Genomic DNA, 72,089 nt, shown 5'->3' on the forward strand with positions numbered 1-72,089 from the left:
GACTTATTCCATACCACACATGAATGAAAACACAATGGACAAAACAATTTCACTACAAATCACTGTAAGACCCAAGGGATTCAGGTTACACTTTATGAAATGACTTTATACAGATTACGCCACTTTCAGAATTCACAGTAAGGTCTTGACATTAAAATGCTTCTTTGCAGGGAAGTGACAATGAGAAAGCTGCTAAGAAAGGCGGATTTAAGATTTAACAAAAGCTACAAATCCTCCAGCACCTTCAAAGTATTCACGAAGTCTTGCATTAAATGATATAAAGATGTTGCAACGACCTTTTAAGAACAATAGATCGTGATTTTGACAGTGAAACAAGAATTTTAAGAACAAAGCCCACAAGTTTGCATATAGCATTACTCAGTTGAGGAGTTATGTTGCCTGTCACAACAAAGAGAAATATTCATAACAGTATGCATTATGCAACATAAAAAATTCATATGTACATCCCTTTAAACAATGTACACATAGGATGGGAAATTAAGAGGAATAAAACAAATTCTAGGAAAGGGGTTTCCATTCCACGAAGATGATTAGAAAATTAGTTTCAGGAGAGATAATATCCCAACCTGAAAAACTTGCAAGAGTTCTTTCAAACATCCCAAGCATAATAGAAAATGTGAGTAAAAGAAAGAAAGGGTTGCTAATAACTTGTTGTGCTTCATCGTATTGTTAAAAGAAACTTGTAAGACTTTATCTGGTGAAAACCAACCATGCATAGCCTGGCCAATTTTAACATTTTAAGTGAGGAACTAGATTTCCATAATAGAGCTCTAAGTATTATGTTCCATGTAGAGCTTCTCAAACTCCCAGAAATTGGACTTAAGGAGATTTTAGTACATGCATACAGTGATATTTGGTGCTATATGTTCACAATTTAGATATAAACTTGGCAGTCTTCTATGAAGACCTATTTTCTATGCTGGTTCAACATATTTTTTTTACCTGTTCAACATAATTTTCTAGTCTTGTCCTTATGGGTTTCATGCTAATAAACTTGTGTACTCCATTTATTAGTAAATGTCACTTAAGGACTTGTGGGCTTAAAGCCTAAAATGCTTTGTCAACACTTACAACCAACCACAATATTCCTGCCATGATGTGCCATCGTTCCCAATACATTAGGTTAGGCACCACCCCAATTATGTTGATCACTAATACTATGTTAACATCTCTATCTTTTCAGACTATATGAAGGAGAATGCACTTAAGGAGAAATCAGGAAGTAAGAGCATATAATGTAGCACAGGGAATGAAAAGAAAATGCACCTGCATAAACTCAACGTTCGGCTGGTTCTTGCATCCATTGACTTCCTTGTCCCAGGAAATTTAAAATATTCCCTATCAACATTTATATTGTGCGGGTATGTGCTAGCAAAATGTCTTAAGGAGCTCCTAAGTTTCAAACTTTGATTATTTTTTTTTAGTGTCAGACAGGAAGCCATTGTTTTTGGATTTCCAGGTCCTGATTCCTTGCTTTTGGCACTGTTTCTCATAAAAGCAGCCGGAGAAGCAGAACCTTTAGATATTCGTGTTCCATTTTGCTCCCCAAGAAAAGGGTAGCTTAAGTAACTGGCATAAAAAAACAAGTATTCAGCATCCCATACAAGAAAACATGCTACTAACTTAACTGAGCCATTATCATGTATTATTACCTGGAATGGACTGAAGCACAAATATAAGATGCCATAGCTCAACTACTTTTCACCCAATTCTATAAGCATCCACTTAAGCAGCTCTTGCAGAGAGCAGACTCCTGACGTTTAAGAAGAGACTATCATCCCACTATTCTATTTCAATAGATAACTTGTCATACATTCAATTCATCCAATTTCATTTTCCTGACATTTTTCCTTTTGAGAGGCTTTTGCTGCCATATTCAAAAATCGAGTACTTAAACACTCTTCGCAGCAATTCAATAACGATAAACAAGTAAATCAGAAGTTAAATTCACTCTAAGTCCGTTACTTAAAGATGAATCTAGCAACAATTCCCGCTAGTTATACAAGATTACAGGAGCTGTCTAACAACACAGAATCACACTGCGTCAAAAACGGAGCTCATCCCATTTTCACTCCTCTGAATGAAGAGAAACATCAATAAACCACAAAATTGAACACAAATACCTAGCATTGATTAAAAAATCGTGAATATCGAATAGTTATCAAAGAAAAAACAGAGGAAGAACATACCCGAAGCAACAAGAAAAATAATGTTGTCTCGGTTTCTCTCTCGTCTTCATGTAACTGCAAATAATTGATTAAGCCAGATCAAGCACCCCACGAAATGACATAATTGCCCCTGTGTACCAAAAACTTCGCACAAATTCCACTCCCCCCTTCGACACACCTCTCTGCCTCACCATTTTCGTCTTCAATAAAAGCTCTCTAACAGGAAGCGTTACAAGCGAACAATGAGCTGAAAACCGGCCATGACACCTCTACTCGTTGCAGGCAGCATTTACTCCCCGATTTCCGCCAAACCTTGCACAGTTTACAAATTGAGATGAATCGGCAATCACTGGGATAAACACGGTGTGATAAGCAAGGCAGAATCTATGGCGGCAGAGGTGATGGTGAATTTTTTTTTGAATTTAAGAAAAAGTTCCTTTCCTCTATTATTCAGTGAGCATTTGGAGGGGTAAAATGGGAAAAGTGAAAAGTAGATGATTTGGTAAGAGCAATTTGATGGGAAAACGGAGAGAGAATGGGCCGAAGAGCGGCTCCGTCTATTTTGTTTTTGCTTTATTTTATTAAGGAAGGATAAGGTGCAAAACATTGTATGGTTTGAGACATAACTTGCTAATTACAATATGTAGACTATAGTTGAAGTTAGTAGATAAGGTTATTTGTGGATACAATTTTCATGTGCAAATTTCATGTTCTTTTCTCACAATATATACATACTTCATACGTGTATTTAAAATATAGATCAAAATATTAAATTTAAATCATAAATATACATGTAAAAATAGATAAATCTATTTAATTTTACATAAAATAAAATTATTAGTTTCTATCAAATATATAAAGCCAATGTATATTTAATTATTAATTAAAATAATCCTAACGCTAAAAATAAATAAGCATAGTACTCCCTCCGTCCCGCACTACTCGCACTTATTTTCTTTTTGGGCGTCCCAAGTTACTTGCACTCTTTCCATTTTTAATAAAAAATTTCACCTACAACCGTCATTTTTGACTTTCCTATACACTCATTCCTTAATCTCCGTGCCGAAAAGGAAAAGGGCGAGTAGCCCGGGACGGAGGGAGTATTTGCTTACTCAAATTCCGTAACAATACATACTCTTAGAGATCGTTAGTTTAAAAAGGGAAGACTTGAAGCAAGTTGAAAATTTGTATCGCTATCTTTGTACTTGAAGCTATCAATGGAAATAGATTCTTGATTCAAAACAAAAAGGTGGGGGAATACTAAAATACTATTGATGTATCAGACTTATCGTACTGAAAAAATATCAAATTTTCTTTTTCAGCATGTTACAATACTTTACCAAAAGATTTTAAGTATCGTAACGATATGAATTTACATTTATAATGGACGGCATACCAAAGTTATTGGTATATACTTGTAGTTATAATTTAAGTATACCATGTATATATTGACATCAATATATAATGTAAAAACAATACATAGTGTGAATAATGAATATTTTATACTTTCTCCATCTCATTCAAGATGTCCACTTTCTATATTTGGAATTAAATCACTCTCTCCTCTCTCGTTAAAATATTCAATCACTTTTTTTACCCTAATATATCACAAACAACTATTCCACCTAAAACTCTGTGTCATTCAAGAATGTGACCATCTTGAGTGGGACGAAGGGAGTATATATTAAATAAATTATAATTATCACTATACAACTGGGTATTGCGTTATATCATATCGAAATTCGGTAAGCGATAAATATTTCGATACACTGAATTTTAGTATTACATGCCCAAAAAAAGTAGTACGTTATCGGTATTGAGTGTGACCATATTGAAAATTCGGTATACCAAAAATTTTAGTAAAGTAAATATATGATTTTACTCATACCAAATTTTTGATATGGTATACGGTATACCATATTAACCCAGTTGTAAGTAACCCTATGCAAGAGAGGACTGGAAAACGGATCTGGCCATTTTAGGTAGTAAATTTGGCATGTGTTATTCACTTCTTTGCTAATCACTTTGTAGGTAAATTATGGTGCAAACTAGTATAAGCCAACAATTTTCTAGGAATGATTCAATCTTCATAAGCTCGTAGTTTTATACTTCATTCGTTCCATAGTAGTGGATGCATTTCTTTTCGGTTGGAAGATTAAAAAAAAGTGTGTAATGTATTAAATAAAAAGATAATAAGTAGAAGAGAGGAAAAAGTATGGAGAATAAAGAAAGAGAGAGGGAAAAGCAAGTGAGAAGATGTTGACTTTTACTAAAAAAGGAAATGACTCCACCACTATGGAACGTATCAAAATGATAAAATGACTATACTACTATGGAACGGAGGGAGTAGAATTTATTGGTTGTTTGATGTACATATGGTTGGATTAGACTTTAGAGCATCTGCAATAAGGATAGGCTAGCAATAACATAACCAAAAACTCATCCTACCAAATCATCATGCTCTTCTCATAGCCTGACCACTACCCTATCCAAGCAACAGCCTAGCAATAGGCTAGCAATAAACTAACCAATGCCCTAGCCCTCCTGAGAAAAAAAACACCAAAAACAACAACGAAATGAATAGAAAAAAAAAACATAGAAAAAAAATGAAATGAGAACAGGATATTTTAGAAAAAATTTTAAAAATCTACTAACCGATCGCTCGTTCATACAATAGTGGACTAGCAATCGGCTAACTGTGCTAGCCCGCGCCCTAGCTCTAGGGCGTTGGTTTTTCGTCCACTCGGCTGGCCTACCTCAATAGCAGACTAGCCGAGCGCCCTAGCTGCACGCCGATGGTTAGGGCGTCAGCTAGTCCGCTATTGTGGATGCTCTTATATAACCTAAATAATGAGATTCCAAGTTCTCAACCAATTATGCAATTCATGAATTTGACGAGTTTATAGAGAATGTGTGAGATAGTAGGTGCCAACGGGCAAACAGGACAAAAGAATGGACATCGGGTTAGATCAAGAGAATCTCACTCGGTCAAGTGGTATTTGGCTTCTAAACCCACTCGGCCCTATTCTAGCCGAAGTTCACCAATTCAGAAGATCTCACTCAGCCAAGTTTGTGTATCCAAGCTCCACTTGGCCCGATCAAGCCGAGTCCTAATGATACAAAGAACCTCACTTCGGCGGTCGAGTGAGTTTTGACACAAATTCCACTCGGCACGAGTGATGACGGTAGTTCGAAGAAACTTTTCATTTTGAGCTCGAGTATAAATGAGAGTTAGGTGACTCGATGCGATTTGGCAGTCCAAGGCAATTAGATTGCTCTAAGTTTGCAGTGTCGTTGCGACTGCCCGATCAGGCAACTTTTGGTCAAAAACATTTATCCCACTCGCACAATTACTAAGTGTATAGTGCATGGTAACATAGATCTCGGGTTGGTGATGTCGCCACGCATTAAAAGGAGTTTGTGTTACTGATGCCCGTGAGCTGGGCAAGTGGTTGTAGTATCCTAACTGAGACAGAATAAATAAAGTGCGGTCACTCTTGGTTGAGCAGTAGAAGACATTAATGTGAGGGCATGCCTATATTTCATAACTTGCAACTTCTCAACACTTGCATCTTCTCTCACATGATGCGACAATTCTGTTGAGACTCGAACATCTCTGGAGACCTGCAACACCAAAACACAATAACTCAATCACATAAGTAAAATCAAGAAACATTTTCCAAGTGAAGGAAAAGAATTTTACAACAGTCAAAAACTAGATACGAGCCGATATTTAAAATTTTCAGGAATTACGAAATAGGTTCATCAGATGTATGGACCAACAAGCCCGTGCATTCGCAACTCTATACTGTTATCCACCAGCACAAGGAATTGAACACCTAATTTTCCCTTTTATCTGTTTAAGAATTAATTGCAACAACTGCACAGATTATGTGCAGTTGAATTTGCTCGAACATGTCGTCTCAAATCTCTTCTCTCCAGCACTATGATATGCTTTTTGGTACATACCAAATATCTGTGCCATCGCTTCAACATTTTTTTCACAAAATTAAAGCTAGAATCCTAACTCAATCTACAACGTTATAGGTATGGAAATGCCATTTTTGTAACTCGAAGTCAAATGATTAACATAGCTGGCCCGAGGAAATATTATGTTCTTGATGTGCTACACTAAACTAATGAATTCCTCCTAAATTATTTAGAATAGAAACAGGAAATTAATATATACTTACAATTGTCCGAGATTCGATAGATCAAAGTCTGGGGCAAGCTCTTGCATTTTCTGCATAAGCTCAACAATCTTGTTGAAGTTTTCAGGCTCGGCTTCATACACTTGATTCAGATCTTTAATAAACTTGTATTGATTCGAATATCGGGTGTACTCTTCATGTGTCAGTTCAGATATATTCTTTTCCAACCATGTTGGGTAGCGTTCACCTATTTCTTTCATAGGTTCGTAAAGGATTTCCTTGGATAGGAGCTGTTGCATCATGGTTTCTACAATTGACTCCATATCCTGCAAATAAGAGGCCAAAGTACACGTGTATCACTCTTAGATGAACTAAAACATAAATGAGAAGGAAATTTTAAAAAGATCAAGTAGACAAGTATTTATACTAGTGGCCATCTTGAGTGGGATGGAGGGAGTACTTATCTTAATAAACTAATAGACTTCTTGACAAAATAAAAAACTAACAATTAATAATTAATAAAATCCTAACAAACTACTGAACTAGTGCAACTTATGCAGGAAACGATCATATCAGTACAAGACGCCCGATTCATATCATATGACCCACACCCGTGGTGGCCGCCACAAAAAAGTGCCATAAACGGGCGTGGCGATGGCGGTTTCATTTCAAATCGCCACGACATAGCGCCATGGCCAACATTTGACATGTGTGGTGCTTCTGTCAGTCTACTACTCTAGGCATACACAGTATTATATTTATACTACAACTCTGAAAGGCCCAAAATTAATGTGTTAGTGCTTAGGCTTATTGTGTTTGTGTTTAGGCTGTTATAATATATTGCCATGTACTTGAGTTTACTTTAATTATTTAATAGATAAACTATTGTACTGCTGACGAGAACACTATCTTTATTGTGTTTGTGTAGTTATCATATCAACACAAAACACAACAGGATTACAATTAGCCAGCCCTGCAAAACTCTCAAGTTGGGTGGGGGGGGGGGGGGGGTTTCCCATGATGTTTATGTAAGTCAACAATAAAATTCTTTAATTGATGGGAAAAGGAACATCAAAAGATCCTCCTTACATAGTCTACCCCAACATACCAAAGAATACCAAGTGTACATGATTAGATTTACCCAATTAATTGGCATCATGGGAATGATTATGCATACTAGATGTAAGAATTACACAACCAAACATATTTCCCAAGCCCATCCATTGACCTTAGGAACAACAGTTCCAATCACAAGGTCATAGTGACTCACAAACATTCATGTTTTGCACAGTCGATATCCATGTCAAACAGGGAGATATAAACCATAAAAGCTTGAATTCATCAAATATGGTCACACCATCAGTCCTAGTAGAAGTTATTAAGTTAACAGCATGCTTCTGCCAAATTATTGACATTATTACAAGTAAAAGCCTGGCAAGGTGTGAACCATAAATGTGCCAACTTACAGCATTTTCCAATTATCGTGAAGGAGATACCAAATGTTACTAAAAAGGTTGGGAGCTTTGATGGCAGGAAATATGAAATGTTTGAAATTATGTAAGAACTAATACCTACGCATATCCTGATTTTAACAATAAAAATGTTCTTAGTTTCAATGCAACTCCAGTGAAGGACTAAGTTCTTTCTATCACCATAAACCATTAGCAGGATGCAGCCAAATTCAACTCGAGAATTGTCACTAAACAGAACCAAAATATAAAAAAAAACTCCACTATGAAACGGCAGAGTGCATCAACTAAAAACCATAAACTAGAAAGCCACACTAACCTGTGTGCCTGCAAGCTCCTCAAACTGCTTGACCCAATCCTCCATCATTGGGTCTGCACCGAAGCCATCTCCAGCCACCGGGGGTCGAGGCCCAGACACCGATTCCAAGCCTTTCACCGCCTCCCTAGTTTGCTCCCTCAACTGATCAAGTGCATCCGTGATGTGTGATTCTTGCTTCGTCGGCGGTGGTGGTACCTTTTGTTTACCCTTTTTCTTGGTCTTCAAATCAGGTAACCCCATTCCTAACCCTTGAACATTCCCACTAGTCAATGTACAACCCTCTACCTTGTTCCCTCCATTATTACCATTATCATCTACACATCTATAATCCCACAAAACAAATATCAATATACCTGTCTCCATGAAAGAATTCCAGAAGTAAACTAGATAAATAATATAGTCCTATAATCCTTAATCAATAAAAAACTTAAAGCTCAATCCAATTGTTTCTCTACAATCCAATCACATAAGAAAGAACATAAAATAGATAAAGTTTGTACCTTTGAGCAGAAGATGCGAGATTAAGGCTCTGAAAATCATCCAAAGCGGCTGAAAATTGTTTGAAAAAGTAATACAAAATCAACTGGCTGGTGTTTAAAAAAAAGGGGGGGGGGGGGTATTCCTCTTACTGTCAAGAAGTAGGTCTAAATCGTCGGAGTGGTGAGCCATTTCTTGTTTTCTCCAACTTTAATATCGCCCACAACGGAAAATATCTACTCCTGTACCATTGAGTTGGGGATTAAGTAATGAGTTTATAGGAAAAGAATGAGAAAGTGAATTAAAGGGTTTAGTGCAAAATTAAGAAATGTGTAAACTGATATTAGACGGATTAACTGACCAAGGAATAAACGGCGGTGATTAAGTGGCCGTCGCCTATTTTTAGCTTATGTTTAACCCGGTTTGTCAATTTTTGTCTGAGCTGATACTATTACTCCTCTAGATAAGAAGAAGAAGTTGTTTTGTTGGGCCTTCACATATAAGTCTTTTGTTGGGCCTCAAATAATTAAATTGATTGGGCTTTAATTTGTATTCTTAATTCCTTCTCTTCATAAAATACAATATCCTTAATTTGAAATTACATTTTTAATTAAATACCAACTTTATACAAATCAGAAGAGACAAGAACACGAACATAGTCCCTTCAAATTTGAAGTTGAAAAATGGATTGATTTGTGATTCTAGATATTATGTTGCTTGCAATTACCATCATTCCACCAAGGCACCAATACAAATCTTGTAGTTTATTAATTATGTGACTCATATATTGGATGGATAATACATTGATACTCGAGAGGAGGAACGAACAAAATAACAAAACAATAAAATAAAAGACAAAAAAAACTAGCTTAATATATTTGGGGGGAATTAAATTTATAGGTCATCTAAAGAGGATTCGAACCGACACCTTTGATATTAAACATTAACCTCTTTATTGTTTGATCAACTCACCTACATGATTTTTAGCCTCCCCTTATTCACGGGGTTTGTGGGCTAATAATAATATAGGAACTACTTGGAGTATTAGGATAGTCCCTTATTCTATTAAATTAAACACGGCTTAGTTCAATTCAAATTCACTAAATTAAGTAGTATTATATTCTATTTATCCTATTAAAAATTAAATATTTTCTTTTTAAAAATGTTCCATTAAAAATAAAATGTTTCATAAAATAAAAATAACATCATTTCTATTTTTTATCTTTCTTACTTTTTCTTTTTCATCAACTCAGGAAACAACGCTATATAAAATTTTGTGCTGAAATACAATTTATTTCTAAAATGACGAACGGAGTACCATCTACATAAGTGAGATTCCACTTGTTTATTAAATAGGAGGTGAAACAGTACATTTCTTAACAACTGATTAAATGCATTCATTTGTTTAAGCAGGAAAAGAACAAATTAAGAAAGTGAAGTAATTATGACCTATAAGATTAAATTTGCATCTATTTTGATAGCAAAGTGTTTTTATTTTATTTAAATATTTGTTTTCATTTTTTTAGAATGAGTTGTTGTAAAAGCTAAGTTGTAACTAAACAAGGTTAATTATTTAAACTGGGAGCCCACCGGCTAGCCAATCCCTGGCGCTCGCCGGTCGGCTCGCCGAACCAATGCAGCCGGCGAGCGCCAAATCGGCGAGAAAAACGGTGAGCGCACGCCGATTCCCGAGCGCTGGCCGATGCGTTCGCCTATCGGCTGGCCGCCATTGCAGGCTCCCGATCGGCGAGCGATCAGTCAGCGGATTTTTTTATTTATTTAATTTTCGAAACACTATATATACGCGATTTGCACGTCATTTTCATTTGCACCACTTGTTTTAACGAGTATTCTCTCTATCTTAATTTCTGTACAAGAGCAAATCGGCGAAATGGAACACAACAACGAGCCTACTCCAAGGACGAGCGGGTCTCAAACTCCCACGGTACCCGTGGGAGGTGGATGAGGTCCGATGGGCGGGTACTACAACATGTACCCTTGGCAGCAAATGATGCCCCGGATGGCATCCGGGGGTGGTATGCCGGGATGGCATCCGGGGATTTCGGGGGGCGGCGATGCAGGGCAGGCCGGCGATGCCGGGTGGGCAGGGGGTACCGGGGATGCAACCCGGGATGCAGATGATGCCGGGGTACCTGGGGATGAAGGGGACGCCGGGGGGGACAACGTCTATCGCCCCAGTTTTGATTTTGTTACTGCTTCTTCGCACACATCGACCCCAGCGGAGACGCAGTTCACTGGGATTGAGACTTTCTCCCTAGAGGAGTTGGGGATAGATCTCGGGGATGCGGACACTCCCGTTCAAACGGGGGAGTAGGGCAGGGTCGGGGCGCGCCAAAGAAGAAGAAGGGAAGAGGGTGGTCGGCGAGTCGTCGCAGCCGGCTGGTAACGATAGCCCGGCACGGAAGAAGTGGACGGACGCGGAGAACGTCGCGCTGTCCAAGGCATGGGTGAGTGTTTGCGATGATCCTCTCGCCTCGAACAATCAGAGGATCGTCAACTTGTGGGCTAAAATAGCAACAGTCTACAAGGCATTTTGCCCGGAGGGGCGGCCACGCAACGGGGAGGAGTGCCGGAAGGGGTGGGACCGAATCAGGGCTGGGGTCTCCCGATTTTTGGGCTTGTACACCAACGCCCTCCGCATGCAGTCCAGTGGCCAAACTGACGAGGACTGCAGGAGGATGGCGAAGAAAGCCTTCCCCGTGCCCGGGCTTTACAAGGAGTTTACCTACTGGAACTACTATGAGGTGCTGATGGACTCCAAGAAGTTTCGGGCAGGTGTCGACGCTGGCTGGCTGAAGAAGCAGCGCCTGAACTATACCGGTGATTACAGCGGCGGATGCAGCGGCGGTTCCCACGACCTCCCCGAGGATGCACAGGAGTTCCCGTCCCCTCCCGCGTTTGCTCGCCGCACTCACCTGGTTGGTCAAAGGCGGGCGCAACGGGCTCGCCATACCTCCCAGGAGGCCCAGTCGGCATCCCCCTGTTGGCGGGTCGACAACTGAGCTCGCCTTCTTCGCGCGTCAACAAACGCGAGCTCAGATGTACAAGATCTTAGCTGAATGGAGGGCGGTAACTGACCCCGAGGATAAGAGTTTTCTCCACGCAATGCTCGTGAGTATGCGGGCCGATTTAACCACCGCCGCGGCATAGGTGGGGGGCTCAGATGCCGCAGATTTGGGGGTCCCGGATAGCGGCGACGAAGGCGAGGAGTGAGGCGGGGGAGCTCGAGTGTGGAGGAGTTTTTTTTAGATTTATGTAAAAAAAATTTAACTAATGTACTTTTTTAAATTTTAATATTATTATTGAGTTTTCCCGTATCTGTGTCGTACATTTAATTCCGTATTTTGTGTGATTGTAAATTACTCCCTCCGTCCCTGAAAATTTGTCACCTATTTCCTTTTTCGTCCGTCCCTAAAAATTTGTCACCTTTCACTTTTACCATTTTTGGTAGTGGACCCTACATTCCACTAACTCATTCACACTCACATTTTATTATAAAACTAATATATAAAAGTAGGACCCACATGCCACCAACTTTTTCAACCCACTTTCTATTACATTTATTAAAACCCGTGCCGGGTCAAATGGTGACGAATTTTGGGGGACGGAGGGAGTATTTGTTTTTATAATTTTGTTTATTGTGGCTAGGCTATGGCTGGGCTATTGCTTGTCCAGTTGCTTGTCCTGATGATGTGGCAGGAAAAGTTTTTAGTGCTGCTGATGTGGCAAGATGAGTTTGTGACTAAGCTATGACTGAACTATTTCTATGGTGGATGCTCTAACTGAGAGAAATACAGTGAGAGAGATTCCAGCTGCAGCTTTTCATGCATTCACGTGCGACAAAGTAATCTCTATTTTCCCATAGCATGAAAATGAAGTAAATTAAAAAGGTTGATTAATTATTGTATAAAATCTTGTATTGGATGCCGCATTAATTATCACATAATTATAGTACGAGTATATAATTGTCAAACAACATTAAGTATATAATTATAGTATGAGCCGCGCACCGTGACCCGTGTCCCGTGACCCGTGTCCTGTGACCCGTGCCCGTGCCCGTGCACCGGGTGCCTGGTGCCTTTGACCTTGGTTCTTGGTTCTTGACAATTGGTCTTTGGGTGGTCTTTGGGCTGGTCTTTGGAGCTAGTCGTTGAGCTTGGTTCGTGCCCCGCTTGTTCTTTTTACACCAACCCAAACTCCACGTTATCCCCGACGGGTCCTAGTCCACGTCATAGTCCCGCTGGACCCGACGCACAAAGGGAGACAAAAGGTTCCCACTGGACCCCGACGCACAACGGGAGACAAAAGGTCCCCACTGGACCCCGACTCACAACGGGAGTCAAAAGGTTCCCGCTGGACCCCGACGAATAACGGGAGACAAAAGGTCCCCGATGGACCCCGTCGGTCCATGGTGTATCCCGTCGTGTAGCATGTTCAAGTGCATCGTGTCTCTTCAGCTCCCACTGGCTAGTGCACCAGTCAATAACCCCCGACGGTTACAGTCAAGCCATCATGGCACACATAATGGCTGTTGACTCCATCAATGCCCTGCAGGTGGACTTGGCCTATAAATAGGCATGCATCTATTGCATTCTAGACACAACATACTCAAGCATTTTGCATACACGCTCTCTCCCTCTCTGCATAAACTTCCCTTCGAAGCTCTGCCCCCGCCTCACTCCCGTTCGCCGGAGCTCTGCTGCTAGCAGTGCTGCTACTTCAGAGACGAAGCCGTTTTATCTTTGGGGACGACACGCCAAACCGTGAGCACTACCGGGTTGTATCTCGTCTTGCGGAAAGAGGACTCCTCGACTCGGCTTACCGCTTTCCACAATCCTTTACGTGTAATTTGTTCAGTTATTTCCGTGTAATTTTCCTTGTTTTATTTTCAATTGTAATTTCACCCGGCAAGACTTGTATCTCAATTCCACAACAATCACAAGACGAGATATTCGTGCCACTAAAGGAGTTTACACACCAACTGAACTTAAACCAACACCTTTGCTTGGAGATGTCGACTAACCCGTCTACCGTCGCTGCCACCATTCCATCCACGGTGTCCCCGTTGTACCCGTCAACACGTCGTCGGACATAACGATGATTCCGACTCCTGGCTTCACAAACAACCCCTTGGGTGTTTGACAACACCTTTGGGACGATTTCCGGATTCACCTCGAGTGGGTCGGTCGGTTCCACTTTCAGTGGTTCCATTGGATCCTTCAGTGGGTTGAGTGTCGGGGCCTTCGGGCACGGCACGGGTGTTGGATCCTTCGGGGTCAACACGGGAGCTAGCTCCTTCGGGGGCAGCACGGGTGCTGGCTCCTTCGGGGTCGGCACGGGTGTCGGATCCTTAGGGGTCGGCACGGGTGCTGGATTCTTCGGGGTCGGCACGGGTGCTGGATCCATCGGGGTCGGCACGGGTGCTGGATGTAAAATCATGGATTAAATATGCCCGGTCAATGAATTTTGACCAAACAATAAATGTGACGAGACATTTAATTTTGTGAAATTAAATGATATAGCATCGATCTACATTTTACGTAGATAAATGTAGTATATTCACTTTCTCTAATCCGATTTTCGGTGAGTGAGAAATAGTGGATTAAAGTTGGGCATAATTAGCTTTTAATTAAAGCTTGAAGTTTGAGCTTAGGGAATAATTAACTAGTGTTAATTATCCCAAATTGGAGAAGTAACACATCTTTTAATGTGTTTAAATTAAGTGACTTTATGTTACTTAATAATTATAGTGGATCAAGATGGGTGAAAGAGCCCACACGCGCGCACACGCGCGCCGCCGCCCGCCCGCCCGAGCCCGTGCTCTTGCTCATGGGCCGCGGGCCCGATCCTGATTCCGATCCCGATCTTGATCTTGATCTTGATCTTGGACTTGGATCTTGGTAATTGGTCTTTGGGCTTGATGCTTGGGCTTGTCCCTGGCCCAAACTTAATCTTTTTAGACCACCGCTGAGTCAGCAATCCTATTGGCTTGACACATCGTCAAGCGTGGCACAGTCAAAGCTGCCACGTGAGAAATCCACACGAAAGGCACACTCCTGCCACAAGCTTGTAACCGACGACGGTTACGAATGAGCCATGATGAGCCTTAATGGCTTGGTTGACCCTGCATGGTGGCTTGGCCTATAAATAGGCTAGTCATTCCAATGCATTACACACACAGTAACATCACAAGCATACTTCCTCTCTGCATAGGTCTTTTCGAAGCTCTGCCCTCTTCCTCTTTCAGTTCGTCGAAGCTCGTTCCAACTGCGGTGTTGCAACGAACGAGACGTAGCCGTTTTATCTTTGGGGACGACATGCCAAAATCGAGAACACTACCGGGGCGTATCTCGTCTTGCGGAAAGAGGCCTTCCTCGACTCGGCTAAGTTCATCTTTACAGTTTCGAATTTCCACTGTAATTTTCGTTTCTGTTTTATTTCTCTTCTCACTGGTTATATTACGCCCGGTTAGTATTTTTTATAGCTATATCTCCAACAATCGCAAGACGAGATATACACTACAAAAGACCTTAGACTTTCAGAAAATGAATTAAAAAACTTTCGAAACATAAACCTTTGCTGGAAATGTCGACCAACGTCAACACCACCTCTGCCACCACTCCGGCCACTGCCGCATCCATTGTTCCGGCCACCAACGCCGCCGTCACTCTTCCCACTCCATCCACTGGTGCATCTGCCAATACATCCACCATCTCGATGATGCCGACCCCTGGCTTCCCAGCCGCGTCATCAACTGTCCCATGGGTTTGGGACAACCCTTTTGGGGCGTCCACTGGTTCCACCTTTGGTGGTTCGGTTGGTTCCACTTTTAGTGGTTCCTTCGGATCCTTTAATGGATCGAGTGTTGGTGCCTTCGGGCACAATACTAGTGTTGGATCTTTCGGGATCAACACAAATGTGGGGGCACTATGCCCAACACGAACATGGGGGGTTCTATGCCCAACCCAACTGTTGGCTCCTACGTGGGCAACGGGATAGGCCCCTTCCATGGGGTCAATCCGGCACCAATGGCACCAAGAATGATGCCACTCACCGAGAAGCCGCCAAAGTTTGGAGGTTCGGACTTCAAGTGGTGGCACCAAAAGATGTTGTTCTACTTGACAACATTGGGCGTCGTGAACTTTCTCACAGAAGACGAGCCGCCCGCTCCAAGTGACCAAGAGACGAACATCGAGGTCATGGCCCACTATGATGCATGACACAGAGGAGGTTACATTTGTAAAAACTATATTCTAAATGCTTTAGATGATAGTTTATACAATGTATACTCAGTTGTAAACACCTCTAGGAAAGTGTGGGAAAACCTAGAGAGAAAGTACCGTAGTGATAATGCGGGAAACAAAAAGTTTGTAATAGCTAAGTCCCTTGACTACAAAATGGTCGATACAAGACCAGTCATGGAACAAGTTCAGGAGTTCCAAATGATCATCCATGAACTTGCTGCCGAAGGAATGGCGTTGCCCGACAACTTTACAATGGGCACGACCATTGAGAAGCTTCCACCTAGCTGGAGGGACTTTAAAAGCTACCTCAAGCACAAGCGAAAGGAGATGACTTTTGAAGACTTTATCGTAAAGCTGCGCATTGAGACAGACGTGCGAAAAAACGATCAAAAGGCTAAGGGTACTCTGGATGCAAAAGTCAACTTGTTGGAGTCCCTCCAACAAACGCCCTCGCCCAAATCGTCCAAGTGACAAAGGGAAGGGAAAGCAGCCTACAAAGAAGTTTGAAGGCGACTACTACAAATGTGGCAAAGCGGGCCACCTTGCAAAGGACTGCCGCAGCAAGAAGAAAAAGCCGGCTGCCCACGTCATTGAGAAGGAGTTCAAGGACTGGGATGAAAGCGACCTCATCGTCGTGGTCACCGAAGAAGTCAACCTTGTTAACAACAAGGGTGGCTGGTATATTGATACCGGCGCTACTGCACATGTTTGTGCAGATAGGAGTATGTTCTCCACCTACAACAACGTTGAAGGGAGAAAAATTAACATGGGGAATCAAGCTTCGTCTGAAGTCCTCGGAGTTGGTGATGTAGTCCTCAAGATGACGTCTGGCGTCTCAATCACCTTGAAGGATGCGCTGCACGTTCCGAACATTCGGAAGAACCTAGTTTTAGGATCAATACTAGTGAATAAGGGTTTTAAACTTGTATTTGAATCCAATAGGTTTGCATTGTATAAGTTTGGGAAGTCCCTCGGAAAAGGTTATGTAACCGACGGACTTTTCAAGCTTAGTGTAGAAACACTTCGTGTTCCAAAGCCATTGGCTAATAAGAATGAAGCATCTACTTCTTCCTACTTGACTGAGTGTTCAAATTTGTGGCACTGCAGATTGGGACATGTAAGTTCAAATGCCATTAAAAGGCTAGTAAATCTAGAGTCAATAAAGGCAAATGAAGTTTACACTAAAGATAAATGTGAAATTTGTCTTGAAGCCAAAATGGCCAAGTTACCGTTTCATTCAGTAGAAAGAAACACGAAACCCCTTGAACTAATCCACACGGATGTGTGTGATTTAAAGATGGTGCAAACTAGAGGTAGTAAAAAATACTTTATCACTTTCATAGATGATTGCACAAGGTATTGCTACATTTATCTTTTAAGAAGTAAAGATGAAGCAATAGAAGTGTTCAAAAATTATAAGAACGAAGTTGAGAATCGACTTGGTTGTAAAATCAAAACGATTCGAAGCGATAGAGGAGGCGGATATGTAGCCTCGTTTGAGGAGTTATGCAACGCAAGTGGTATAATTCATCAAAAAACTACTGCATATTCACCTCAATCTAATGGTGTTGCAGAACGCAAAAATCGAACTCTAAAAGAGATGTTGAATGCACTGCTACACAGTTCAGGATTACCACATAACATGTGGGGGGAAGCTGTTTTGACAGCTAACTATATCTTGAATAAAATTCCACTAAAAGGTAAGGATGTCACTCCCTAGGAGTTGTGGAAAGGAAGGAAGCCATCCTACAAATACCTCAAAGTGTGGGGGTGTTTGGCACAGGTAATGGTTCCTCCGCCCAAAGAAGTTACAATCGGACCTAAAACGGTTGATTTCATCTTCATTGGATATGCACTTAACAGTAGTGCATATAGATTTGTTGTTCATAAGTCTGAAATATCGACTGTGACTGTTGGAACAACAATTGAATCAAGAAATGCTGTATTTCTTGAAAATACATTTCCTTGTAAAAATCAAGAGAATGTAGAATCTAATTCTAAAGCAATAATTGAGGATGAAATAACAAGCTCTAAGTCATTAGATAAAGAGCCCGAATCTCGCAAGCGTGCTAGGCCTGATCCAAATGAGGTAGTAACGAGACGAGGCAATAGGGTTAGAACACCAAAATCTTTTGGCCCCGACTACATTGTCTTCATGTTGGATGAAGAACCAACGTCTTTGAAAGTAGCCTATGCAGGCCCAGACGGGCTGCATTGGAGAGAAGCTGTTCAAAGCGAAATTGACTCAATTTTGCTAAACCACACTTGGGTGTTGGTTGATCTTCCCGAAGGTGCTAAACCTCTAGGATGTAAATGGGTCCTTAAAAGGAAATTTAAGGCCGATGGAACAGTTGATAAATATAAAGCCCGACTAGTAGTCAAGGGTTTTAAACAAAAGGAAGGACATGACTTCTTTGATACGTACTCACCTGTAACGAGAATCACTTCTATAAGAGTGCTTCTCGCGATTGCTGCACTGCACAATCTTGAGATTCACCAAATGGACGTAAAAACTGCGTTTCTAAATGGTGAACTCGAGGATGAGATCTATATGGAACAACCTGAAGGTTTTGTAGTACCTGGACAAGAAAATAAGGTCTGCAAACTGGTTAAGTCCTTATATGGATTAAAACAAGACGCCGCTCCAATGGCACTTAAAATTTGATAATGTAATGTTATCAAATGGATTTAAAATCAACGAGTGTGACAAGTGTGTCTATATTAAGAATACTAATAACGGATATGTTATAGTATGTTTCTGCGTTGATGACATGTTAATCATGGGCAGTAGTACCCGAATGATTAACGAAACTAAAGCCTTGTTGAAAAGAAATTTTGACATGAAGGACATGGGTCTAGCCGATGTAACTCTTGGAATGAAGATTCTAAGAACATCTGAGGGAATCACCTTAACACAATCTCACTATGTGGAGAAAGTGCTAAAAAGATTCAATGCTTATGACAGCACGCCGGCTAAGACGCCTATAGAGCTAAATGTTCACCTTAGCAAGAACAAAGGCGAACCTGTCGCACAAGAAGATTATGCGAAGGTTATCGGGTGCATTATGTACTTGACTAATTGTACGAGACCCTATATTGCTTGCGTCGTGAATAAGCTAGCACGCTACACGAGTAATCCAAGCAAAGAGCATTGGAAAGCTCTTGTAAGGGTTTTGATATACTTAAAACATACTCAAAATGATGGGCTGCATTTTGCAAGATACCCCCGGTACTTGAAGGGTATTGTGATGCAAACTGGATATCCGATAATAAAGACTCACTTTCCACTAGTGGATATGTCTTTACCATTGGGGGTATTGCTGTCTCGTGGAAATCCACGAATCAGACTTGTATAGCCCGATCACTCATGGAATCCGAATTCATAGCTTTAGACAAAGCTGGTGAGGAAGCCGAGTGGCTTAAGAATTTCCTCGAGGACATTCCATGTTGGTCTAAACCTGTACCCCCGGTGATGATTCACTGCGATAGCCAAACCGCTATTGGAAGGGCGAATAATGGCTTGTACAACGGGAAGTCTCGACACATTCGTTGACGACATAACACCTTGAGACTTTTGATCACAACTGGCGTGATTACAATTGACTATGTGAAGACAATAGATAATCTAGTGGATCCGCTAACCAAAGGGTTAAACCGTGATCAAATGAATAAGTTGCTAGAGGGAATGGGTTTGAAATCCACAAACTAACGAATTGTCATAGTGGTAACCTAACCATGATGACTGGAGATCCCAAGAACTTGGTTCAAAGGGACAACTAAGCTATGAGAGTTCATGAGAAACACTCAACTATATCTATTCCCTAGAGAGCAATAGAGTGTTGGAGAACTTGCCTAGTGGTAAAGGCTAAGTCTACGACTTTTAATGGTTCTTAAGGATCTCAAAGAGATGGGGTTCTCAAAGATACCAAGTATGACAAGGTACTTGACTAAGAATCACCTATGTAAGTGCGAAGTGTGGTCGCTTCATAAAACGCACTTATGAATCCAAAGTGGTGTCCAAGACCGCAATGGACACAAAACGTAAGAACGGATGAGTTTGAGGTGTTTAAACGTTAACATCATTGTCTCGGTGCACGCCGTGGGGGATTAGTTAAAAGCATCGCGCTACTAAGCCGCATGTGTATTCGATGGTGTCGACCGTGGAGGGTTCAAAGCCAACAACTACCTATCCTTATGCTTATATACCTCTCGAGGGTTGAGCTTGTGTCTGCATGCATATGCATTTGGCTATTTCCACTCATGTGGGGGATTGCAAAATCATGGATTAAATATGCCCGGTCAATGGATTTTGACCAAATAATAAATGTGACGAGACATTTAATTTTGTGAAATTAAATGATATAGCGTCGATCTACATTTTATATAGATAAATGTAGTATATTCACTTTCTCTAAGCCGATTTCCGGTGAGTGAGAAATAGGGGATTAAAGTTGAGCATAATTAGCATTTAATTAAAGCTTGAAGTTTGAGCTTAGGGAATAATTAACTAGTGTTAATTATCCCACATTGGAGAAGTAACACATCTTTTAATGTGTTTAAATTAAGTGACTTTATGTTACTTTATAATTATAGTGGATCAAGATGGGTGAAAGAGCCCACAGGTGCGCACACGCGCGCCGCCGCCGCCCGCCCGCCCGCCCGAGCCCGACCCTGTGCTCATGCTCGTGGGCCGCGGGCACGATCCCGATCCCGATCTTGATCTTGATCTTAGACTTGGACTTGGCAATTGGTCTTTGGGTGGTCTTTGGGCTTGGTGCTTGGGCTTGTCTCTGGCCTAAACTTAATCTTTTTAGACCACTGCTGAGTCAGCAATCCAATTGGTTTGATACATCGTCAAGCGTGGCACAGTCAAAGCTGCCACGTGAGAAATCCACACGAAAGGCACACTCCTGCCACAAGCTTGTAACTGACGACGGTTACGAATGAGCCATGATGAGCCTTAATAGCTTGGTTGACCCTGACACTCCAGTTCGCCGGAGCTCGTTCCCACTGTGGTGTTTCAACGAACGAGACGTAGCCGTTTTATCTTTGGGAACGACACGCCAAAACCGAGAACACTACCGGGGCGTATCTCATCTTGCGGAAAGAGGCCTTCCTCGACTCGGCTAAGTTCATCTTTACAGTTTCAAATTTCCACTGTAATTTTCGTTTCTGTTTTATTTCTCTTCTCACGGGTTGTATTACGCCCGGTTAGTGTTTTTTATAGCTATATCTCCAACACTGGATCCATCGGGGTCGGCACGGGTGCTGGATCCATCGGGGTCGGCACGGGTGCTGGATCCTTCGCGGTCGGCACAAATGCGGGGGCCTCCATGCTCTACGCAACTGTGGGGGGCAATGTGTCCCTCCCAATTGTTAGCTCCTACGAGGGCAACGGACTTGGTCCCTTTCATGGGACAATCTCGGCACCAATGGCACCAAGGATGATGCCACCCACCGAAAAGCCATCGATGTTCACAGGAACGGATTTCAAGAGATGACAACAGAAAATGTTGTTCTACCTAACAACGTTGGGCATCGTGAACTTCCTCAAGGAGAACGAGCCAACCCCGCCAAGCGAGGACGAGGCACGTGTCGAGATGTACGTCGAGTATGAGGCTTGGCGCAAAGGAGACTATCTTTGTAAAAACTTTATTTTAAGTGCTTTAGATGATAGTCTCTATAACGTGTATTGTACTATTCCCACATCAAAACAAGTGTGGGAAATGCTAGATAAGAAGTACCGTAGTGATGATGCGGGTACTAAGAAATTTGTAATAGCCAAGTACTTGGACTACAAAATGGTCGACTCCCAACCGATCATGGACCAAGTGCAAGAGTTCCAGCTGATCATCCACGACCTCGCCGCCGAGGGAATGGCCCTGCCTGAAGACTTCACGGCGGGCCCGGTCATTGAAAAACTTACACCCGGCTGGAAGGACTTCAAGAGCTACCTTAAGCACAAGGGAAAGGAGATGAATCTTGAAGACTTGATCGTGAAGCTGCGCATCGAGTCAGATGTGCGCAAACGCGATGGTTTGGCTAAGGGCCATGGCCCACCTGTTGCTAAGGCCAATCTGTTGGAGTGGGGCGGTCCCTCTAACAAACGCTCCCGTCCAATTGCAAAGGATAAGGGCAAGAAGAAGCAGCTTGCGAGGAAGGTTGAGGGCAACTGCTACAACTGTGGCAAACCTGACCATTTTTCCAAGGACTGCCGCAAGCCGAAGAAGAAACCGGCTGCCCACGTTGTTGAAAAAGAGTTCAAGGACTGGGATGAAAGTGACCTTGTTGCTGTGATCACGGAAGAAGTCAACCTTGTTGATAACAAAGGTGGCTGGTATATCGACACTGGAGCTACTGCCCACGTCTGTGCCGATAAAAGCAAGTTCGCCTCCTACATCGCTGTTGAAGGGAGGAAAATCAACATGGGGAATCAAGCCTCGTCTTATGTCCTCGGCATTGGAGATGTGATTCTCATGATGACGTCCGGCATCACCATCACCTTGAAGGATGTGCTGCACGTCCCGGACATCCACAAAAACCTAGTGTCAGGATCAATACTAGTGAATAAGGGATTTAAACTTGTATTTGAATCTGATAGGTTTTCTTTGTACAAGTTTGGAAAGTCACTCGGAAAAGGCTTTGTAACCGACGGACTTTTCAAGCTTAGTGTAGATGTACGCCATGTCCCTAAGCCGTTGGCTAATAATAAGAATGTATCTACTTCTTCTTATTTGACTGAGTGTTCTAACTTGTGGCACAATAGATTGAGACATGTAAATCAAAATGCCATTAAAAGATTAGTAAGTTTAGATTTAGTAAAGGCAAATGAAGTAGAAACTCAAAACAAATGTGAAACTTGTCTTGAGGCGAAAATGACTAAGTTACCGTTTCATTCGGTTGAACGGAACACGAAACCCCTTGAATTAATTCACACGGACGTATGTGACTTAAAATTGATGCAAACGAGAGGTGGTAAAAAATACTTTATCACACTCATAGATGATTGCACACGATATTGTTATGTCTATCTTTTAAGAAGTAAAGACGAAGCAATAGAAACGTTCAAAAATTATAAGAACGAAGTCGAGAATCAACTTGGATGTAAAATCAAAATGATTTGAAGTGATAGAGGGGGTGAATACGTAGCCCCGTTTGAGGAATTATGCAACGCAAGTGGTATAATTCACCAAACGACTGCACCATATTCACCACAATCTAATGGTGTTGCAGAACGCAAGAATCGAACTCTCAAAGAGATGATGAATGCGTTATTAATCAGTTCGGGGATGCCCCAGAACATGTGGGGGAAGCTGTTTTGACAGCCAACTACATCCTAAACAAAATACCACGCAAAGGTAAGGACGTTACTCCTTATGAGCTGTGGAAGGGAAGGAAGCCATCTTACAAATACCTCAAAGTGTGGGGGTGTTTGGCTAAGGTAATGGTTCCTCCGCCCAAAGAAGTTACAATCGGTCCTAAAACGGTTGATTGTGTCTTTATTGGGTATGCACTTAATAGCAGTGCATATCGATTCGTTGTCCACAAGTCTGAAATACCGACTGTGACCGTGGGAACAACAATCGAGTCAAGAAATGTTGTATTTCTTGAAAATATATTTCCTCGCAAAGAAAAGGAAAATATTGCATCCAATTCTGAGACGGGAATTGAGGATGAAACCACTAGTTCTAAATCAGTGGATGAAGAGCCAGAATCGCGCAAGTGAACCAGGCCTGATCCAAACGATGCGGTACCAAGACGTGGTAACAGGGTCAGAACACCAAAGACATTTGGTTCTGACTATATTGCATTTATGTTGGATGAAGAGCCAACATCAATAAAAGTAGCCTTTGCTGGCCCAGACGGGTTACATTGGAAAGAAGTTGTTCAAAGCGAAATTGATTCAATTTTGCTAAACCACACTTGGGTGTTGGTTGATCTACCTGAATGTGCTAAACCTTTAGGATGCAAATGGGTCCTTAAAAGAAAGTTTAAGGCCGATGAAACAGTGGACAAGTATAAAGCTAGACTGGTAGTAAAAGGCTTTAAGCAAAAGGAAGGGTACGATTTCTTCGATACCTACTCACCTGTAATGAGGATTACATCAATTCGAGTGCTTCTCGCGATTGCTGATGTACACAATCTTGAGATTCATCAAATGGATGTTAAGACTGCGTTTCTAAATGGTGACCTTGAAGATGAAATCTATATGGAACAACCTGAAGGTTTTGTAGTACCTGGACAAGAGAAAAAGGTATGCAAGCTGGTTAAATCCCTCTATGGATTGAAACAAGCGCCGTTGCAGTGACACTTGAAATTTGATAACGTGATGTTATCAAATGGATTTAAAATCAACGAATGTGACAAATGTGTCTACATTAAGAACACTGATAATTGATACGTTATAGTGTGTCTCTACGTTGATGATATGTTAATCATGGGTAGTAACACCCAAGTGATTAACGACACGAAAGCCATGTTGAAGAGAAACTTCGACATGAAGGATATGGATCTAGCCGATGTAATTCTTGGAATGAAAATTCTAAGAACATCCGAAGGAATCACATTAACACAGTCTCATTATGTTGAGAAAGTATTAAAGAGGTTCAATGCCTATGATGGCATCCCGGCTAAGACGCCTATAGAGCTCAATGTTCACTTGAGCAAGAACCGGGGTGAGCCCGTTGCACAAGAAGATTATGCACGGGTCATTGGATCCATTATGTATCTTACTAATTGCACTCAACCTGATATTGCTTGCGTCGTGAGCAAGTTGAGTCGTTATACGAGCAATCCAAGCAAAGAGCATTGGAAAGCTCTTGTAAGAGTTTTGAGATATCTCAAGTATACTCAAAATCATGGGCTACACTTTTCGAGATACCCCTGGTACTTGAAGGGTACTGCGATGCAAATTGGATATCTGATAACAAAGACTCACTTTCAACAAGTGGATATATCTTTACTATTGGGGGTGGTGCTGTCTCGTGGAAATCCACGAAACAGACATGTATAGCCCGATCCACTATGGAATCTGAATTCATAGCTTTAGATAAAGCTGCGGAAGAAGCCGGATGGCTTAAAAACTTCCTTGAAGATATTCCATATTGGTCAAAGCCCGTGCCTCCAATGTTAATTCACTGCGATAGTCAAGCCGCTATTGGGAGGGCAAACAGTGGCTTGTACAATGGTAAGTCTCGACACATTCGTCGACGACATAATACCGTGAGACATTTGATCACAACAGGGGTGATTACAATTGACTACGTAGCGGATCCGCTAACCAAATGGTTAAATCATGATCAAATGAATAAATTGCTAGAGGGAATGAGTTTGAAATCCACAAACTAAAGAATTGTCATAGTGGTAACCCAACCATGATGACTGGAGATCCCAAGAACTTGGTTCAATGGGAAAACTAAGCTATGAGAGTTCGTGTGAAACACTCATCTATATCTATTCCCTAGAGAGCAATAGAGTGTTGGAAAACTTGCCTAGTGGTGAGGTTAAGTCTATGACTTTTAATGACCCCTAAAGGATCTCGTTGAGAAGAAGTTCTCAAGGAGACTAAGTATGGTAAGTTACTTAACGAGGAATCACCTATGTAAGTGTGAAGTGGGGCCGCTTCAAACAATACACTTATGAATCCAAAGTGGTGTTCAAGGCCTGAAATGGAGACAAAATGTGAGAACGGATGAGGTTGAGGTGTTTAAGTGTTAACATCATTGACTCGGTGCACGCCGTGGAGGAATAGTTCAAAGCATCGCGCTACTAGTCCGCCTGTGTATCCGATGGTGTTGACTATGGATGGTTCAAAGCTAAAAACTACCTATCCTTATGCTTACATACCTCTTGAGGGTTGAGCTTGTGTCTGCATACATATGCATTTGGCAATTTCCACTCATGTGGGGGATTGTTGGAATCGTGCTTGGTCAAATGATTTTTGACTAATAATAAATGTTACAAGACATTTAATTTTGTGAAATTAAATGCAATAACCTCGATCTACGTTCCGAGTAGATGACCGTAGTATATTCATTTTCTCAAATTCGATTCCCGGTGAGTGAGAAATAATATATTAAAGTTGGTCACAATAAAGCTAGAAATGAGCTATGTGAAAAGACTAAGGGATTAATTAACTAAGTGTTAATTATCCCACATCGGGGATGATAAACTTCTTTGATGAAGTATTTAATTAGATGAATTATTATGTGTAATAATTATCGTGGAATAAGACGGGTGACAGAGCCCACACGCGCGCGCAGGCGCGCGCCGCTGCCCGCCCGCGACCGCGCACCGCGCACCGTGACCCATGTCCCGTGACCCGTGCCCCGTGCACCGGGTACCTGGTGCCTTGGACCTTGGTTCTTGGTTCTTGACAATTGGTCTTTAGGTGGTCTTTGGGTTGTTCTTTGGAGCTAGTCGTTGAGCGTGGTTCGTGCTCCGCTCGTTCTTTTTATACCAACCCAAACTCCACGCTATCCCCAACGGGTCCTAGTCCACGTCATGGTCCCGCTGGACCCGATGCACAACGGGAGACAAAAGGTTCCCGCTGGACCCCGACGCACAACGGGAGACAAAAGGTCCCCGCTGGACCCCGACTCACAACGGGAGTCAAAAGGTTCCCGCTGGACCCCGATGAATAACGGGAGACAGAAGATCCCGGATGGACCCCGTCGGTCCATGGTGTATCCCTTCGTGTAGCATGTCCAAGTGCGTCGTGTCTATTCAGCTCCCACTGGCTAGTGCACCAGTCAATAACCCCCGACGGTTACAGTCAAGCCATCATGACACACATAATGGCTGTTGACTCCATCAATGCCCTGCAGGTGGACTTGGTCTATAAATAGGCATGCATCCATTGCTTTCTAGACACAACATACTCAAGCATTTTGCATACACGCTATCTCCCTCTCTACATAAACTTCCCGTCGAAGCTCTGCCCCCGCCTCACTCCCGTTCGCCGGAGCTCTGCTGCTAGCGGTGCTGCTACTTCAGAGATGAAGCCGTTTTATCTTTGGGGACGACATGCCAAACCGTGAGCACTATCGGGGCGTATCTCGTCTTGCGGAAAGAGGACTCCTCGACTCGGCTTACCGCTTTCCACAATCCTTTACGTGTAATTTGTTCAGTTATTTCCGTGTAATTTTCCTTGTTTTATTTTCAATTGTAATTTCGCCCCGCAAGACTTGTATCTCAATTCCACCACAATCGCAAGACAAGACGAGATATGCATGGATACTCAATACGCATGTACCCAATTTGACAGATCTTAGTCAGTTGAATGGAAGCATTAAACTTAAGTACTACTATCAACTAAAATAAAACCATGCTGGAACATATAAAATAATGAGACGAAAATAACATCATTGCAACAAGCCGTTGTGCATATGGCCGAATTATGTCACCCCACTAGGAAACTCATTTTTACCGTTTAACTATAAATTTTTTAGTCTGTTCATAGACACTTTACTTTGAAGGTAAGCATATCATCCTTCTCTATTTTAAATTGCAATAAAAAAATGTTATTTTCCCTAAAATAAACAATGGATATCTTATTGGCTTTGGGTATATTCTTAGGGAATCACCAATCATGTGTATCCTTAGCAGTGGTGCGGATGTCCAGGCGGACATCCCAAAAACACCTCCTGCCACGTCATATGGACATCCCACTGCGGATACCACGTCATACGGATATTCCACTGCACGGTGGCGGACATCCCCAAGGACATCCCGACGGACTTCCCACAATAAAAAAAATTAATGCAATAATCGGGACGTCCGCGCGGTCGTCCGTGGGAGTCAACGCAATGACGGACGTCCGCACGGACGTCGCGACGGATATCCAAGGAACTCCGGTGTCCGCAGCGGATGTTCGTATCCGTGCCTCCCTTGCACAATGGTGGACGTCCCGCACTGACTTCTAGCACGTCGGTCGGAATTCCGTCGGGACGGGCGCCATTGCTGATGCTCTTATGCTACATAAAACTGACAAGTATACAAATTAAGCACACTATACACACATATACACATAGGGCTGGCAATTTTTGACACGACACGATAACACGACACAAATCGGCACGAAAATAATGGGTTTGGGTCAGAGCTTATTGGGTTCGTGTCCTTATCGGGTCGACCCGTTAAGGACACGAAAATTTCGTGTCGTGTTCGTGTCGGGTTCGTGTTATCCGTTAACAATACGTGTCCGTGTCGTTTTCGTGTCGTGTTCGTGTTATCCGTTAACAAATAATATTTTAATATTATTAATTCTTATTATTTTTATTTTTAATAGGTTTAACCGTTATCAGGTTGTGTTGTTATCGAGTCGTTATCGTGTCATCTCGTGTACGTGTTGTTATCGTGTCGTGTTGACCCGAATTGGTTCGTGTCGTTAATGGGTTCGTGTCGTGTTCGTGTCGTGTTCGTGTCTGAGGGTTTCGTGTCGTGTTCGTGTTCGTGTTTGAGGTTTTCTTAACGGGTCGTGTTCGTGTTTGTTGTTATCGTGTTCGTGTCGTTATCGTGTCGACACGATAACGACACGACACGCACGATTTGCCACCCCTATATACACATCATTGTACTATATATGCACCATATATAATTTACCTGAACAAATAAGGCTTGAATGGAGAAAGATTCTCCAAGAAATAGATAAATCTATCCTCCTACATTAGTCATTATACATCTATATCTTTATTTTTCTTTTTCTTTGCAATATTGCAAAGTGGGGTGTGATGAAGAATGAACACACTGATCAAAGGGTAATATATCTCATTATTTAGCTAATTTCTTCTAATATTTTTATGTGTATCAATTGCAGTTGGTAAGTTGTCATTTTACTTAGTCATCTTTTAATTTGTGTGTTTTCAAAACTACCAATGTACTAATCTTGCCGACAAGAATTTCTGTCTTTCCACTAAAACAGCAATTAGTAGATGGGAAAAGACAAATGAAGCATATTATTCTACTCCATTTTCGAATACTTTGTTTCTGCTCACCATAAAGTACTAGTAATTACTAATTAATTTCTTTTAATATTCAAAATTTCCCCTTTTCGTGACAGGGAGAGAGTGGATGAAAATGTTATGACAACCCATCATTGAAAGGGGAATGTAGGTTGGGGTGTTAGGGGGAATTTTTAAAAAATATGGAAAAAAGATTTGCCCTTCCATTATTGGAAAGCTAAAGTAGCATCATCATAAATCATCAAACACCTATACTCTGATAATTTTACCTATGTGCATGGGCTTATGATGTACTAGTACATGATTTCTTTTTCCTTGTTTTCCAAATTGTATATTATTCTTGTATTTTTAATGTAAGATTATGATGTGGTATAATATAATTATAACATTATTAAATGCACCGTTTTTATAACTCAAGTTCAAAATTGTTAGAATGTAATATTGCATCCTACTATCAAATACTAATGATTTACATTTCATAACTATTTTAATATACTATCATAGTAGCAAATATGATCGATCTACTACTATTAGTAGACATTAAGCCTGCATTGGTGATATGAAAGGCGAATAACATTGATTAAATATTTCCATAACATAAAATCCATATATGCTAGACAAATTAAACTAGAGACTGGTAACACATGAAGCAAAAAAAGCTAAGGTAAAAACTCTACAACAGTAATAATTGTTTTGTTCTGTTCTGTTTTGAGATTAAACTAAAACAGTTACCACAAAATAAAAAGATGTACTACTGTAATTTCCATCTCTGAAACCCCCAAATCATGGTTTGGCTTTGTCAACAAACTTGACGCGATTAGAGTTAAGTTGTTCGATCGGGTAGGGCTCTAGCTCTACGGGAATTTGGAGACGATAGTAATTGGATCCGGCTCTCGGCTAATAGAGAATGAACGACGAAGTAGAGCTGGTGATTAGTCTGTCATGGAGGCCTCACCATGTAAGGATCAAATGCTCCTGTTACCACAAAAATCCAACTTCAATCATAATTCAGTTGATAACAATCGATCCCAAGAGTTTTTTTCATGTAAGAAACTAGAACATCCAATCCAATGGTAGAGAAAAGACTCTGAATTAGAAGCTAAACATTTCAAAGAGTACTCATTTGAATAAAGCAAGATTTTATAGCAGAGAAAGCCCATCTCATCAGAAGCTAGTATTATTATGTAAATGGTTAATAAATCAAACTAGTAATATTCATAAGCAAAAGGAGGGAATCTTACACAGAGGAAGTATCAACAAAAACCTCATTGAGCACATCATCCTCACCATTTTCCAAGGCGAAGAGCTCTGCATCCTTGTCATCATCATTGGGAATTCTCTCCATTTTGGAATGAGCAGCAATGAATATCATCTTCTGCAGCCTATCATCCCTCGACCGCCCGCCGCCTGCCCATCTCACGAGGGGCCGTTTGAGCTTCAAGGCACACGAGGTGGCGTGCAGGAAGATGAGCCTGACCGCGACCTTCCCCAGAGACTTGAACTCGCTGAGGTACGTCTCCCACACGAGCCTGCTGCTCTGCGGGTTGGCGATCCTCATCTTCCCTGAACTCGGATCCCTCTGCTTCAGCTGCACCGCCTGGGCGTACACAGGGTCCAGGCCTTGACTCCTCCACTTCATGAGCTCCATCAGAGCAACGTGGGCCTCCTCCCTCGACACCATCCGCGTGATCAGCCTGTCCACGTCCTTCTCCTGCTCGCTCGTCAAGCATTTGAACGGCGGCAAGTATTTTCCGGTGGCGTCTCTGATCAGGTAGAGGGGATCAAGGACGAATGCTGCAGCCCAGGATGGGTGGTAGTTTTTCTTGAATCTTTTTTCTACGATCCTCTCCAGGGGCGGCTGAGCAATGTGGAATTTGGAGCACCACTCCTTCACCTTCACCCGGAGCTCCTCCCAGAGAGGGAGGCATTGCCCCATTCTCGGCTTCTCTGCTTCGATCTCTTGCGCCATTGATTTGATCAGCTTCACTAGAGAATGGACTGCCTCTACTTCATTCCAAAAGTGTGGATTCCTTCTCATTTCTTCTATTTCTCTCCTTGCCGGCTCCTCCTTGTACGATTCGTCCGAGAAGAGGAGCTGGAGAGCGCCCGCGGAGGCGATTATGTCTTCTATCAAATCCGAGGCCTCATGGCCTCGGAGGGGCACTGTGAAGAGAGCGGCGTGCCCGTATTCCTGGAGCTGGTATTTGTGGAAGGCGTGGCGGATTCGGGAGTTGCTGTTGATGAAGGAGGCGAGTTTGAGGCAATTACCGGCGGCATTCTTGAACAGGGGAAGCTCGTTGCCGAAATCCTTGATCAAGGCGTTGAAGGCGCGATGCTGGCAGGTGATGTTAACCATCCAACGGTGGCGATCTTCCAGATTCTTGAGAGCCTTGGTCTTGAACCTGTCGGAGACTATCCCCACGCACTGCTGCACGGCGCTGCCGCAAATCTCGACGATGGTGTCCCACAGAATCTCCTCGGCGTGGTCGGAGACGGAGGCGGTGAAGACGGCCTTGCGGAAGACGTTGGTGCCGTTGGGGAGATTGACGGCCAAATGGACGGGATTGTAGTCGGATTTCCAGCCGTCGGCGGCAATCTGGAAGAACATGGCGTCGCGGATTTTGGCCTCGGAGTGGGCCTTGGCCTGGGCGTACTTGGCGTCCAATCTGGCCCCGATCAAGTCCCTCCTAGAGACGGCGGGAAGGCCCACATGGTTGAGGAAGGCCTTGAATTTGGGGTGATCGATGCTGGAGAGGGCGACGGAGCCGCAGTTGTCGTACACCCAGTCGGCGAGGAGATCCAAGGCGGAGTCGGCTTGGGCTTTACTGAGGCTCGGGCCGGGCCGTGGCTTCGGGCTCTTGAGGCGCTTCACGCTGTCTTCCAGCATTGCCAGAGCCCCCAAATCCTCCCGCCCGCCTGACAGCACCAGCTGCTGCTGCTGCCCTGCGGTCGGATAGGATAAGTCTACCGTGAATTTTGACGGGTCAACGATGGTCAACGGAGGGACGTGGTCAATGGAGGTTTGCTTGGAGGAGAAATTGAGGCAGGTGCCGCGCTTGAGGTGCTCGGAGGCGGTGCGGGAGGGGTTGGAGGCGGAGAAGACGGAGTCGCAGAGGGAGCAGCGGAGCTTGACGGACTTGGGGACGCCGGTGTCGGAGTTGTGGACGAGGATCGGCTCGAGGTGGGCCCAGTACCAGGCGCCTTTCCCCTTAATCGCCTTCCTCCGTACCGTCACCAGCCCTTCAAACCTCTTGTGGGCGAGCTTCGCCGCCAGCTCGTCCGAGGATGCGGATTCTACCGCCGTCGTCACGGCGGCGGCGGAGTTGTTGTTGTTGCTCGCCGCCATTGCTGGTGTGGGATTAATTGTCAATGCAGCTGCTCCAGACTTGTGCTTTCATTTGCATTTTCTAATTTTGAGTGAGGTCTATGGCGGACGGCGGCGGCGGGGAAGGTGGCGCCGCCGCGTTTGAGGAATGATTGTGAGGAAATTCAGCGGTAAGTTTTGGAGGTTTCGAATATATAGGTAGCCGCAGGGAGAGAGATCAATGCAGTAAGTGTAGAGAGAGAAAGGAATATGGCTTGTGTAATGTGGTTGAATAAGCAGAGTAACATATTACTACTATTCATGGACGATTTTGGTTATTAATTCATTTAATTTTTACAACCCAAAACACTGATTTAATGTTCCTATCATATTTTTCTTATGACTCTTGAATTAGAATCAGACATTGTGGAAAATATGAAATACTAGTACTCCAAATGTCAGACTTTCTCTATCTATCTTTTGTCTTTTTAAGTCAGGCCAAGTTTCCAAAATCATTAAATTTCAAGAATTCCATAATTTTATGAGTTACTCAGCTGATCGCGGGACATTTTAATGAAATTAAGTGGAGTTTGCTACTCTTCAGTCCATGAATAAAAGTCATGTTTTATCATTTGTGTACGTTCCGTTCCTGAATAAGTGTCTTATTCCACTTTTATCATAAATGGTAAATAAGTCTCATATTCCACTAACTTATTTCATTCACATTTTATTATAAAACAAATATGTATAAGTGTGACTCATATTCCACTAACTTATTCAATCCACTTTTCTTTACATTTGTTAAACTCGTGACATAATCAAATAATATGACTTTTATTCGGAGACGAAGGAAGTATAAAATTTTATTTCATATACTTAATATACATATTTAGGCCTTATACTATTTGCGATGTACATTTTATGGGTGTTATACTTTAAAATGCACTTTTACGGTTGCTATACTATCCATTTGCTCGTGACAAATGTTTTTCCACTTTTTTGAAAAAAAATACCTCCAAATTATTTAGGGACAATTTTGTACATTTACTATCCAAAGACCTAATTTTTCTTACCACACTTACTTTTAGGGCATCCACAATAAGGCGGACACTTCCAATAGCTCCGCCCCCTTTTTTGTTCACAGCCTCAGTTTATTTGTCCGCGCCCACAAAAAAAAGTGTCCGCAGCGATAAGGTTGACACTTCCAATAGCCCCAAAATTTTTAGCCACTTTCATTTTATTTTTTTTCATTTATTTTAAATCAATTATAATTAAAATTATCTGAATGTAAATAATTAGAAAATGAGATAATTGAGACCGAATATTCGTTGTATTGGAAAAGGTAAAATTATACAACGAACATTTTAAAATAATACAAATAAAAACGCCCGGACTGAGCAGACCCATCATCGTCTCCAGTGCGTCTCGATCTGCATCGGTGAAAGGAGATTGGCTGGAATGGAAAGGGGTCTCCGGCCGCGGATGGTTAAGCGCGTCCAGGTTGGGTCTGTAATCTCCAAACACCGAGCGGCTCAAATTCCTCTGAAAAGGTTGGGGCGTGGGACTCGACCTCTACGGCTGAGATGGAGGAGGAGTTGGACTCGATCCTCACGGAGGGGGAGTTTGACTTCAACCCCACGGCTAGGAAGGATAGCCGCCATATCCCGATTCGTCAGTGCCTGGTGATTCGTCATCTCCACCGTGCATTTTTTTAGAGTGAAAGTGTAGAGAGTTTTTTTTAATATTATCTCCTATAGGGAGGAAATTACAAATAAACTCCTATAGAAAGGAGGAAATTACAACTGATGTCAAGAGCGCTTGAACTCGGCACCTCATACAATAATGTCTAAACTCCTTGCCACTAGGGCAAAGGCTCTGGACGAGTGAAAGTGTAGAGAATGAATTAATGGAGAGTGTTTGAAAAAGGTGTAAAATGGGTGGTGGAGGAGTGGTATTTATAATACAATTTTCGAAAATAATTAAAAAATTAAAATAAAATTTCCGGGGACGGCCGGCTTGCCGATGACCGACGCGTCCTCGCACCCTTATCGCCGGAGGTCCTTCTCCCCCCCCCCCCCCCAAATGGCGTCCGCCTCGGGGCGGACGCTCCATGCACTATAGATCGGCAGATTGGGGGCGGCCGCCGGCCGTATAGTCGATGCCCTTAGAAAAAGAATATAAATCAAAATCTAAACCTCAAAGCTACTTTCCAAACTCATTATCTAAGTCGCTAAATCCAAAGGATTTCTTCTCAACCTCAAATGTCGAAGACCTCAAAATTCCACCAGACAAAGAAAGCTTTAATATTTCAATATATATCGGTGAATACTTCAGTAAAACCAATACAATTTCGTGTAGTTCTCCTCTTTTGTTAGGGTTTTAATGGTTGAATTGTAGAATTGTACGTATATATTTTAGGGTTATGAGTTTGCCTGTAGTTTAGGGTTCTTTTATTGAGAGGAATATGTTGATTGCATTATTGATATTATTTCGTTTGTTTTATACTCTATCAGTCCCCAACAAATAGACTACTTTTATCATTTTGAGTCTTCCCCAAAATTAGATAAAGTCTAAATATGGAAAGTGTTTCAACAAATTAATAATAATCCTACACATCATTTATAACGTGGACTCCATAATCCACTAACACTCGTACCACTAGTTTTTTCCTCTCTATCTCTACTTTTTTCTCATCTTTCTCTTACTTTATCAATTGCATGTTAAAATCCGTTTCATTTACAAGTTTGTCAATTTTTTTGAGACAGGTGGAGTATGAATGAAGTGACAATATGCCAACTTCTCTCCCTACCTAAGTTATTGTGGTGAACTTATTACTCTTTCTGTCATTTACGATTTCAAGGTATTCGTGATTTAAAGCCTCATTTAATTTTTCATTTTAGTAAGTGGATCTAACCATTCAACTGAATCATCATTACATTCAGTTTTATTATAAAACAATACTACCTCCATCCTTGAAAAATAGAAACTTTTGAAAAGACATAGGTTTTAATGTACAATTGGTAAATTAAGAGAGAATCATTGGTAAAATAAGAGTAATTAAGAGAAAAATGAGTAAAATTAAAATGAGAGAGATTAGAAAAAAAAAGTTATACTATTATCATTTTTTTCTCTTTTTTGTGTTTTTTCATTTTTTCAATTTTTCTATCCTCCAAGCCAAGAGTCCTCCACACTTCCGCGTCAATATGAATTTTAATATGGCTTCACTGAGTGCGATAGAGGCAAACACTACATACTGGAACAATTGGAGTCACAGACTCACAATGTCTCCTTATTCGGTCTCACGAGCATGAATGAGCGTTCAGAGGATGCTAACGCCCTAAATTTTACTTGTAGTACTCCTAACTTTTAGGATTTTTTTATGTAAATTTAATTACATATTTTTTTAAATTTTAAAATTTTTTAAAATGATTTTTTTATTAAATACTCACTCCATCCTCGAATAGAAATAACTCATATTTCTTTCAGGCACAAGTTTTAAGAAATGTAAAGAAGAGTGAGTGAAATAAAGTTAGTGGAATATGAGTCACACTTCTATATACTCCCTCCGTCCCAAAAAAATATGTGCATTATTAAATTGATATAACTTTTCAAAAATGGGATGCACATATTTTTATGGGACGGATGGAGTATTAATTTTAAATGATATGTGAAATGAGTCTTTTTACCATTTATAGTAATTATAAACCGGGACTCATATTCGCGGACGAATAAAAATTAAAAAATGGGACTCCTATTCGCTAACGGAGGAAGTATATTTTAAATTAGTGAAATAAAATAGTGGGACCATGAGGGATGGGATGGTAGATTGCAGGTGTTAGTATTTGTTAAGTAAGAGCATCCACAGTAGGACGGACATCCCAATAACCTAGCACTAGGACATCCCCAAAACACCTCATGTCATGTCACTAGGACATCCCACTGCACAATAATAGTCTAGTACTATGACATCCCACTGCACAATAATAGCATAGTACTAAGATATCCCAATAGCCTAACAAAATAATAACCAATAAAACAAACTCACAAATACGGAACTAAAAAATTCAACACGAATATGGACGGAGAAAGTGCAATAATAATTTCATTAAATAAAAATAATTAACATAGTACAATTAAAAAAAACGATTCAAAAAAAGTACATGTTAGTATTCCTTGAATCTGTATAATTTGCTGCTAGCCGAACGGGGACGCTATGATATGTTTTTGTTTTAGGCCTTCATTTTCGACGATCATGTTGTGCATGATAATACATGCGTTAGCCGGTCGCTCGTCCGTGGAGCAAATGAAGTGAAGTGCAATGAGCCGTAATATAGAGTTTTGAAAAAAAATAAAAAAAAATGCTCTCGCTCGTTTGCTCGTCCGTCGCCTGACTACAATAGCGGACGACCGGACGGACGACGTCTCCCCACCATGGACGACCTCTCGTCCGTCGCGCTCATTTGTCACCTGCTCGCCGGGTCCAATAGTGGACGTCCGCGATGGATGAGCCACTAGCCGGTCGCTCGTCCGCTATTGTGGATGCTCGAAGAGATGAAGTAAAAAGTGATGAAGATCCCAAAAATAATTAAGGGAATGGATAATTTAAGGAATGACCGAAAATCCCTAAAAGTCATGACATGTAGATATGATTGTAAATAGATAATGACAAAGAAACAATAGAGATATTGTGTCACGACCGCACTTGTTAAGGATAGCATAGTCGGAGAACCGTGACTAGGGGTGGGGTTATAAGAAGCGGGAAAAGAATTTAGGAAAAATAAAATCAAACATTGGTTGCGAGACATGACTAATCAAGTGCTGATACATAGAAGAAAAGATACTCGATCATGAAAACTCGAGTAATTGTTTGTAAAAATTTCAAAATATCAGAGTTTTGAACAAAATAGACTTGAGTCTTTTAAGATGCACAACGGAAGCAAATGAACGCGGTTCCATGTATGAAGACATGAACCTCCGAGAGTCAAAATCTGACTGAATTAAATGTCTTGTCTCAATAGCACTTCCTCCACCACTTCGCTGCTCAACCTGCACATTTAGAAATATAGGTAATCAAGCTAATAATATAGTTTCTAATAATATCGGCTTAGCGGGTCGTTACATGTTGAATATTTATGATAGCAGATTAATTTTTTTAAGTGCGAAAATTAGTGAATTTTGATTGAATATCACTTAGATTTAATGTTTCATTTTTTGTTGGCATTTCTAAATTAGTGAGAAAAAGTGAATAAACATTTTTTTTGGAAAAATATTTGGAAATTGTAATATGGAAAATATATTGGGTGGTGTTTTTTATGCATTTGTGAATGGCAGATTATTTTGCTTAATGATTTTAAAGAATATATTAGGCTAGAGAAAAATATTTTTACACTATATTTTGTAAAAACAAACACAGTACCATGTATTTTCTTTTATCAAAATTCCTCACAATTTCACTAAAAATGTCATGTCATCGCCGGAATAAGCTACTTCATTTCTGAAATTTAATCGATTGCAAAATGTGAATAAATTAATATATTAGTTTTGTAATTTACATGGAAATAGAAAGTATTAATAAGTATAATACATCCGTCCACAAAAAACATTTATATTTTTTCATTCTCCGTCCACCAAAATTAGTACTTCCTCAGTCTACTTTTTGGATTCTCATTTGAGTTCAACATGTGTTTTAAGAATTGTAAAGGAAGGTGGATGAGAAAAGATAGTGAAATAGAGAGACCTATTTTTATATAAAGTGAACTACCTCAAAAGTCCCTAACGTTTCCATTTGTCTCACTGCAGGCCCCTAACAAAAAAAAAATATCGTCAGACAACTCTAACCTTAAACATAATCACATATCGTGTTTTTTTCTGACTATATTTCCCTTAAGCCCTAAAAGGGCATTCCGGTCATTTCAGTGATGGTTGGCGATTGGACATATTGTGCAGCATTTATTGTATTTAAGAATAAAGTTGGATCCACGATTGCAAAATTGTGTAGCATTTATTGTATTTAAGAATAATTGATAGTATATCTGTATATGACATTGCAAAATTCACAAAATATCAGAGTTTGCAATTGGGGAAAGTAATTAATACTATATCTTATTTTATGAACAATTGAAGCATGAGTGTAAATTCATAAAATAATGGTGAGAATTTGTATTTATACAAAATAATAAAATACCCCATAAAACACTTTTTGAGCAAAGTTTTGACCAAATTTATTGACTTAAAATTGGATCGAATCTATCTTGTTTTAAGTTGTTTCATCAGATTTATCTCAACGTTTAAAATTATCAAATTTATCTCTAATTTTCAATAATTTTGTTCTAACCTTTTTAAGCTTACTGATTTTATTTCACTTTTTAATATACACAAATTTTTAATTTTAGAAGTAAATATATGAAAAATAATTGAGTAGATTTGATAGATTAGTAGGTCGAAAATTTTGAGAATGTTGGGGATAAATTAATAAATTTAAAATTTTGGGATGGAATTGTTATGAAATGATTTTAATTATGCCGATTTAGGACTAAATGATCTAGTGTAAATTGGTTTTAAAATTAATAAAATAGACAAACTATACATACATAGGTTGTACATGTACATGCACATGCATGTAAATTAATTCGAAGTATTATATGTTGTAGTAGTACTACAATTTATAGGCATGACTTGATACAAGTATTACTTTAGTTAATTCAGAGGGTTTGTTTAGAATAAAATAAATTTAATCATCAAGGTCTCAAATATGACATGACATTACAAAGGGTAGGTCTGCAAGGCAGTGGAGGTCTGCAGTGTAGGTGTACAGGTTTTTGGTAAGTTGACTAAAATGCCCCTGAAGGTATTTGGGCATTTTGGTCCGAAAAATGGCTACAAATATATGATATGTGATTATGTTTAAGGTTAGGGTTGTCTGACGATATTTTTTTGTTAGGGGCCTGCAGTGACACAAATGGAAACGTTAGAGACTTTTGATGTAGTTCACTCTTTATATAAAAGTGAACCAAAACTCCTAATGCTGAACGAACAAAAATTGTAAACCGAGACTTCTAATGATAGACGAAGGGAGTATCTATTTATTTATAATAGTACAGTGATTTGTTTCTATTCAACAAGGTGGGTCTCATTTTTCCCACTAACAACATTTCAACTTTTTCTTTCTTATGTTATTAATTTTGTATTAAAACTTATAGTCCCTGACTAAGACAATTTTTCGTGAATGTAGGTTATATTACTATTTGTTTCTAGTAATAATAGCCTAATACATTAAATACAAATTTGATATAGTAACTTGAACTGCATTTTTCTTATAAACTCAAAACTATGATCTGAATCGTTAGATTTCAAGATTTGATATCAATAGAAGACAAATAACGTCAATAGGAAATGTCAACACAATATCAATATTAAATGTTAGTAAAATCTAACTGTCAAAATCATAGATTTGAGTTTGTACAATATATAGAATTTTCATTTAATTACATCCCTATGGCTAGGGGTGCGTTATATTGTTAACTTTTTAAGTTGCTAATTCTGCTAACTCATCGACGCAGTGTATTAAAAATGTCAATAGAATTACATTAAAATATCAACACATAATGTCAACACAGTATATTGAAAAGTAAACAAATTTTTGTGTTGACATTTTTAAGACACTACGTTAATGAGTTAGCAGAGTTAGCAACTAAAGAAAGTTATCAATTGATCACACCCCATATAACTATAGATGATAATAATAATAATAATAATAATAATAATAATAATAATAATAATAATAATAATAATAATAATAATAATAATAATAATAATAATGCAAGCAATTTATCTAAGTACTATAAACTTATCTTAAATAATTTTTGTTGCAAAATCAAAATGAATCACTGGCTTGATAATTTATAGACAGATTGTAAAGGCAAAATCAATAATTTGATAAAAATTAAAAAATTGAATTACCCTCGTATGATGACATCTTCGGAAGGAGTACACAAAAATTATGTGTTTGTGTATTTGTCCGTTTAAAGTCATACACAAATATGGCATATGATAAATCTGATTTGGGAAAAAGGGCATCCTACGAATTTAATGAATTGCATCTGTATTGCTATGCACAGCAGTGTTGACCGAACTATAAAACATAAATCTGCATAAATATAACCAAATCTTTTTTCAGTCACATATTTTATGCAGCTTGAAATAGTTGGAGAGGAGTATATATTTATTGTAATAGAGTTACTTGGAGAGCTATTTTGTGCCCTACATGCATTTTCAAAATAGTTTCGCACTTAAAAATAGTCAAATATTTCTAACACTCTCTATAAAAAGCACTTCCAAATTTATATTTTCTCAGTCATATTTCAATTACTATTTAGTTTGCCATAATCATTTTTGCGGCCTATTTTTCTCTAAAAATATTACTACTAGTATATACTTATATCTTTGAATCTTGATAAATATCACTGAAATCATTTTTATATTATCCAAAATATCCTTTGGCGAATATTTTAATCCATTTCTTTTACATTTCATACTTTCTACTCTCTAATTTTTTCTTCTCTTTCTCTCCCCTTTTCAATTTTCTGTCGATTGGTCTTCTTTCTCTCTCATACCTTCTCCCTCCCTAACTCAATTACGCTGCAATTGTTCTTACAGGAGAAATTACATCAAATGGAGTAATAGATAAAGCTTTTCCATCAAAATATAATCTTTTATTCAGGAAAAATTATTTATAATCCGGCTGACAAAAAATATTATATGGACAATACGTTCAGCTGCTTAAATGTGTCATTTAATACATCTAGTTTACCATGTGTCTAATTTTACACGTATACGGCACGTCAATAAATTCAAAGGCATAGAACATCAGAATTTTTCTTCATGAGAAAATTGAGAAAAACGTTAAAGTTACGTTATAATTCTTCGTTTTTTAAATAGCTGGATTGGCTAGAAATTAACTAAACATAGTGTGTTTTTTCGACAATTTGACATAAGAAAAATGATAAGCATAGTAAGACATTAGTGAAATTATAGTATTGTACTTAAACCGGAATATCTATATGCATATAAAATAGGAGTTTTTAAAGAAAAAACATGAATACCATTAGAACTATTATAAAAATCATGTCATAACTTTTGTTTTATTTTTTAATGTACAAAGTTAAAAGTTTTTTATTTCTTTTTTTTTAATCTTTTCCTATCTCAATTAAGATTAAATGCACGTATGAACAAGGGCGGACACAAAAATGTTTATCAATAGGGGCTTTACTATATGTACTCTCATTATCTACGAAAAATAGTATAGTGGATGAAACAAGTTTTAGTGCTTGTTGGTACTCTAAAAAGATAGAGAGAAACAATGGTAGGGAGAAAATTTGGTGAAAATCTTTTTATAAATAAAATCGATATTAATTTTGGTGAACATACTACAAAAAAAATTAGATTATTTTTTTTAAACATTTTTTTATAATACAAAATGGTATATAATAAAAATACAATAAGTTTTTGCATAAATAAGTTGAAAAGGAAAAAAATCTGAAAATTTAACTTATGGATTTGAGTTACTAAGAAAATAAAATTTGAGTTTGCATCGATTATATGAAAAGAAAAATAAAATAATACTTTGTAAATTATGATTATGGAAAAAGTTATAGAGGAGACAGAAATTTAAAATTCATTAATTGGAAACTAAGTTATCAAATTGAAATTTAGTTTACAGAGTCCAAAAAAATTTAACAAAACACATTTTTAAAGAAACTCATATATCTATCATAATGAATAGGCTTTTAAGAGTAGTGGGGTGCGTTATATTGCTAACTTTTTAAGTTGTTAACTCATCAACACAGTGTATTAAAAATGTCAACATGGTGACATTAAAATGTCAACACAATACATTGAAATGTCAACAAAATTATGTGTTGACATATTAATGTCATCGTGTTGACATTTTTAATACACTGCGTCGTTGAGTTAACAACTTAAGAAAGTTAACAATTGATCACACTCCTGAGAGCAGTTGTGCTTTTAATTTAATTTAGTGGCCAGTAAATGAACCAACATTTTTTAAACATCTTGACACATTTTACTGGAAACTTTCTAATTACTCATCTCGTTAGCTATTATTCATTTTATCCTCTTTAATTTTTTGAGTTCTTATTCGTTTCAGCCCCTCTTGCTACTCAACTTTTGATGATTTAGTAATTCAGTGAGGGCTGGAGATAAATTTCAAAAATTTTAATCATTTTTGAAATAGAAAAAATTCAAAAAAAATGTTTTGACTAGGGGCTTAAGCCCTCCCCCCATCCGAACGTGTGTCCACCAATGCATATGAAATATATATATGGAGTATGATCAATTTGCTAACTCACCCTTTAATTGCTAACTCACCCCCTAGTTGCTAACTACAACTAATCTACTGGTATATAATTTGTCATGTGTAATTTCGTTTTTCATATTTTAATATTAAAAAGATAAGATTAACTACCACATTTAGGGTTTTGAATTGCAATGTCAATATAATGTACTAAAATATCAACACAATGCATTGAATATGTCAACACAAGTTAATATTGACATTGTACATATATTATGTTGATATATTATGCGATCTATATTGATATTAAGTTGTTTGTCAAAAAATATGAAAATTACGATTTTTTTTAAATTTTGATATCGGAACATAAGCACGTAAAATCTCGTTGGAATCCTTATAAAATTATCTTTAATTTGATATATGTTGTGTGAAAAAATAATTTAAATTGAGATAGTTATAATCATTTAAAATTCAGAGATATTTTATAAAAGTTAGTTATAACTAACTTTTTTGTTAATTGACATTTTGTATTGATACTCGTGATTGTATGATCTTGTGTCTTGATTTAATGATCAAAAGCCTATCATTTAATTGTAGTTGGCAATTTAAGAGTGAATTAGCAATATAACACACCTCATATATATATATATATATATATATATATATATAGAGGTAGGGTCTTAATCTATCAAAAGAAGCCCTTAAGTATAGAAATACAGACCAATTATGGACCGTAAGATATGGAAATGAATGGCCACGATGTGGATTTGTCAACAATTTCTGTGGGTCATAATAGGATTGATCTATGTCATGAAAGGGCAATTTAGGTATAGAAAATATAAACAACCGCCCTTCCGTTAATTAAGACCAGATTAATTGGGATCATTACTCCACACGTTTTCTAAGTTGATTCTTCGGTTCCCTCGCCATTCAATGCATCTCTCTCACCAAAATCTCAACCCCATCCCAACAAACCCTAGAATCTACACGACAAAACACCCAAATCTCAACCCCATCACCAAAATCTCTACCCAATCGCCCAAACCATACAAATCTGTAAACATTAGTCGTCTCCTCCACTATCTCAACCTCGTCTGCACCAAAAATCGAGTTTTCCATAAAAACTGATTCATCTACCACAAAACCTTGGTAGAATTCAAAACTTGACGAAGAAGGATAACAAAAAAGCTACTACAACCATGGTCAACACTAGAGCCTCTGGATCCGCACCTCGTGACGGAAAAGGTTAGTACGATGTTGTAACCCATGACTTAAAGTTGACAAAATCAGGCCGATTTGTAATTTAAATCTGTTGTTCACGTAGTGTATGAGAGAACATCCGCGAAGACAAAGCTACAAAAGATCCCAAAGGCTCCGAGAGGTAATACAATTGAATCATGCAAAAACAATTATTAAAAAAATAGATATGCTTTTGGGTCATACTAAACAATTATATATGTCATATCAGAATATGAGTGTATTAGGTCATATATGTAACAGTTTTGTGTCATGTTTACAAACTGTTATTGTTTCTATAGGTTGCATTCAATTTGGAATCACCTAAAATAAATGTATGGTCATTGATTAGCATTGGAATAGTTTTATGGGTTATGTAGTAGCAATATATGAATTAGGCCATGTTTGTATCACTTCTATGTCATAAGTGAAATATATGAATTAGGTCATGTTTGTATCACTTTTATGTCATAAGTGACTGCAATGTTTATTTTCTCAGATGGAAGTCAACATGGGTGAGAGAAGGCCATTGGAATTGTGGACTATCGACTAGATATAAGGGTGCGCTTAAGTATTTAAGAGCTAAAAAGTATTGTGTTGAAGTTGGCCGAAAATAATCACAACTCCCTTTCCAATAAAACATCGACATCCAAACATTATGCAACGGACAACAAGAAAATGATGATCGACGTTGAAAAGATGATAGCAAGCTACAGAGCTTCTGTAGTGGCCATGTCATAAATTTTGGATTTAAAGTATGTTTTATTGATAGAATTATGTGTGTATTTAACATATGGGTTTTCAAATATTTTATTTCATCAATGGGTGATAATTTAAAATGGCTTTGGATTTTATTGTTTCTGCAAATTAGACTTTAATATGAATTATTTTTCTGACTCTATGACCAAGGTAAAAATATAATGGTTGTTTGATCTCTTCTGAAAAGTAAAAACAAAGTATAAGATGACTCTATGTCATACTTCGTACATGTTAGAGTCATTTTGAGCAAAAAAGATAAAAATAAATCATTAATTTGTTGTGGGAATTTTGTACAATAACCAAGCTAACTTGTGAGAAAAAATTGATTATGTAAATTAGCAGTTCATGTCATAATATATGCATGTACGAGTCATAATAAGCATAATTAGGCAAAAAAACTAATAGTATATGAGAATTCATACATTGGGTCATAATAAATGAATATTTGGGTCATAGCATCATATGCTTAATTTGTGTCATAATAAATGAATATTAGGGTCATAGCATCGTATACTACACCACAATAACTACATCGACAGAAAATTTTTGCATATCTTCAAATGATAAGACTTAGCAGAACTACAATAAATGGAATAGGGTATGAAAATTCGACGAAAGATTAAAGGAGAAGAAATTATGGGCTGATAACCTACGCTAAAGAGCAGTTAGTGGAGAGAAGTTAGTGGAGAGATGAAGGAGCACAATCATAGGAAATACTATAACTAACGACAATATGCAATTTACTTAATTAACCTTTTTAGATTATAAGTAATTAAAATAATAATATCTTCCTAATAAATCTAGCCGTTAATTAATGTAATCTAAAGATTAGATTGTCTAATCCAATGGACAAAAACCCGTTTGCAATTCTTGGTTTAAGACCATTTTTGTTTTGATCAAATACCTATAGAGGTAATATATATATATATATATATATATATATATATATATATATATATATATATATATATATATATATATATAATGGGTATTTAACTACCTTTGTAATCATGAAAAACGTCAAATAAAATATTTAATCGCGTCTTAACCCATTCATCATAATTCGAATGATATATATTTCTAAAATATTAGTATTTCTGGTTTGCTAATTTAGTCCGTCTATAATTAGGAGTTTCAATTTACTTTTACTATAAATGGTTAGTAGATTCCACGTTCTACTAACTCATTTCAGTTACGTTTTATTATAAAAATAATGGGAAATATAATAATGGGTTTTACATTTCACTATTATTTTTCCATCTACCTCCACTGTAATGAAGTCCTGATTGAGTGGCAGGAGTATTTCTTAAAACTTCTTTCAAACTCAATCTGGACTTCTAATGTCGGACGAAGGGACTAGTATATACTCCATCTGTCTCATAGTAGATGTCACACTTGGGGATTGACACGAGATTTTAGGAGGTGTTGTTTTGTGTGTTAAGTGGAAAAAAAATAATATATTTATATTAATGTGAGAGAGAACTTTTTTCAAAAAAAGGAATGTGACATCTTTTGTGGGATCCCTCCGTCCCATAATAGATGTCACACTTTCCTTTTTAGTTTGTCCCACAAAAGATGTTACATTTCCATTATTAAAAAAAGTTTTCTCTCCCATAAATATAAAAATTATATTTCCTCTCTCCATTTAATACACAAAACAAAACCTTCTAAAATACCGTGTCGTCCCACAAATGTGACATCTTTTATGGGGGACGGAAGGAGTATTATCTTTATTTTTTGTAAATTGAATCACTTCTTTTTTTGGACTCCTTAGGCTTTGGAACTTGACTGATACTTTTTAACTCAAACTAAACTTCTTTTTTGGACTCCTTAGGCTTTGGAACTTGACTAATGCTTTTTAACTCTGACTAAGCTTTAATAAAAGGATATTATGCTCAGTTTGATTTGTTATACTTGCTAGAATCTATATAGAATACAATTAATCTATATTGAATACAATTAAGAACTTCTCTATTGATCACAAAAATAATTGAAGGCTGGAGTTTTAAATTTAACATAATATCCCTATTAAAATGTGAATCTTGTGGAATACGGTTGCAGTTAAGACCGAAAGCTTTCCAGCGGATAGTGGAGTTGGAACTCATTCCACTTAATCATGGCTCGACCGGATTTGCGGATTAAGACAGAAAATCTCCCGGTGGGTGGTTGAGTTTGAACCCATACCGTGACCTCATTGGTTAAGAGTACGGTTGTATATAATTCGTACCTCTAGTATTTGGATAGTATCCATTGAAGGACGGATGCAAGAATCTAGGTTAAGGGTATGGTATGATTTAGATGTCAATAATTTTCCACAAGATGCTCTGGAAAAGGGAAACCTATAAAGTGTATATGAAATTATTAGAAAGTCATTTAAATAATTCATTCACTTTTCTTAAAGTAAATAGGCTAGTGAGTATGCTATAATACATATAGCTGTCCAAATCTACTAGTCTCTTTCACATTTTTCATGATTTTCAATTTCAGTATGTTTTCATAAAAATAGTACTACTCTCTTGCGTATATGACATCATACTATATACTTGTCTCATATAAAAGTGATACAGTATACATACTAGAGTATCACATGGTATATCATTGTTTCTGTTACCTTGTTTATTGTGACATTTGATTTAATTAAATCTTCTAAACTAGAGATAACACGTTAAATATGCCGTCTTTTTCCTCTTTCTAACATTCCAACCTGGAAATCACTTTCCATTCATGTTGAACACTAAATAGTGGATTAGTAGATATTTAATTGTATTTGTAATACTAATACTAATACTAATAATAATAATAATAACAATAATGATAATAATAATAATAATAATAATAATAATAATAATAATAATAATAATAATAATAATAATAATAATAATAATAATAATAATAATAATAATAATAATAATATAGGCTATTTCTTTTTGAAATGGTAAATTAGGATCTAAGTTCTTTATATACGGTTGTATTATAGACAAATTGTTCCTACAGTGTATAATTAACGATCAAATTTAATTAATTGGATCATCAATTAAGTAATTTTACTTTATATTTGAATTATTAAGAAACAGATTCAATGCTGAAAAATAGAAATTTGATTTAGTTTTTCAAACACATAAATATGTGAACGAGCTTTGAGTAGACATTTACATTTGGATCATTAAAATGACTCGTTTACTTCATCAAAATGACGCATTTAGTTTATTTTGTGTTATGTTATTAAGGTATTACACATAGTTCAGTTTGTTTTCTTAACTATGCTAAATTTCACTAAAAATAAAATGACTCAATTATAATATAATAGTCTAAAAAATAATACCATGGCTCAATACTAATTGGACGACGGAAGTTTATTGATGTAATAATATTTTATTTGATCCCAAATTTAAATACCATGACTCGTGTTTAGATACTCCACTAATTGGACGAAGGAAGAACATTGAGTACTTAAATAATATGACTCGTATTTAAAACATGTCGAATATAATAGTAGTCATCTCGAGAATCCCAAATTTGATACGACTACTTAATTTCTACTCAATACGTGTAATATTATATGGCCCTTATCCGGAGAAGCCCAGCTGCCAATTTATTTGTAACCGGGCCCAATATCCATTTGCCCAGTTCTTTGAGTGTTTGTCCCGGGTGTTTGGTTTTGGGTGAGTCTTTTATTAGACTCTAACCTTCTCTTTCTCACTAAGTTCTTTACTCCCTTTCTCTATGCAATGCTAGGGTTTGTTCCCTTGAGTGTTTCTCTGTTTTCCGGCTTGAGATCTTCCACTACAAAAAAAACACAGTTTTACCGACAGAAAATTCCGTCGGTAATTGCTAAATTTCTGTCAGTAATCTGCTTACCGACGGAATTACCTACGAAATTATTCTCTTGGTAAAAAGCTTTTCGGTAATATTACCGACAACTTGTATTCCGTCGGTAATATTTTCCAACGGAATCGACGACAGAAAGAGTTAGTCGGTAAATTTGATCTAGTATCCGTCGGTAATCACCGACAACATTTAATCGTAGTTTATATAAATTCCATCGGTAATTCTGTCGGTAATGTTGTAGAATTTTTCATATATTAATTTAATTAGTTTTACAGCCTGAATAGTTGCATCAATATCCTATTTTTCGTTATATCACAAAATCAATAACAGTGGCCAGAGAAAATAGAAAATAGAAAATAGAAAGTAGAAAATTATAATAGATAAACCAGAAGGTAATTTAGTTCAACAACCAAACTATGGAGCAAAAAAGTTTTTAATAAGTTACAAATCTCTAGTTTAATTCCTCCCTTAATTCCTTATTTCCTCTCGCAATTCATCTCACACCGAAGGATCCAAGTCGGAGGTAGTTGCTCTTGCAGACAGAGTCTAGGTGTTGACGACGAGGCAAGAAGCTAAGTTTCCTGTCCTGAAAAGTGACAAATCAAAATGCAGCAACGATGCCCAAAAGCTTGCGATAGTGATGGGATAATTTTGATGGATATAAAAAATAAAGACAAAGAAAGGGAAAAATTAACACAATTCATTAGCATGATAACCAAAAGACCTATTAGTATAACAAAGATTAATACATTTGTATGAGTTGCTAACTCGAACCTTGGATAGCTGGATTTATATGGAAACCCTTCGAGATGATTACGATGGAGAATATCTAAAATCTGTTGCTTTACTCTTAATAGTTTATTCACATATAACACCACTCCACCTACAAAAATGAAAAGTGACATAAACAAAAGAATTAAATAAAGGGTGGATGGATGCTGAATTTGAAATGGTAGTATGATATCATAATTTCCCAATGAATCAAACTAAATGAGGTACAAAAATTAGATTAGTTTTGAAGAAACAATTCGGGGATAAAAAAAGTGTATATTTTCTTGAATGAGTATCATACAATGGTTCATACATTTATAGGTCTAGAATTATTCTCATATGAAAAACTAATTTCTGCCTAATATACAGGGATTACATTCTATCTAAGGAAGGAGATCAATTAGGAATCAATCCCAATATTCTCGTGATATCTTCCAACACTCCCCCTCAAGTTAAGTAACGGGGTTGACAATACTTAACTTGCCCAATACCTCTCTAAACGACTTCGAGTTAACAGCCTTAGTCAATATATCTGCCAATTGATCTTCTGACTTGACATAAGGAAACTCGACAATCTTAGCTTCAAGATTTTCCTTTATGAAGTGTCGATCCACCTCCATATGCTTGGTTCTGTCATGTTGCACTGGGTTTTCTGAAATACTAATTGCAGCTTTATTATCACAAAACAATCTGCAAGGTTGCGGCGACTGAAGATCGAGCTATGTCATGAGTCTTCTCAACAACAATATCTCCGTGAGACCACTCTTAATCCCTCTAAACTCTGCTTCGGCACTTGAGAGTGCGACCACCTTTTGTTTCTTGCACCTCCAAGTGACAAGATTTCCTCCAACAAAAGTGAAGTATTCGGCAGTCGACTTTCTATCATTTGGGTTACCAGCCCAATACGCATCACTGAACCCATGTACTTCCAAGTGGCCATGTTTCTTGAACAGTATGCCATGTTCAACCGTCCCTTTCAAAAACCGGACGATCCTAAGTACTGCCTCCCAATAATCTTCCTGTGGTGAATGCATGAACTGGCTGACTATTCCTACAGCATATGCTATATCGAGCCGAGTGTGGGAAAGGTAGATGAGCTTTCCTACCAACCGCTGATATCTCCCCCTGCCAGCTAACTTCACCCCTTCGAGTATCTGCAATCCATGGTTCTGTACCATATGGGTGTCAGCTGGTTTACAGTCTATCATCCCAACTTCCGCAAGCAAGTCAAGTCCATACTTCTTTTGGCTGATGAAGATTCCTTGTCTCGACCTTAGGGCCTCAATCCCCAGAAAGTATTTGAGAGAGCCCAGATCCTTCATTTCAAAATCTTTGAACAAATTCATCCACAGTTCACCTATTTCCTCTTCGTCATCCCCAGTGATAATCATATCATCTACATAAATGATCAGGCATGTAATCTTTCCGCCTTTCTTCTTGAGAAACAATGTATGATCTGAGTTGCTCTGCTTGTAACCATACTTCTTCATTACTTCAGTGAACCGTCCAAACCACGCCCTTGGAGACTGTTTCAGTCCATACAACGTCTTTCCGAGCTTGCACACTTCACCAGGTTGGAAATCATCAGTAAACCCTGGTGGAGGAACCATGTACACAGGCTTTGGCAGTTCCCCGTGCAGAAAGGCGTTCGTCACGTCAAACTAGTGGAGGGGCCAGTCTTTATTTGCCGCAATTGAGAATAACACTCTTACGGTATTAATCTTTGCCACTGGGGAGAATGTTTCGGCATAATCAACTCTGTATGTCTGTGTATACCCTTTCGCCACGAGGTGAGCCATATACCGTTCAATTGAACCGCCGGGTCTCCGTTTGATGGTAAACACCCATCTGCAACCCACCGCCTTGACTCCTTCTGGCAACTTCTCTTTAACCCAGGTATTGTTCCTTATTAAGGCTTTCATCTCTGTGAACATCGCCTCTCTCCAATGCTTGATTTCCATTGCTTCTTCGGCAGTTTGTGGTATTTCCTCCTCCTCATATAGTGCTGCCTAAAAAGCTAGGGCCATCTTTGTTAGATTTGCCTGTGCAAAATTCGCCACTACGTACCTACTCTTCACCCCAATTTTGCCAGGAGAGTACCGGTTTGGAGGTACTCCACGATTGCTCCGAGGTGGAAGCACATATCTGCCCGTATCACCATCCATTGCATTCTCCTCAATTTCTGCATCGTTAGTATCAACATTAGTATTCTCTTCGGGTTCCAGACATACCTCGGATATTGGTTGAGGAGGAACGATAGGACGCGGATGAGTTGACTCTAACGGGGCTTGCTCGGCGGGAGTGACAAGAACAGTCTTTGTTGGCTCCTCAATCAAGGGGTTTGGAGGTGACACAAACCAACTTAGACAGTCCCCATAATTATTTTCAGGTTCTCTCTCCCCTTGACTGCTAAGGTGGTGTGGGTAAAAGAACTCGGTTTCTAAGAAATTGCAGTTTATGATGATGATTTTTTTGGTGTTTGGGTTGAATCATCAGTATCCTTTTTTATTTACTCCATAACCCACAAAAACACATTTGGTTGCACACGGGAAAAGTTTAGATCTCTCGTGTTTGGAAATGTGAACATAAGCAGTACACCCAAAAACTTTCGGTGACATGCCAAGGGATTATGGGATGTTGGCTTGTTTGGAAAGGATGTCAAGAGGTGTTTTCATTTTTAGGATTTTGGTAGGGAGTTTGTTTATGAGGTAAACGACGGTGGCTATCGCTTCTGGCCAAAGAAAGGTAGGTACTTTGGAATCAATCATGAGGACACGAGTTACTTCTAGGATGGTTAGGTTTTTTCTCTCGGCCACCTCATTTTGTTCGGGTGTATAGGCACATGAGGTTTGGTGAATTAGACATTTCCCCTTGAAAAATTTCGACATGGTATTATTACCAAATTCCCTCCCATTATCGGACCGAAGGACTTTGATTGTAGTGTGAAATTGAGTTTGGGTCATTTGAAAAAACAAGATAAAATTTTCAACTACCTCAGATTTATGTTTCAAGAAATATATCCAATTCATTCGTGTACAGTTATATCTAAAACCATTCCTCCCAATAACAGGTGCAGGACCCCACACATCAACATGAACCAAATCAAACATAGATTGCATACGGGCATTAGAATGTTTAAAAGATTGTGTCTGGCTCTTGGCCAAAACACATGTCTCACAAGAAAAATCTCTAGGCAACAAAAAATCGGGAAACAAAAGTTTAAAATAACCATGGGAAGAGTATCCTAGTCTTCTGTGCCACAGCCAACCTCTTCTTTTGTGGATCCGCGAGCCAGCATTGCACTCCCATGGTAAGCTACCTCGTCCACGTAGTAGAGCCCTTGGTTCTCAGTGTCACGCCCAACGATCCTCCTCGTCCGAATATCCTGTAAGATGCAAAAACTTGGGTACATTAGTAGTGTACAATTCAGCTCCCGTGTTACATGACTCACAGACATCAATCGTTGAGACAAGCTAGGAACAAACAAACAGTTTGATAATCGGAGATTCAGAGAGATTTCTATGGTTCCCGCCCCTTCCACTGTAATTAATTCCCCATTTGCAGTTCGAATATAGGTTTTAGTAATTTCACCAAAATCAATAAAATCAGATCGTTTCGAAGTCATAGTATCAGTGGCTCCGCAGTAAAAAATCTGATTTTATTATCAGTATTTTGCACACTAAATGCAGCGGAAATATTCAATAAAGGTGCAAAACGATTTTGGGTCCTAATTTGGTCAACATCTACGGTCAATATGAAATTAAAAGTACTTGGGTGGGGTTTCTTATAATTTCGCAGAGAGTGGGGTAGTAAGCATAATTCAGGCAAAATATTGGGTGCAAAGCATAAAACTCGAAATTTACTAGGGTTTGATATTTCATCAAACCCTTTACCTCCTGAGTAGCCGCCGCCTCCCCATTTCTGCGATTCTGTCCCACCGGCTTTCTCCATGAAATTTCCGACGCGGATGTAGCCGATTCTGCCGACGCCGCCACTCCTGGTGCCTGCTTCCTGATTCGGAGGGTTGTGCGGTTGATTTTCCCCTCTGAATCTACCTTCGCGGTTGGGAATCGCTCCCTGGTTTTGCTGCTCGGTTATGCCGACAGCGGTGAACCTCGCCTGGGCAGCTTTCTGCCTTTCGTCCCACCATTCCGGGTATCCCACCCGGAGAAAACAGCTCTCCTTTGTGTGTTTATTCTTGCCGCAGTGAGAGCACCACAATTTGCTCTTGTCCGGCTTCCCTCCGGCTTGGTGAGTGGCGGCTCCGGCAGGTGGAGGACGCTGCGATCTGCTCCAGTTGGTCGGTCTATCTCTTTGGGCTCCGAATCCATACCCGATTTCCCCTGATGATGTATCGGCGCTCCCTACGCCAGTGGCATCTCCAGTGGGTGATGAGGATGCGGGTGACATGATCTTGCATCGAGGCACCTCCTTCTTCACCCACGCGTAGGCCTCTTCGACTGAGGGGTACGGCTCGATTTTGAGGATGTCTCCCCGAATTGCATCATACTCCGGGTTTAATCCGGTGAGGAATTTGAATAGCCTCTTCTCACTTGTGAAATATCTGAACTGTTTGATCCCCTTATCACAGCACGTCACCGGCTGCTTTTGGCTTCTGTCGACATTAATCCATAATCCATGGATTCGACGGTAATATGTCTCAAGATCTAAGTTCCCCTGTTTGATTGCTATCACTTTGTCTTCCAGGTAGTAGATGTGGTACTAATCCGCCTTGCTTTCGAATGTAATTCGAAGGTTGTCCCACAAAGCTTTAGACGTTTGGTGGTGAGCAAAATCGGCAATAATATCATGCTCGATATTGTCAATTATCCAAGAGAAAACCACGAGATCGGTTTCCTCCCAATCTCGGTATCCCTTGCTGTCTGGTTCTGGTGGTTCATCGATTATGTGGGAGTATCCTCTCCTTCCTCCTATCACGACTTTCATAAGTCGCGACCATAACAGGTAGTTCTTCCCGTTTAGTTTGAACGCCACGGTAACGTTCTTGCTTGACCTCAACCTCGAGGGTTCGGTTGTGGGTTTTTCATCATCTGTGTCTGACATTTTGTGTGTATAGGGATGGATTTACGGGTTTGGTTTCAGCCTCTTGGCCGAGTTTTGGTATGACTAGGGCTAGGATGAAATTTTTCTGAGCCCCAAATCATGCTCTGACGCCATGAAGAAACAATTTGGGGATCGAAAAAGTGTATATTTTTTTGAATGAGTATCATACAATGGTTCATATATTTATAGGTCTAGAATTATTCTCATATGGAAAACTAATTTCTGCCTAATTTATAGGGTTTACATTCTATCTAATGAATGAGATCAATTAGGAATCAATCCTAATATTCTCGTGATATCTTCCTAACAAGTTTAAATAACCAAATGGCTAAAATGATGAGTAACAATAAAAAATTAACATCATATTCATCACCTAAAGGAGTATCTTTGATGAACAGACACGTAGTTAAGATAGACACATACCTAATAGAAATAATTATTTTGTTGAAGTCTCAATCTCCAACCTATCGACATAATTCACACCTATTTGTCCTTCACTTCGCAAACAGGTTCATAGTGCTCTATCATGACAAAAAACAACTAAGTTATGATCCATGATGCAGTAGAGTTAAGGGGAATAGTGAATAGAGCAGCAGAGATATTTCAACAAAACATGAACATATTAAGTCAGTACTGCTTTGATAGAAAGTATTGCTTCCGAACTTTGATAGAAGGACGCTTGACAGATTTAGCAGGAACAAGGCTACATTCATGAAACTCTGTAACATCCATTAAAGGAAAATGTGTTAAAAAAATGACGTGTTTGTACTATATGTCATGAAAATTTCAATAACCATTATTAACTATGCACATCTTCTATCAGAAATCACCTAAACTAGTAGCTTATACATAAAGCTAAAACCCTTTCAAATAGGTTCCAGAATAATAGATCGAATATTGAAAGAAAGATCAGCTTCGTGCACACACCCATTGCTCAAGAGGTAGCAGAGAGCCCTTGAACCTGACACTTGATTTCCAGTTCTTTGTTTCAACCTGTGAGCCATTTCCATTCACTAAGTGTCTGCTTCTCCATGGAAAAAAAGATAATAGAATCGAGGCATGTGCACATAATAGAGAACTGATGTAAGAAGGCTATGACCAATACTACTATAGTTATTTGGTAAAACATAAGAAGATTGTAGCAAATTTACATTTACCTCATCTTTATCATTGATAACAAAGGAACCAACTCAAACATAATGAGACGAAATTATAGATGTCAACATACAAGCTTCCAACTTGCCATAGCAAAGTCCTGTTTGTAAATACATACAAAATAAATTAATGCAATTAAACAAAAAAATGTCCTGAATTTAAAATTTTCACTTGCTTATTGTGAAGACCAAAAGCAAACATTGATAAACATGGACCACTAGGGCTTTATTTTGTTATGGAACTTCCTGAAATGTAGCTTTTACTTTTTTTATAACAGATAACATATCCCAAATCATTAAGAGTCCAAAGTGTGAATTTACGTTAGTAAATAAGGTAGTCGTATTTTTTTAATTTATACTAATCTTCAGAAAAATAAATAAGTTACCTGGCGAGCAAAAGCAAGCAATCTGTGACCTGTCTAAGCAAATTTATCAATGATGAGTGCACTTTGTTTGCTATGTCTGATCTGTATATTCGAGGCTTAGAATCTGCAGCCATGGATGATTTTGGCTTAGTAATAATAAGTAAATGGTTGAATTTACTCGTTGGAACTTGATACATACACAACACAATATATATACAATGTAGGGAGGGAGAGAGATAGAGAGATGAATTACTTATTTCACCAAAGGGCGTGAAGTTCGATAATGATACCTTCTTCTTGAGGTGTTAACAGCCCCTTTTTAAGGCCAGGCCTCAAGTAATTCACACACCTCAGCCTATAGCTCTCCCCACTCCTATTCAAACCTGATCACCATAAATAGGAGTACATAACAATATTCACAACATGTATTCTTTCTTTTTCTATATTTAGATAGATATACCTACCTGTGCACTTAGAGACAGAGCTTCATCTGACTTCACCATGCTACGAGATATACTGAAAGAGCAGTTGATCTTTTTGAGGAGTCCAAGGCCATTTTAGCCACCTGCAGTTTGCTCCATTGAATTACTATGCACTATATTTGTATTCCCAAACTAATTATTTTTCAACTATTTGTCTGAAGTTTCTATGGCAGATAACTGTTGCACAATATATTCTTATAACAAAAAATATAGAGAAATAAATAAAGGCTAAGATCAAGGCTATGGCTTAAGTGAACCATTACCTTTACTAGGAAAATATGGGGAGGAAAGTAATCTAATCTAATTTATTAAGAGGAAAGTCCCCTTAATTCACCTTAATCATCTAATTTAGTTCTACTTGTAAAACTGTATAACCACAAATGACTCAAATATAATTCTTGGTGCAACTAACTCCAATATTTCAACCATAATGTGAAGAATTTCCATCATCATATTTTTTAAACTAGTAAATATCAGAAGAATATATAATCAAATAATTAGAAGTCATGCTTCAACTACAACAAAGAATAAGGAATTAGGCACTGACTCGAAAAGTTCTGTCAAATTGTTCACATAGTACCAATGGTATATATCCCCACAGTTTGGATAAGCTTTCTTGGCTGCAGACTCCCTGTAAGCACCTTGAACACCATGGAAAATATTCAAGAGTAAAGGTCCTTTTGGTCCTAAACATATGGCAATTTTTTTTATTTTGGTCCAAAACATTATCTTTTGAATTATTCGGTCCCTCACATTTGAAATCGGATCACATTTAGTCAGAAATGGGAACTGTTAAAATTTAACGGTCAACGAAAACCGCGACGACGGAGGCGATCACAATGCCGGCAATCGCTCCGGCGGAGAGCTTCTTCTTCTTCGGATTAGCGTTTCCGCACGAATTGAGAGGCTCGCCGCAGAGCGAATTGCTGAGGAAGGAGGATTTAGGGTTTTTCGAAAGGGAATTGGGGATTGAGCCGGTTAGGTTATTGCTGGAAACGTCGAATTGAACTAGGGCAGGCAGATCTAAGGGGGGGATCGGGCCGGAGAAGCGGTTTTTCTGCAAATAGAGAGTTCCTAACTTGGTCAAATTGGCGAAACCCGGCGAAATCGGGCCCAAGAAGTTGTTCTCCGCTAGATTGAGCCGCACCAGCGAGGTGAGGGAGAAGAGGGTTTGGGGAAGCTCGCCGGTGAAGAAATTGTGCTGCAGGTAGAGATTGCGGAAGGAGGTGAAGAGGTAGGGCGGGAGGGGGCCGGAGAGGGCGTTGTAGCGGAGGCTGAGAGTCTACAAATTGGTCATGTTGGAGAAGGATTTGGGGGGGAGCTCGCCGGAGAGGCCCATTCCGGGGAAGTGGAGCTCGACGACTGAGGAGTTGTCGGGGGAGCAGTTGACGCCGGGCCAGGCGCAGGGGGTGGGCTGGAGAGGTTCCAGAGGAGGGCGGTGCGGTCGGAGGCGATGTTAAATTTTAACAGTCCCGTCCATTTCGGACTAAATGTGATCCGATTTCAAATGTTAAGGACCGAATAATTCAAAAGATAATGTTTTGGACCAAAATAAAAAAAATCGCCATATGTTTAGGAGGACCAAAAAGGACCTTTACTCAATATTCAACCAAACTCTAAACGGTTGTGTTTTGTGTATAATACACATTGATTAACATGTCTTTTTTTAGCTTTTTGTGCTTCCTAGAGTAATTAAGGACTAAGTCTATGTAACATTTTAATCAAAATAAAATACTAATGGTAATTATTATCATGCTGATGGCCGGCACACAAAAGTAAATGGACCAATTTGTTCTCCAGTTTCTCTCTCATTCAAGCAGTATCAACCACAATTCTTCTTTTCTCTTACTCTTACTATAGGCAATTCCATGCAAAAAAAGAAAGATGATGCAGTAGTTGATACTCCACTTTAAAAGCTCTTATATTTTGAAGAAAAAACATGGCAAATAAACAAGATTTTTCACCAGCTTCAACACCTATAGTAGCTCTCCACCACAGAAATGGATCGAGGTGTACTATATTACTATATTGAATCATCAGTGTCACACAATATTGACCAGCTACAGCAAAGACTTCACATGCTGATTTAGGTTTTCATGCATCAGTAAGAATCTATTGTAGTACTTAAGGTAGAAGAAAGGTGGGAGAGAGCGACCAAGTTAACCCTAGAAAATCCAATTTAACAAAAATCAAAATTAATTGCCCAAAATCCAACCCGTACTTGCAATACTTCAATTCGTACTTATAATCCATGCCAAAGAGGTGTAATAGGTGGGTCGAAACAAGATTCTCACCTTAATTCTTCAAGTATTGGAGCTTGACTTCAAAATTCCCTTTTAAGTGGAGACTAGAGAAGGTAGAGAGTGAGAAAAGTAATGTGATTCAAGGTTGGAGATGACAAACTGTATTCCGGCGATTTGGAGGGAGGATATGGTGGATCGGTGGTGGCAGCAGCTGGGCGACGACGGAGGAGAACGATTTTTTGTGCATTAGGGCGTCTTTCTGCCTTCGTTGCGATTTTTTTAGTATTTATATTAAATGAAATTTGTATGATTACCGACGGATCCTATTCTGTCGGTAAAAATATTAACAATTAAAAAAAGATGAATTGATTATTTACAATATTTATTCGTCGTATAACAAAAAATACTCATAAAAAGTGAAAAATATTACCGACGTACAAGTCCCACGGAAATTCCGTCGGTAAACTGATAATTTTTTGTAGTGTTCTTCCTCCCTCTTCCTCATGTGTGTGTAAACACTGGTGCGTGTGAGTGAGGTGTGTTGGAAACCTCTGGTTTCTGGTCTGTGATTCTTGGTTGTGTGAGGTTTCTGGTGTTGGCTAGAGTTTGTGTGAGGAGAGATCTTGAGTGTGTGGTGTGAGATCTTGAGTGGTTCTTCAATAAGGCTACTAGATCTAGGGTTTCTGAGATACAGTGTTGGTGGATTGCGGTCTGCTAGTTGCATCTTCACTCTTGTGGCAAATCAAGCTGTGATTTGGGGATATTGTGGGCTCGGAGTTAATAGACATGTGCGGTTGTACCTAGTGCAACTTGAGCCTATTGTTTTTCGGATCCTCTTTCACTTTGTTCTTTTTCTGTCTATCTTTTAGGCATTATTGTTTCCTTTAAGTTACTAGTCGTGTTTTGATGTTTCAGGATAGATCTAATCAAGTAGTTGCTTAGATCTTCATTTCTTGTAACTGATCAGTTAGTGAGGGTTGATCTCCTCACAATTTTGAGTGTACTTAGGTCATTCAACCTTAGCCTTCGGCTGGTCGAACCCTAATAGTGGTATCAGAGCCACGTTAGGATCAGCCGAGGCTTGTGGTTACATTCCTTCAAGGACTCGACTCCTACCATGGTTTCTCTGGTAAAAGTTGGACAAGAGATCTGCTCCTAGGTCTCTTGCTCTGGTATTGTGTTCTTGCTCAGCTCCTTTCTTAGCTCTGTGTTTGGGTCTGTGGTTCTCTTCTGTGCTGGGTTCTTTCTTTGTCTCACTGGCTTGCTTCTTGTTTTTGTTGTGTTCTTGGAGAGAATAACTAGAGGTGCTTGTGTCACAGTTCATTAGGAAGTCTATTGTTGCTACAGAACTGAGGTTCCTTAGTGTGACCCCCTGCACCCTTGATTAATCAAGCGATTGTGAACTGGGAAATCCACTGATTGAATGTTCTGTGGTGTTAGTCTTTCTTCTAGACCTTTGTTCTTGTGTTCCTAAGTGACCCAACACTTTTTTCTTGGTTATTTTCACTACAGCTCATGTTTCCAAGTGTGTGTTGTTACCTTTGTGTTTTCTGTGTGGTTGTTTTGTGAAAACTGTGGTGGTTGGTTTCTTCTTTGTTTTTTCTCTGTGAAAAATGGCCAACCTCCCTTTTGGACTCATTCCTTTCAATGGAAAGAATGATTTCAGTATATGGAAATAGATGTTTTGGTTCAACAAAAAGTTTTCAAGGCCATTGATGGCAAATACTACGATTCTGATGATGATGCTAGGAAAGCTGAGATGAATGAACTTGCATGTTCTACTATATTCTTGAGTTTGAGTGACTCTGTGATTAGAAAAGTTGGTGTTGTAGATTCTGCTAAGTCTCTATGGGATAAACTTGATGAGTTGTATACTGAGACCTCTATGTCTAATCGCATGTATCTGCTTGAAAAACTATTCAAATTCAAATTGGATTTGTCCAAGGATATTGATGAAAATATTGACTGTTTTTTAAAGCTTGTTTTGGGTATCAAGAGACCTGGAGATAAAAAATACTGATGGGTATGCAAGCATAGCTCTTATGAATTAAATACCAGATTCCTATAGTGATGTCAAGGCAGCAATCAAGTATGGGAGGGACACAGCCTCCCTGGACTTGATTGTTAAAGCATCCCAATCCATGCTCTTGTCAAAGAGCATGGAAGTGGACCCGGATCCACTTTTATTCATTTTTTACTCTCTGCTCTTTGGCAAGAGCACAACACCCACATCTATATTCTTCCGCAAGGACATGCTCAAGGGTCTCACCATTCTATTATTTAATTTAAATAAAAAATATTTCAACAATATTAAAATGTATTAAAAATACCTGGAATACTATTACAAATTACTAAAAAATTAAAAATTATATAATTAAATTCATAAAATTAAAAAATCCTACTACTCGTGGCCGAATTTCGCCCAACTGTGTTTGATTAGGTCTTATTGTAGCTCAATGTGGGTTCTGGTATTGCGCATTGTGTGTCTTGTTCGATCCTCTCGCGCACCGTCGTATGCACACCTCGGCGTGTGGGAGACCTCGTGGTTGAGCTTCCGGCTTCATCCTCGTCGTAAAAGTTAGCCGCCCTCGGTCCTTCTTCAGCTATAATCATGTTGTGCAAGATAATACACGTGTACATGATGTCTGTGATATTCTTAACGTACCACAGCCGAGACGGGGCCTTCACAATGCCGAATCGACCTTGAAGGACCCCAAAAGCTCTTTCGACGTCTTTCTGAGCAGACTCTTGACACTGCGAATAAAGAACCCATCTCGGGTCTTGCGGATTACTGAGCGTCTTCACGAAAGTCTACCACCTTGGGTAGATACCATCGGCGAGATAGTAACTCATGTGGTATGAATTTCTATTGACGGTGAAGTCGATCACCGGTGCTATACTATTCAAAACATCATTGAAGAGTGGTGAAAAACAGAGCACGTTCAAGTCGTTGTTGGATCCGACAATACCGAAATATGCATGCCAAATCCATAGGCGGTAGTCGGCGACCGCTTCAAGGATAAGCGTTGGGACACCGCCTTTGTGGCCGCTTAAGTGTTGCCCCCTCCAAGCATTCGGGTAATTCTTTCACTTCCAATACATGCAGTCAATGATACCAAGCATACCGGGAAAACCGTGGACCGTTTCGTGAAGATGAAGCAGCCGTTGACAATCTTCGGTGGTGGGTGCCCGAAGGAATTCCTCACCGAAAGCAGAACGAACGTTGTCGCAAAAAGTATACTTCTGCAACACCGAGAGACTTTGCCGACCGGTTGCGTAGTGTCACAACCCAATTCTCGTTAAGGATAACAAGATTGAGTAATTCGCGACTAATGGGGGATTAAAGAAGCGGGGATAGAAAAGGGGTAGAATATGAAGAACTTGCCGAAGGCCAAATGTGATATTACAAAATAACAGTCAAGTATTTGATACAATCTCAGAGTAGAATAATTTGACATGTCAACTGAATCAGAGTTCAATGATGAGACATTACTATTCTCATTTAACAAAACACAGCGGAATAGGTCCCTACTGAACGACTTCGCGTATGAAGACACGAATCGTCGAGAAATCCACACGATTATTTAATAGCATTGACTCTGATCAATTCTTCTCCATCTTGACATTCAACCTGCACATTTATAAATACATGCAGGGCTGAGTACAGGAGTACTCAGTGGACACGTGCCGAAAACAAAACATACAAATATAAGTTGTCATCCATCAACAGTATCACACGGGGGTTTTCTTAAAAGGCCCGAGCATACTAAATTCTTTTGTGATCTTAAAAGTCCGACTGCAGTCTAAGTTCTTGATGTATTCCTCCATGTCTGAGAATCCAGTGTGTCGTGAAGGTGGCCGCCTTCACAAGCACCCTCGCCGGCCAACCTCTCTCTAGGATGGCTCACAGCGCTCGCGCACGAAACTCCGAATAGGATTTGCGGTCCTATTGGGAACCGAACTCGTTACCAAATTTTTGGCATCGCCAAACTTTCGACATACAACCCTCACAGACAGGTCTCGAAAACAAACATTTTATGGCATGACAACAACTTTAAAATAATTCACATCTCCATTTTTTAGAAAAGATGATATTTCATAACTTCAAAATATTTGCTTTATATCCACACTATAGTGCTGGATATTAAAAGAAAGCCCACCTGGTATGCTTATCTCCAATTAAAATCTTCGTTTGGCCTCACTTGCCCTTTGAATAAATTCTCCTTTAGAAATAAATAGCGTAACACGCTAATTAGTACTTGAACTATTCTTCAGAAAAAGAATGCATGCATCCTATACGATAGCATCTATCTCTTAGTCTCGGCTTATAGGGTTTTCCCTTAAATCCTAACTCGGCTTCACTATACTGCAGTATTTAATTATTCGTTTTACTTATCTTGGAGAAATTCTATTATCTCTTAAAAAATATGGATTCTTAAAATCCCTCCTTAAATTCCTTCTTCTTCGGATTTTTCTTAAGGCCGCCCATGGCGTCGCGGGACGACGTCGGTCGGCCCTTCGCGTCTCAACTTCCATATTTTCCATCTTCGGAAATTTAGTAAATTATTTGGGAATTAATTAGTTAAATTCCTCTCCAATAATAAATTTCCAAGTCCGTAAATTTACCTGCGTAGCCCATTCCTCTTAATTCATCTTCGACCCGAATTCCTCAACACGGCCCAATCTCGAATTAATTAAACGGCCCAGCTGTCACTTAATCAGCCCAACACACTTAATTAATTTTGAGGCCCCAAGCAAATAATTAACTTGGCCCAAATCCTTAAATAAAACCCACCACTCCATTTAATTACTAAGCCCAAGTAATTAGTCCATTAAGGACCCAAATTTTCTACACCTCCCCATCGGTCAACCCCTTCTCTACCACTATCCATTCTCCCCAAAATGAGAAAACCCCTCCATCGAAGAAGAGCAGCGGCGCATCTCCATTCTCTCTCACAATTCGTTGCCGCCAGACCCGCCGGAGCCCCGCCGCGCCGACCATCTCTCTCATCCGTCTGTGAATCACCCTTCCTTTTTTCCAACCGTGAATCCCTAGATTAGGAACGAAGCAGCGGCGCTGATTCCTCTTCTCGCCTTTCTCCGACGTCCTCTGGCGATTTACGCCCGTTGGAGCACCAGCCGTCTCTCGGCTTCCAAGGTTTCCGACGACCTTTGCTTCCAACCGGCTAACGCGTCCTCTGCCCCGTCGAGCCCTCCTTCCCCGTCGAGCTCTCTGTCAGGTTCTTCACTCGGTGCAGCTGTTGGTAAAAGATGTGACCAAGAATGACAATAGGCATTGAGATACTGAATGAGAAAGCTTTAGACATTGAGAGAATTTTCACTATTTCATTTCGTGAGTCATAAGGTTCCACATTACAACTTTTATATCACAAGACAGAAGCATCTAGAATGCTATGACTAATTGTTTCACTAATGTAACAAACTCTGATAAACATAACACTAAACAAACTGACTTCTGCTAAAGCTTCCTCTTTGTCATTCCTTTGGCCACAATGTCTCTCCAAGTACAGTGGTCCCATTGTTTGACAGATAGCAACCCTCCAACATTTGTTAGTGGTCCAGATTGTACTCCTTGTGTTTTGACTTTGTCAGGTGCTCCACACAACCTTAATGAATCATTTGTCTCGTCCATTTTATGCAATTCAACATTGCATGCTTTCTTGACTTGAACCTCAGCTTGCTCTGCACAAGGCTCTCTAACACGCCCCCTCAATCCGAGCGAGGCAAGAGACACAACACCTAATTTCTCTCGCAGCTTTACGAAGGATTGCTGGCTTAAGGGCTTTGTGAAGATGTCTGCTATCTGGTCTAGAGTTGGGACATGTCTCAGCTCTATTTCCTTAGCAAGAACCTTGTCTCTTACAAAGTGCACATCAAGTTCTATGTGTTTGGTTCGTGCGTGCAACACTGGATTCGAGGCCAGTGCAATTGCACTTAGGTTGTCCACCCAAATGACCGGATCACACTTCTTCCGTACCTTCATTTCTTCCAGCAATGAATTCAACCAAGTCACTTCACAAGCTGCTTGTGCCAGGCTCCTATACTCTGCTTCAGTGCTTGAACGAGCTACCACATTCTGTTTCTTCACACACCAAGAAATCAAGTTTCTTCCATAGAAAGCACATAGCCCACTTGTGGATCTTCTGTCATCAAGATCAGCCGCCCAATCCAAGTCAGAGAAGGCTGATATCTCACCATTAGACTTGCGAATCTGAATGCCAAAATCAATGGTTCCAGAGAGATACCTAAGCATTCTCTTCACAGCCCTCCAGTGTGTGTCTAATGGTGAAGACATGTATTGACTCACTTTATTCACAGCATAGTTTATATCTGGTCTTGTTATGGACGCATACTGCAGTGCTCCAACAACACTTCTATACATTTTTGGATCAGATATTGGTTCACCTACATTCTTGCTCAGTTCACAGCTAGAGGACATAGGAGTAGGACAGCCCTTAGCACCCACCATATTAGCTTTCTTTAAGAGATCTTTGATGTACTTAGACTGGCATAAGTGAAGTCCATTCTCAGCAATCTTGATTACTTCAACTCCTAAAAACAAACTCACCTCCCCAAGATCTTTTAAAGAAAAGTGAGAATGTAATTGAGAAATCACCTTTTGAATAGAAGCTGGGCAATTCCCTGTAATTAGCATGTCATCTACATAAATTAGTAGATATATAACCTCATTCCCTCTGTGTCTAAGGAACATAGAAGCATCAGCTCGTGACTGAGTGAAACCAAGAGCGAGAAGCAGTGAGTGAACCGTGTAGAACCAGGCTCTTGAAGCCTGTTTAAGGCCATATATTGCCTTACTGAGCTTGCAGACCAGATGTGGCCCTCCTTGCTCAAAACCAGGTGGTTGTTTCATGTAGATATCTTCCTTCAAATCCCCATTTAGAAAGGCATTATTCACATCGAGGTGTGTGACAGACCATCCAAGGGAAACAGCCAAGCTGAGAATAACTCTGATGGTTGTAGGCTTGACAACTGGACTGAAGGTTTCATTAAAATCAAATCCTGGTTGCTGTGAAAATCCTTGAGCAACAAGTCTTGCTTTATGTCTAGCTATCTCTCCAGATATGTGAAACTTGATCTTGAAGATCCAGGTGCAACCTATCAGATTTTTCCCAGGTGGAAGTGTGGTCAAAATCCAAGTGTGGTTCTTGAGAAGTGCAAGGAATTCAGCCAACATTGCAGCCTTCCAAATTGGAATGAGCAAAGCTTCCAATACAGACCTAGGAGTGAGATACGGTGAGAGCTGTATAGTGAATACTCTTGGTTTGAATATGCCAGCCTTGGATCTGGTGGTCATGGGATGAGTAGATTGGTTAGGATCAGTGATAGGAATAGGATCAGAATCACTGGAGCTGGATGAGATAGGTGAGGAGTTACGAGGAATCTGAGAAGAAGCAGGTGAAGTTGGAGTAGCAGAACCAGAATTTGGGGAAGAAGAGGGTGGAGGATTTGGAGGGTTTGGATAATGTGAAGTAGTCATGGATGGAGTGGAGGGAAAAATTGAAGTTTCTGGAGGAAAAATGAAATTTTCTTTCTCTTTCTCAGAAGAAATGGACTTAAATGGAAAATTGAATTCATCAAAGATTATATCTCTTGTGATGATCACCTTTCCATCCGGTTGAAGTGCCTTATACCCCTTATGACATGGACTATATCCAAAAAAAGTAGCTTTGACAGATCTGAAATGCAGCTTGTTCTTATTGTATGGCCGAGTAAAAGGATAGCACAAGCAACCAAAGACTCTTAGATAACTGTAGTCAGGTTTCTTAGAGTTCAGTTTTTCATAAGGAGAAAGATTCATGATGACCTTAGATGGCATTAGATTTATCAGATGAGCAGCAGTAATGAAGGCATCATCCCAATATTTTTGAGGCAAAGAAGCTTGAGCTAACAAGGCCAATCCTGTTTCCACTATATGCCTATGCTTTCTCTCAGCTAGGCCATTTTGTTGTGGTGTGTAAGGACAGGAAACTCTATGGAAGATACCACACTCTTTCAGCAAAGAAGTTAACCCTTGAAACTCACCTCTCCAATCTGACTGAAGAGTTTTAATCTTACAGTTATAGAGATTCTCAGTCATAGCTTTAAACTCCTTAAAGGCTGAGTGCACATCATTTTATGCTTCAAGAGATAAATCCATGTGTATCTTGAAAAGTGATCAACAAAAGATACATAATAGGAAAAGCCATTTCTGGAAACAACAGGGGATGGTCCCCATAAATCACTATGAATTAACTCAAGAGGTGAATGTATGACAGAAGTAGATTGAGTATAAGGGAGTCTGTGTGCCTTTGAAATGCAGCATGGATCACAAAGAGATGGAGTTTTCATTGACAAATGGAATTTTACAGCTATTCAAAGCAATTTTAACAACATCTAGAGTAGGATGACCTAGTCTATTGTGCCATAAAGCAATATCTAGGCCAGATGAACAACTTGAACTACTGCTAGAGTTGGAAGGATCTAGACTGACATAGTGAACAACAGGAAGTGCTTCTTTGGAAGGGATATTGGAGCTACAGCTTCTCTTGATTGTGGAATGGTCAACTAGGAAGTGATACAACCATTTCTCAAGGGTTCCCTTGAGCACGATTTGCTTGGTGCCCAGATCCTTGACAAAACAAAAGTCAGGGTGAAATTCAAAGAAAACTGAGTTGTCCCTAGCAAATTTAGATACACTAAGAAGATTTTTTGTAATGCTGGGAACATGCAAAAGATTTTTTAGATGAAGTTTTCTGGAACAAGAAGTTGATTGTGGACTAAAGGCAGATTCACCTATGTTAGAAATAGAAACAGCAGATCCATCTCCAAGAACTAAAAGTTTACCTTCTGTATATTCTGAGCTAATGTTCAGGTTGCTCAGATCATTGGAGATGTGATGAGTTGCTCCTGAGTCCGGATACCAGCTTGTGGAGGGTCCAGCATCATAGTTGAACTCTGACTGGTTCCCAACAGAGAAAGAGGCAGAAGGTGACCTTGGAGCAGATTGCACCATGTGAGCTGAGGGATTGAAGTAGCCTTGTTGCTGCTGTTGAGGTGCATTTCCTCTGAACTGGACCTGAGGAGGAGTGAAGTTCTGCTCAAACCTATGCCAACATTTTGCTGCAGAATGGCCAGGTTTCTCACAAAGTTGACACACTATTTTGTTTCCTCCTCTGCCAAAGCCTCTGCCCCCTCGGCCTCCTCTTTGGTTTCTTGATCCACCTCTTCCTCCTCCATTATCAAATTTGTTGGAGTAAGGAGGTGGAAAATCTCTTTTATGTCCAGCTTGCTGCACCAGATTCAGTGTGGGCTGTGACCCTTCAATGCTTGTTGCATTTCCTCTGGTGTTTTCCATCCTTGCTTCAAAGCTTAGCAAGAAGGAGCTCACATCACCTAAGCTCCACGGATCTGATCTGGAGGTGACCGCATATACAGCCGGGTCATATTCTTGATTTAGACCTCCCAAGATATATAGGATCTGTTATCCATCTGATATCCTGCAACCGACTGAAGCCAGGAGATCAAAGTAAGTTCTCATTTTGCTGAGATATTCACTCATTTTGAGTGAGTCCTTCTTCAAATTCTGCAATTGTTGTCTGTACTGCATCACCTTAGCAGTTGAGCGACTGGCAAAATTTGTTTCAAGAGCACACCATATGTCCCTTGCTGATCTCAGTCCCACCAAAAGAGTGAGGGCTCCTTCAGACAGAGATGAGAGCAGCCACCCTGCTACCCTTCTATCTTGTCTTTGCCATGCCAAATAGGCTGGATTCATCACCAAATTTCCTTCTTCTGCATCTGGAACCATATGAGGTTGAGTAGTAGCTTCACCAGTAAGAAACCCTTCAAGGCCGTAGCCATAGACAGCAACATCAACTTGTTGTTGCCACATGAGGAAATTCCCATCAGTTAGTTTGACTGATATGGGTGGTAGCTGTGAGAAAAGGGGTACAGCACCATAAGGAACTGCATTGGGATCTGCCATTTCTTAATGAAAATCAAGTAAGGAAAAGAAAAACAAACAGGAAGAAGGGGTAGGAGAGACAGGATCATGAAGATCCCGCTCTGATACCATAAAAGATGTGACCAAGAATGACAATAGGCATTGAGATACTGAATGAGAAAGCTTTAGACATTGAGAGAATTTTCACTATTTCATTTCGTGAGTCATAAGGTTCCACATTACAGCTTTTATATCACAAGACAGAAGCATCTAGAATGCTATGACTAATTGTTTCACTAATGTAACAAACTCTGATAAACATAACACTAAACAAACTGACTTCTGCTAAAGCTTCCTCTTTGTCATTCCTTTGGCCACAATGTCTCTCCAAGTACAGTGGTCCCATTGTTTGACAGATAGCAACCCTCCAACCTTTGTCAGTGGTCCAGATTGTACTCCTTGTGTTTTGACTTTGTCAGGTGCTCCACACAACCTTAATCAATCATTTGTCTCGTCCATTTTATGCAATTCAACATTGCATGCTTTCTTGACTTGAACCTCAGCTTGCTCTGCACAAGGCTCTCTAACAGTCGGATTGGGGAAGACGAAAGGCATCGCCTTTCCTCTCGTGGCTAGCCGTTCCCAGCGTTGCGTGGGCCCCCCTTTCATCATCGGTCAGTCGCCGCACAAGCTAAGTCGCCCATCCCCTTTCCCCGTCTATTCATTTCGTAACTATGGAGTTCTTGGTGGATGGTTGTTGTCGAGCTTGGGTGTTATTTGATTGAGAATTATTATCTTAACTTGGTGATGTTGGGGATGACTATGTCGTCTCTATGGATTGTGGTTTCTAGGCAGTGAGCTTACTCACTTGTTTAGCTATTGTCTGCTTGGTAAATGTTCTTATTGCTTTAGTGATGTTTGCTAAAGTGGGGGAAATTCCTATTTGTGGCTCTATGTTAAGACTATCCACTGCCCTATTATGATGCAAGAGTGTAATGAGGTTGGGGAAGAAAATACCTCACTCGATGCACCCTTTTTGGCTTGTGATCGTCTTTGTGTTACCACTTCTTTGCGTCGCCCGCTCCTCCCTCCGTCACCTCTGTTATCCGAGAGCCTTGGGGCCGAGAGAAAGTGTGGATGGGAGGGGGGTGACGGTGGTATTTATAGGCCATTCCTTGGCCTCTTGTGGCAGGATTTGGGGCATTGGAGCTCCCACTTTTAGCTTCAAGCTCATCCCCCTTTTGAGCTTATTGATTAAGGGAATCTTACCTATTTGATGCAAGCCTTAGGGCTGCCCCCCCCCCCCCCCTTAGCTGCCTCCTAGTCTCGGTTTGGAGGGTGGGAATCTGATCCCTCTCTAAATTAGGCGTGTACAAGGGCTCATTCCACTATGCTCCTTTGTTTGATTCCTTCTTTGGTGTAACTGGAAAGTGTGACAGAATGGCTGATCTCCCAGCCTAGATGACAGTCTCTTGGCTGACCCAACAGCCAGCCATCTCCTCAATCCCATTCGAGCTCTTCCTCTCCTTCCCCTTTCTTATGAGTCCATTTTCTAACCCCTATTTTGTGCTATCTTTGCAGGTCTAGGGCTGCACATTTGGAGTGTTGTGGGAGCTGGAAATCGAGAAGATGTGGGGGAAGATAAGAGATGAATCTATACGTCACATACTTGGTTTAACTGCTAGATCTAGCAATTGCTTAGGCATTAGGCTTGGCATAGTTCTTGACCAAGTCCCAATTTGGCCACTAGCTTGATCTTAGTTCCTCTCATAGCTTAGAGTAGGATTAGTTGTTACATTGTGTGGGAATCGAAGCATGTACAAGTTGTATTTTCATCCTCCTTGTAATTGTATCTCCAAAATGTACTCTTAAAAAAAACATACTTTCTTACTTTTCTCATTGAAGTAATTTCCTTGAACTTTAATTCTTCCAACGAAATACTTTATTTGATCCAACGTCGGGAATTACACGGAAGCATTTTACCCCTTCTAACAAAAATTAATTAGTCTACTAAATTCGGCTTATCCATAACAAAAGGGAAAGAAATTCTGGGGCGTCACACGCAATGATTGAAAGTATTCAACACGGGTTGACAATATGCATAAACAACCGTTTTGACATGCGAAAACGGCGCTGAAAGTAGTCTTCCAGAAATTGCGGCTGGTCGGAAAAATAGTCGGCAACGAGCCTTTCGTGGGCTCCCTCCCGGTCACGAGGGATGTAGCGGCGATTTGATCTAGTTGGTCGAGGAGGAGGGACAGGGGTAGCGGCGGCGACATAGACTTCATAGGTGGCACGATATTGTTCATAGTATTCTTGTTCTTCAAACTCCGCTTCCGCAATGATGTCGTTGAAATCCAATTTTGAATTTAGAGAGGGTTTGAGTGAGAGAGGAAGATGTAGATGAGTTGTATGAAAAAATAAGAATGAAATATAATTTGATGTGAAAAATGGATGATGAATGTATGTATTTATAAATGATTTTGGTATTAAATTTTTTTTAAAAAAATAAAAAAAACCGTAATATAACAGCTATATTTTTGGGAATCCGAAAATAAATTTTTTTTTAAAATTTTTGGTATTATTTTCGATTTTTTAAAAAAAAATAGAAAATCCAACATCTAAGCCGTTGGCGGATAGAAACGTGCCACGTCGCCCTGCTCAGTGGCACGGACATGCTTGATGCATCGAGCAGCGCCGTGTCGTCGGCAAGAGCACAGCGGCGGACAGGGGGGTACATCGCCAGCGGCACGAACGACGTCCTCTGCATCGAGCACCGATGCGGATGCTCTTAGTGCTTTGAAGTCCAAGGAACTGGAATTGAAAGAAAAATCTGACACTAAAGCTGCTCTTGATAAGGCCTTGCAGGTTAGGGGTAGATCTACAACCGAACAGAAGGACAAGAAGTCCAATGATAAAGGGTACAAAAAGAATAACAGGAGTAAGTCCAGATCCTCATCATCTAAGGACTTTAAGAAGTCCAGGAGGTGTTTCAAGTGCAATGAGTTTGGGCACTACAGCAAGGAATGTCCCCCTGAAGAAGAATAAGAAGAATGGTGTCAATGCTACTGAAAACACTGAGATTATTGCCAATCTGGCAAAGACTGATGATGAGAATGGTACCTGTTTCATGAATTATGACATTATGTCAGTTAATGCATCCAATCTGAATGAGTTCAGTAAGAATAAGTGGCTAGTGGACTCTGGCTGTACTTATCATATTTCACCTTTCAAAGAGTTATTTACTTAGTTTACACCTGTTACTAATAGTTTTGTGTCAATGGCTGACAATAAGAAGCGCGGGATTGAAGGCATAGGTCAAATATGCCTCAAGTTCAGCTCTGGTACAATTTATACTCTGAAGAATGTGAAGTATGTGCCTAGCTTGTGCTATAATCTCCTATCATGTGCCTCTCTTGAGTCAGAAGGCTTGGAAGGCAAATGGGGTATTGGTATAATGAAAATCTTTAAGGGTTCTTTGTGTCTGTTTAAGATAGACAAGAAACATAACTTGTATGTGTGTACTGCTAGGCCCTTATGTGATATTTCTGTTGCACATGTTGTGAAGGAAAATAGCACTGTTTTGTGGCATAATAGATTAGGACATATGAGTGAAAAAGGCATGCATATTTTGCACAAAAATAGACATCTATATGATAATGATGTTAGCATGCCTCTGCCCTTCTGTGATACTTGTGTATTAGGAAAGCAGCACTAAGTTTCTTTTCTTACTTCTATGCTTGTATCAGTTAGTAAAGATGTGCTTGAGTACCTG

At 39.6% G+C, this 72,089-nt stretch overlaps 3 protein-coding genes and 2 long non-coding RNA genes across 17 annotated transcripts in view; 1 reads left to right on the top strand and 4 right to left on the bottom strand.

Moving 5' to 3' along the window:
• LOC121741883 (sodium/pyruvate cotransporter BASS2, chloroplastic-like) overlaps positions 1 to 2,771 on the bottom strand; it is a 6,650-nt gene extending 3,879 nt beyond the window's left edge. Inside the window, exons 1-4 of one of the 2 annotated variants that reach the window (XM_042134814.1) lie at positions 2,381 to 2,768; positions 2,211 to 2,264; positions 1,674 to 1,774; positions 1,288 to 1,590 (exon numbers count right to left, since the gene is read on the bottom strand). In XM_042134814.1, coding sequence (XP_041990748.1) covers positions 1,288 to 1,590; positions 1,674 to 1,708 — 338 coding nt within the window. In that variant the 5' untranslated portion in view covers positions 1,709 to 1,774; positions 2,211 to 2,264; positions 2,381 to 2,768. Of the gene's footprint in view, positions 1 to 1,287; positions 1,591 to 1,673; positions 1,775 to 2,210 lie in introns of both variants that reach the window. The other variant, XM_042134815.1, reaches the window with a different exon arrangement.
• A 2,281-nt stretch (positions 2,772 to 5,052) lies between these two features.
• On the bottom strand, positions 5,053 to 9,047 carry LOC121810921 (peroxisome biogenesis protein 19-1-like). Its single transcript, XM_042211659.1, has 6 exons — positions 8,967 to 9,047; positions 8,758 to 8,847; positions 8,629 to 8,677; positions 8,129 to 8,450; positions 6,383 to 6,666; positions 5,053 to 5,813 (listed from the first exon to the last, which is right to left on the bottom strand). Exons 2-6 carry the CDS (start codon positions 8,795 to 8,797, stop codon positions 5,768 to 5,770), a joined length of 741 nt encoding a protein of 246 aa, XP_042067593.1. The 5' UTR covers positions 8,798 to 8,847; positions 8,967 to 9,047; the 3' UTR covers positions 5,053 to 5,767.
• A 20,336-nt stretch (positions 9,048 to 29,383) lies between these two features.
• On the bottom strand, positions 29,384 to 32,465 carry LOC121811207. Of its 3 annotated transcripts, none has more exons than XM_042212017.1 (2): positions 30,120 to 32,465; positions 29,384 to 29,807 (listed from the first exon to the last, which is right to left on the bottom strand). In XM_042212017.1, exons 1-2 carry the CDS (start codon positions 32,176 to 32,178, stop codon positions 29,773 to 29,775), a joined length of 2,094 nt encoding a protein of 697 aa, XP_042067951.1. In that variant the 5' UTR covers positions 32,179 to 32,465; the 3' UTR covers positions 29,384 to 29,772. The 3 variants fall into 3 exon arrangements, with proteins under 3 accessions (XP_042067951.1, XP_042067949.1, XP_042067950.1); XM_042212015.1 differs by having other exon boundaries at positions 30,074 to 32,464; XM_042212016.1 differs by lacking the exon at positions 29,384 to 29,807 and having other exon boundaries at positions 30,070 to 32,465.
• A 10,913-nt stretch (positions 32,466 to 43,378) lies between these two features.
• LOC121741409 lies at positions 43,379 to 44,288 on the top strand. Its single transcript, XR_006037855.1, has 3 exons — positions 43,379 to 43,693; positions 43,773 to 43,829; positions 44,184 to 44,288. It is a non-coding gene; the product is annotated as an uncharacterized LOC121741409 (long non-coding RNA).
• A 4,347-nt stretch (positions 44,289 to 48,635) lies between these two features.
• LOC121810941 lies at positions 48,636 to 58,604 on the bottom strand. Of its 10 annotated transcripts, none has more exons than XR_006052480.1 (10): positions 58,402 to 58,604; positions 56,090 to 56,190; positions 55,916 to 56,008; positions 55,647 to 55,749; positions 55,264 to 55,361; positions 55,034 to 55,099; positions 54,741 to 54,825; positions 54,530 to 54,627; positions 49,046 to 49,154; positions 48,636 to 48,852 (listed from the first exon to the last, which is right to left on the bottom strand). It is a non-coding gene; the product is annotated as an uncharacterized LOC121810941 (long non-coding RNA). The 10 variants fall into 10 exon arrangements; XR_006052479.1 differs by having other exon boundaries at positions 48,636 to 48,857; XR_006052482.1 differs by lacking the exons at positions 48,636 to 48,852; positions 49,046 to 49,154 and adding exons at positions 52,020 to 52,427; positions 56,655 to 56,738.
• Positions 58,605 to 72,089: the final 13,485 nt, after the last annotated feature.

The sequence above is a fragment of the Salvia splendens genome, chromosome 7 (genome assembly GCF_004379255.2).
Source record: "Salvia splendens isolate huo1 chromosome 7, SspV2, whole genome shotgun sequence".
NCBI lineage: Eukaryota > Viridiplantae > Streptophyta > Magnoliopsida > Lamiales > Lamiaceae > Salvia > Salvia splendens.

What these genes read in the sequence shown, in the direction of transcription:
- LOC121811207 (XM_042212015.1), bottom strand. Translation starts at nt 32,178, where the DNA reads ATGGCGGCGAGCAACAACAACAACTCCGCCGCCGCCGTGACGACGGCG.
- LOC121810921 (XM_042211659.1), bottom strand. Translation starts at nt 8,797, where the DNA reads ATGGCTCACCACTCCGACGATTTAGACCTACTTCTTGACA. An exon ending in TTTAGACCTACTTCTTGACA is followed by an intron (nt 8,678 to 8,757) that starts GTAAGAGGAATA and finishes AACAATTTTCAG; the next exon opens with CCGCTTTGGATGATTTTCAG. An exon ending in CTCGCATCTTCTGCTCAAAG is followed by an intron (nt 8,451 to 8,628) that starts GTACAAACTTTA and finishes GTGGGATTATAG; the next exon opens with ATGTGTAGATGATAATGGTA.